Below are 72,089 nucleotides of genomic sequence, written 5' to 3' on the forward strand. Positions count from 1 at the left end.
GCTAATGCAGCTAAGAAGTGAGTTTGCTTTATTACAACTTCTTTTGGCGAAAACCAAGTTACTTATTCTCAAGTTTCGATGGAAACTCCGGCAGTCGTCCACAATTCCATGAAACAGAGAGCGACCATTAGCATCCTTCTTATTCCATTCTTGCACGAGTTGGAGGCAATCTGACTCATACCACATTCATCAGACAAAGCTCAGTTACATACACGATTGCCCACCTGAACGCTAGGGCTTCAGCTTCTCTGGGTTCCAGCACTGATTCAACCAGTTTTGTAGCCGTTGCAATAAACTTTCCTTCATGATCACGGGCAATATATAAACCCCAAACCTGTCCCCGACTCCTTTTTGATAGCGGCGTCAAAATTGATCTTATACATACCACTTTACGGACACTTCCAGGCAGCAACTTCCATGTTCTACTCTACACCCGCCTCACCTCTAGAGTTTTGAATTTGCCACTACCCTTTGCCAAACACTAAATAATTTAAAATATATTCTTGGATATATAGAACTATTAAATAAAATCTTTTTCCATAAATTCCACTGTACTTTGTCATACACTACCCTCCAACAACCTTATTTAGTTGTATTTTTTGAAAGCAAAAAAAATTCAAAATAGAAATCAAACACCCGTAATAAATAATTATTCATGCCAGATTTTAATTCTATCAAATGTTTAATATTAATAATTTTTCATTAACCATATATGAGATAGGGTATTTTTTTACCCATTTAGACAGAAAAGGAAATTAACTTCCTCAACTAGCCACTTTTCTACTTTATTTACCCAATATTAATAATTTTTCATTAACCATATATGAGATAGGGTATTTTTTTACCCATTTAGACAGAAAAGGAAATTAACTTCCTCAACTAGCCACTTTTCTACTTTATTTACCCAATTACCTATCTTTACTGTTTAAGTTGTGAATTCGGTATTGGCAAATCCGACTTCACACCCGCTCTTCCTTTGTTTTCTTTTAACAGGTTAGGAATTCGGGTGTGCAAAACCTGAATCCTGACCCTGGTTTTTTTTTCTTTTTTAAACTAATGTATTTTTTTAAAATTAATTTAAATTTTGTTAAATTAATTTTTTTATATTTAATTTATTGTTTTTGTTTTTCAATCTGTTTTCAAGTAAAATATTTTATTATTTAATTAATAATAAAATAATGCTACATCTTTTATTAAGATATTTAATATTATTAAAATATACTTTAAAATAATTCCAACTTTTTTATTTTTTTAATAAAATAATGCTACATCTTTTTAACAATTATAAATATGTTAATAAAATAATTTTATTTATTAAAATTAAATAATAATACATAGCAATGTTAATTTTTAATATGTTCAAAAAATATCTCTGGAACATTTAATTTGTTGTATTTAATTATTAATATATTGAAGTATTTTTAAAGAGTAAATGTTATACTACTATTTAAAAAATATTTTAGTAATAATGAAAATTAAAATTTATCCAAATGTAATACACGGAGATGTTTTATTTGTATTTTAGTTATTGAAATTTTCATAATAAATTTGTAGATGCTGTAATGTTATGCGTGTTGTTTAACAACAATGTTTCTATGTTTGTTATTTGATGAATTTATTTGTTCAGTCTTTTAGAAAAACACACAATAAAACATTAATGCATAGACAGAGGGAGAATTCAAGTTTAACAATATTGAAAAAATATTATTTAACAAACATAATAAGACAATACAACATCAATAGGTTTGTCATTGAGGTTGACTTGATCCAGGAGGATGTGGACACTTGTTCTTGGAATGACTGGGGTTCTACATATTGAACCATGCCTTGGTTGCCCCAAATCTCTTTAGTCCATCTTAGTGCGAATACGAATTGAATTTGGGTGATCTTTTTTTATCCTTTGCATTTCACGATTGTGGCGCATTGGTGGGCCTTTATATTCTGGCCAATAACTTGGGTGCTTCATTTTCCCAAATGATCCATTGTACACATGGGATACATAATTAAGCGTGTAAACTTTATTGATTAATTGTCCGTAACTGACATGCACGTACTTACACGTAGCAATCGCATGTGAATGTGGCATGTAGAGATTTTGAAATTTACCACAATCACAACATTGTTTGCATGTTCTACATTGTATTTTCTAGAAAACACCGCTTTGAAGGATGAAAGGATTCTTCTACTATGAAAAATGTAATTTGTCAGCTTCATCAGCAATGAACTTGGCAGCAATGTTTGTCAAGTCTTTACCAACGGCCATCAATGTCATTGTTTGCTTCTAGTGGCGGAGCCAGAAAAATTATAAAGCCTGGGCAAAAATTTAAAGATAGCAAATTCACATTGTATATAATATGTAAATAGTAATCAATCAAAATAAAAGAGACTCGTCATTTTGTCAACAAAAATATAGTTTAAAATAAAAGAGATAAACATAATCTTACAATAGCGGGTTAAATAAAATTACGAGGCAAGTGTCCTTTCCGAGACTTCTTTGCGGTAAATGTTTGAATAATATCAATATCATCAAGTGACTTGAATATCTCCCGCTCGGTGTAACATACCATCAAGTCATTGAACCACACATCGTTGATCTTATTGCGCAATTTAGACTTGATAATCTTCATTGCTGAAAAAGCTCTTTCAACGGATGTTGTCGACACCGGCAATATCAAAGCTAGCTCAATAAGTTTATAAACCAATGGAAATACCAAATGTTTCTCAGTTTGAACCATCTTCATAGCCAAACTTTGAACATCTTCACAAGTGGAAAAAGAAGCATTTCTTCTCACTTGAAGCACATAAGTTTCAAGTTGATCCCTAATTGTTCCTCGGTCATCATCAGAAAAGTCTGCATGATAAATATCAGCAAGACGAGCAAGCTTATCAACATCAAACTTGGAGAAAGAGTTCTTGGGGTCAAGACATGAGAAGCAATCAAGTATAATGTTACTTCCTTCACTAAAGCGGTGATCCATCTCCACACATATTTTATCAATAGCAACATAAAAAATCTCTGCACGGTAATGATGAAGATTAGTGATAGTCCTCCCTTCTGCTCTTGAACGACCCCGAACTGGTATTTCGTCATCCATATTTGGTACCAAAATACTTTTAGCAACACAAAATCCTTGGACATCGGCAAAAAAATTATTCCCGCCACTCTCTCTCATTGTGCCCAACCGAGCTTTGACAACATCAACTAATTCCATGGCATTCACAATATTAAGATCTTTTCTTTGCAATATATTTGAAAGCTCGTTTGTTTCCTATGACCTGGATCACGCACAATCTCATTTGGGTTAAACTCATTAACCACATTAGGTGACGGTTCTAATTCGGCTTCTTGTTGTACAACATTCACATTCTCAATACTTGCTCTATCAACCAAAAATCTCCTCATCTCTGAAATTAAATGATCTTAAGTTAATATTCAATTAACAATTAAAATCATAAGAATCAAAATTTAAATAAGAATAGTTTTTCAAAATAAAAGTAATCTCTTATGATTTATAAAGAGTAGGAACAAGCATTATATTATATTCAATTAAACACCATTATAGAAACTAATAAAATTAGATAACCAAAAGAAACCTTTATTGTAGATAATTTATCTATCAATAAACAAATTTACAAGTGGTATGATTCCACTGTAAAAGATCTTTTTACTGCTATTATAAATAATACTATATGCTTATAATATTACTAGATACACACTTTAGTTTGACTTATCAATAAAACTTTTATAACCAATGAATCTTGCTGTGTAGTAGCTTAATCTGACACTTAGCAGCACACAAAATGACAAAATATATTATAAAGTAAATATTTTTTATAATGAAATTTATTGAAGTTATCAGTATGATACAATATTATAATTTCACCATATGAGATTTTAGATAAACTTGAAAAATATGGGACCCATTTTCACAATGTTAGTACTTCTATATAACATAAAATATTTAACCTTTCAAAGACAAACCCAAATTTTTCTTCTTCTCTGTGTCTGCTACTACTAGGCGGTGCAAATAAACCCAAATTTTTCTTCTTCTTCTTCTCTGCTACCTTTGTGTTAATTGTTTCAATTTAAAACCACAATCAGTTGAAATTAAACAATTACTAACCGCAAAAAAAGGGGAAGGCGGTAGTCGGAAAAGAACCAGTAGGTGTCGATGGCGGAAGCTTTAAGGTTTCTACAGTGTTGCTGCGGTGACGAAGCTTTACTTCTTTTGTTTCTGTTACCTATATTTTTGCCCTTTTAATTTTTAACTCTTACAATTGTTTTGCCCTTTCAATTTCTTGCCATTTCTTTAATATTTTTCTTTTAATTTTCTCCATTTTTATGTTTGTGTAAAATTATTTCATAATTTATATATAAGTATTTATTTATTATAAATTATAAATTTTAGTTATATAAAATAAACATTCACTAAAATACTAGTAATTGATAAATGTACAACTTAGATTTATAGAACAACATCACATGATATTTGCTTTAAGCTCATAGTAAATTTGTGAAAAAGCTGACCAATAATAATGAATTCATGTGATTGGTGTTTCTATAGTTGTTATTACCCTATTGCATGAATTATCGTAATTATTGTTTACAAAGGGTAAATAAATGAGAAGGAAAATTCTACCAAGAAAAAAAAAAAAAAGAGTGAAGGATAAGAATACACAGTCCACAAAAAGGGTTATGCCAGCTAGTTCAACTAACTATTTAACATCAAGATACTTTTTGTTGAATCTGCGTGCTAAACATGATAGTTGCCCGTTTAATTCATTAATAAAGAAAAATAATAGTACAGCACCAAAAAAAAAAAAGAAAAATATTAGTAACATAAAATTAAAAGGGTTATGCCAGAGCCTGAGCAATTGCCCAGGGTAGCCGGGCCTTGAAACCGCCTATGTTTGCTTCCCCCTTGTGACAAAGTATTTGTTACACCTTTCATACATCGCATTGACCATCGAAAAAATAGGAAGACTCCTTACTTTTTTTAGCACATTGTTCATGCACTACTAGATTTATAGTCATGTGTCCCTAACATTGCCTTGAGGAAAATGCAATTGTCCATTTATCTTTAGGGATTTCACCAAGCCAGTTTGCCGCTTCTGGATGTTCAACTTGGAGATTATTGTAGTAATAAGCAGACTTTGGCATAGCCTAAGAAGTGATTAACAAAACACATTAAAAATGTTAGTCAGTATAAAACAATGTTGTAAAAATAGTAAGTTGTTTAATTATTGTACATACCCGTGTTAACAATGTCCTTCTTAAGTAATTTGATCTCCCATTGTTTTTTAGTTTGTGCCCCTGTTGATGCTTTAACATGTAGAGCTATTGAAATTAGTATTTCACAAAACTTAAGTTATGACAAAAGTGAAATCGAAAAATTGCTAAAATGTTTTGCCTCCATTCACACTTTGGGTCTTTGCAATCCAATTTTCACCTTTTAGAATTAGAACTATTCACAAAGTAAAAAACATAATTATTTACACAGTACAGATTTAGTGTAATTGTGAGTTCAATTTTTCTTGGAAAATCTCATTCTTTCAGAGATTTCTCCAGAGACGTGGTTGGCTTCTTCCAGTTGGTCTAGCAAGTGCACATACTCCTAATCTTGCCAATGTTTGGTGTTGCCTATGTTACACATGTGTGTTGGGATATTGTAGGCAAGTTGTATTGGTGATGGTTAATCAATAGGTTGCACCCTATTGTTGTCCTCGTCATTTTCGTCTTCATTGTCATCAGGGTTTCATATGACTTCTTCATCATCCTCACTAAAAGGACCAACATTTTTGTCTAGTGCACTGGCCTTTGCATAATGTGGTTGAGATTGTTCAGGAATTGACAAATCCTCTGGCAGGGGCTTATTCCCTTTCGCAATTGGGGTAATCACTGACACACGAGGAGAAGGTGGTTCACGATCATAAATTGATGTTGATGGGAACAATTGTGTGTACAGAGGGGCGGCCAACAATTGTGTGTATGACACAATGTTAGCATCCCAATCATTTTGTTGGACCTAAGTGTTATTGTAATGAAGTTGGGGTTGATAAGATTCAAATTGAGTTTGGTTGAAAATGTATCATGGTTGATATCATAATTTGTTGGTTCAACAATCTGGGTGGGTTAACTAGCATGCTTCATACTCATAGTTTTCATGTCAATAAAGTCAACAATACAACTTTCATGACACCAATTAACTTAAAATCACATAAAAAATGTTCCCAAAAATTAGAAGAAAAAATAACTTTTAATTCAAATTTCATTCCATGAGTATAACTTTTGACACCTACATAGTTATGTGTATCAGATATTTTGGTTCTAATAATGTTTCATTCTCATGGTTTTCAAATTAATGAAGTCAATAATACAACTTTCACGACTCCAACTGGCTTAAAATCACATAAAAAAAATCCCAAAAACTAGAAAATATCACTTTTACTTCAAAATTTCATTTCGCGAGTGTAACTTTTGACACCTTTAAGGTTGTGTGTATTAAGTATCTTGATTCCAATAATGTTCCATTCTCATAGTTTTGGTGTCAATGAAACCGGTAGTACAACTTTCATGTTCAATAAACAATGTCAACAAGAAAAAAAATTTCCAAAAGTTAGAAGAAAAGATAATAATTTTACTTCAAAATATCATTTGTCTTGATTACTGTTATTTCTTATTTTTACACTTTGAAACTCTACGTTTGTTTTATATTTATAAAAATGATTATTTTTCAAGTTCAATTACAATTACCATTCATTAAAAAATAATTATTAGCAATAATTATTCTTATAATTTAGTTATAAAATATAAGTTAAATTACTCATTTGATCCCTATAGTTTCATTGTTCTTACCTTTTTAGTCCCTATAGTTTGAAAGTGGTCTTTTTAGTCCCTATAATTTACATTTTAATTCTCTTTTAATCCCTGTAATTTAAAAGTGTTCTTTTTAGTCCCTATAGTTTATATTTTAATTCTCTTTTAGTCCATGTAATTTGAAAACTATAGGGACTAAAAAAGTAAGAATTATGAAACTATAGGAACTAAAAAACCCACTTTCAAAACTACAGGGACTAAAAGAGAATTAAAATGTAAACTATAGGTACTAAAAAGACCACTTTCAAACTATAGAAACTAAAAAAGTAAGAATCATGAAACTATAGGGACCAAATGAGTAATTTAACCTAAAATATATTAATATTTAATGATTATAATAATTAATTATATTATTGAAATAAAATATTTACATACATTACTAATTATTAATATTCTATTTCTATTATTAAAAAATTAAAACAAAATTTAAAATAAAATAATTCACAAAAGGAAAAGAAAATTCTATTCTATTATTTACTTTTTAGTAAATTTTATTATTTAAAAACGTTTTCAAATACAATAACTTAATATATTATTGAAATTTTTTATTACTTTTAACTATTAAATATTTTACTTCAAATACATTAAAATAAAAATAAAAAATAAAAAGGGTCAGAATTCGGGTTTTGCACACCGGAATTCCTAACTGTTTAAAAAAATAAAGGAAGGGGTGTGAATTTGGATTTGGCAACATGGAGAGGAGTATGATTGATGCTGTCAGTGGTGGAGCTCTTGGTGATATGACTCCTGTTGAGGCTAGGAATCTGATTGAGAAGATGGCTTCCAACTCCCAACAATTCAGTGCAAGAAATGATGTTATTGTCCTTAGAGGAGTCCATGATGTGGCCACGGATTCATCTTCATCTGCTGAAAATAAGAAGCTTGAGGGAAAACTTGATGCCTTGGTCAACCTAGTAACTCAGCTTGCCATAAATCAGAAATCTGCATCTGCACCTATTATTGTTGCAAGAGTCTGTGGTCTATGTTATTCTGCTGATCACCATACAGATCTTTGTCCTTCTTTGCAACAATCTAGAGTCAATGAACAACCTGAAGCCTATGCTGCAAACTTTTATAATAGACCCCCTCAACAGCAAAACCAACAACAACAGAATAATTATGATCTTTCAAGCAACAGATACAATCCAGGTTGGAGGAATCATCCAAATCTGAGATGGGCAAATCCTCCACAACAACAACAGCAGCAACAACAGCCTGTCCCTCCCTTCCAGAATGTTGTTGGTCCAAGCAGGCCCTATGTTCCTCCTCCAATATAGCTGCAGCAGCAACAAAGACTACAAGCAACTAAGGCCCCTTCTCAACCTTCCTTAGAGGAGTTAGTGAGGCAAATGACCATCCAGAATATGCAATTTCAACAAGAGACAAGAGCCTCCATTCAGAATCTGACAAATCAGATGGGGCAAATGGCTACTTAGTTGAACCAAGCTTAGTCCCAAAATTCTGACAAATTGCCTTCATAAACTGTGCAGAATCCGAAGAATGTGAGTGCCATCACCTTGAGGTCTGGCAAGCAAATTGAAGTCCCTCCACCAGTAGCAGCACTTGCACCTGAACCTGTCAAGCTTCATTCTACACCTGAAAAAAAGGATGAGCTAACTGCACAAAGGAGAAAGCTTCCTGATCATGAGGGAGCTAACAAAAATTTTCATGCAGGAGGACCTTCATCTAGTAGTTCTGACTTGCAGCAGCCTCCTATCCCTCTTCCATTTCCACCTAGAGCAATTCCAAACAAAAAGATGGAAGAAGTGGATAAGGAGATCTTGGAGACCTTCAGGAAAGTAGAGGTGAACATACCTCTGCTAGATGTCATCAAGCAAATTCCAAGATATGCAAAGTTTCTAAAGGAGTTGTGCACCCACAAAAGGAGGCTCAAAGGCAATGAAAGGATTACCATGGGCAGAAATGTGTCAGCATTGATAGGTAAATATGTTCCTCACATTCCTAAGATATGTAAGGACCTAGGTACTTTCTGTATACCTTGCATTATTGGGAACAACAAATTTGAGATTGCCATGCTAGATCTAGAAGCATCAATTAATGTCATGCCTATGTTCATTTTCAATTCTTTATCTCTTGGACCTTTGCAACCTACGGGTGTGATGATTCAACTGGCAAATAGAAGTGTTGCTCACCCCACAGGTTTCATAGAGGATGTGTTGGTTCGGGTTGGTGAAATTATTTTTCCTGCTGACTTTTATGTTCTTGATATGGAAGAGGGATTTTCCCATGGTTCAATTCCAATTATTTTAGGCTGACCATTTTTGAAAAGAGTCTGAACCAAGATAGATGTTTATGCTGGCACATTGTCTATGGAATTTGGTGATATTGTTGTTCATTTTAACATTCTTGATGCCATGAAACATCCATCTGAGGATCATTCTGTTTTTCGTGCTGAGATACTTGATCAGATTGTTAATGATTATATGTTTGATTTTGATTCTCTTCATGGTAGGAAACATCCATTTTTATCTGATCTACATACTTGTCATTCCTCATGCATTGAATCTGAATCTGAGTTTGAATTTGATCATGTATCTGATTTTTATGCTGAGAGTAAATTTGAATTTGAGTCTGGTTCTGATTTTCTGGGTGTTGTACCTCTTGATGTTGATTTTTTAGAGCAAGAATGCACTAACTATGTTGCAGGAAGTACATATACTTTTGACTTGCTTTATGAGGTACAGGCTGAGGAACCCTCCTCTTCTTCTCCTACCCTGGTTCCTCCCACTGTTCAGCCACTACCCACACCAGAGTTGAAGCCCTTATCAGTAAACCTCAAGTATGCTTACTTAGAAGACAAGGAAAAATTTTCAGTGATCATCTCTGCCTCCCTTGCTGTTGAGTAAGAGGAGAAGTTGTTGTTAGTGCTCAAGAAGCACAAGAAAGTCATTGGATGGACTTTAGCAGGCATTCCTAGTATTAGCCCATCTACCTGCATGCATAGAATACTTTTAGAGGATGGAGCTAAGCCAATGAGGCAGCCACAATGGCAACTCAACCCCATCATTCTAGATGTGGTAAATAAGGAGGTGACCAAGCTCTTGCAAGCTGGAATCAACTACCCCATTTCTGACAGCCAGTGGGTGAGTTCAGTCCAAGTGGTTCCTAAGAAGACAAGCCTCACAGTGATCAAGAATGAGAGGGATGAGCTTATCCCCACAAGAGTGCAGAACAGCTGGCGAGTCTGCATTGATTATAGGAGGCTGAACCAGACAACCAGAAAATATCATTTTCCCCTGCCATTCATTGATCAAATGCTTGAGCGCTTGGCAGGTAAGTCTCATTACTGTTTTCTTGATGGCTTTTCTGGTTATTTACAAATTTATATTGCTCTTGAGGATCAAGAAAAGACCACATTCACCTATCCCTTTGGCACTTTTGCCTATAGGAGGATGCCCTTTGGCCTATGCAACGCCCCTGGTACCTTCCAGCGGTGTATGCTTAGCATTTTCAGTGACTTTTTAGAGAGTTGCATAGAGGTGTTTATGGATGATTTTACTATTTATGGATCCTTTTTTGATGCATGTTTGGATAGAGTTCTTAATAGATGCATTGAAACTAACCTTGTGCAAAATTTTGAAAAATGTCACTTCATGGTAGAACAAGGTATAGTTTTAGGGCATATCATTTCCAGTAGGGGCATAGAGGTAGACCCTGCAAAGATAAGTGTTATTTCATAATTTCCTTACCCCTCTTGCGTGCGAGAGGTTTGTTCTTTTCTTGGCTATGCAGGGTTTTATAGGCGCTTTATCAAGGATTTTAGCAAAGTGGTCCTTTCACTATCCAATCTGCTGCAAAAGGATGTGGAGTTTGATTGTGATGACCGGTGCAAAGAGGCTTTTAATTGCCTCAAGCGTGTGTTGACTACCACCCCTATCATTCAGGCACCTGATTGGACAGCCCCATTTGAGCTGATGTGCGATGCATCCAATTATGCATTGGGGGTTGTCCTTGCTCAAAAGATTGACAAGCTGCCTCGGGTGATCTACTACGCTTCCAGAACTTTGGATGCTACCCAAGCAAATTATACTACCACAGAGAATGAGCTATTAGCGATAGTTATTGCTCTTGAGAAATTTCGTTCATATTTGCTTGGTACTTATGTTATTTTTTATACTGACCATGCAACTCTGAAGTACCTGTTAAAGAAGGCTAAATCAAAGCCTAGATTGATCAGGTGGATGCTTTGGCTCTAAGAGTAGGATTGAGCGTGCGTCTGAGGACTCACCCATTCGGGATGATTTTTCGGATGACCATTTATACATTCTGTATAATATTTCTGATTCCTTCCTCACTCCTTGGTTTGCTAATATTGTGAATTATTTTGTTGCTTCTGTTTTTCCTCCCTTAGCATCTAAAGCTCAAACTGATAAAATTAAGAGTGATGCTAAGCATTATATTTGGGATGACCCCTATTTGTGGAAGTTATGCAGTGATCAGGTTATTAGGAGATGCATTCCAGACCATGAGATTGACTCGGCCTTGCAATTTTGTCATTCTTCTGCACCAGGTGGCCATCTTGGCATACAGAGGACAACTCGCAAGGTGCTTGACTGCGGTTTCTATTGGTCCACCATCTTCAAACAGGGAGATAAAAAGGATCTTGGAAAAGATTGTGCAACCGAACATAAAGGATTGGAGCTCCAGGCTGGATGATGATCTTTGGGCGCATAGGACTGCCTACAAAGCACCCATAGGAATGTCTCCTTATCGGGTTGTCTTTGGCAAGGCATGTCATCTTCTTGTAGAGATAGAACACAGAGCCTACTGAGCTGTAAAGACCTGTAACTTCTCTATTGATCAGGCTGGAGAGAAAAGGAAGTTGCAACTAGGTGAGCTAGATGAGATCTGTTTAGAAGCCTATGAGAATTCCAAATTCTACAAGGAGAAGACCAAGAAGTTCCATGACAGCTTGATAGCTAAGAAGGACTCCGTGGTTGGATAGAAAGTTTTATTGTATAACTCTAGGCTTAGACTCATGAGTGGTAAGTTGCGGTTGATGTGGAGTTTTATTGACCTAAATTGAAATTATGAGATTTCAAATTTCACCTAAACCTATTATGGTAAAACTTTGATCCTGGATTCCTTAACTGTTGGATCATCTTCAAATTTTGACTGTAGGTTCTTGACACATGTTCCCACAATCTGACCGTTGGGATTTTAAAAATTACAACTTTTTACCTCTCGCCTAGCGCAAGAAGTGCGCTAAGCACAATTCCAACCCAAGAGGGAATTGCGCGAGCGAGAATTCTTGCGCTTAGCGCAAGAGGAATTGCGCTCAGCAAGAATTGTCGCACTTAGTGACAAAAGTAGACTCCCGCTTAGCGAGACGAGCTCGCTAAGTGAGATCTGCAGATTATAAATACGTTCTTTAGCGTGAAAACATGATTTTTTTCACTCTCCTCCTCTCCAAACGCCCACCCAAACCTTAACACCTTCATCTGCAAAAGCCGTCGTTGCTTGCCGCCAAACCACCACACCAAGAGGAACATTTTAATCGGAGCATAATTCTCAGAATCCACCCCAAGGATTTAGTGGAGAAAAATCCCTCAATCCTTTCTTTCATAGCTTCTCTGAGGTAATCTTGACCTCTAAGCCTTTCTCTTAGTTAGTTTGAGTTTATCTTAGTGTCTCTTGTGTTTTGGGTACTGTAATAGGGTGTTTTTACACTTCCTTTGAAGAACCCTTAAAAGTTGTAGAAGTTATCTTTTTATAAAATTGATGTTATTTCCGTGACCTTCACTAAACCCCGATCATATTGGCGTGATCGAAATTTTAAAATGACATCTCCTTTTAGTAGAATTTGAAACACCCCCTTAGCCCTTTATGATTTGACAAGGGTAATTAATATCGAATGTTTTCATTAACCTTATTTCTAAAATCTATACTAAATTTCCTTCAATTTGATATATAGAACCTTGTGTTTGGACTGACAAACGTGAACAAGAGAGGTCTCTGAGTGACGCAAAGAGGAACTGATGTAAAGCTCACGATAGGTGAGGGGAGTTTATTATAATTTATGGCTTTTGATACCATAGTTGGGGTCAGGAAACCTAATTATGGGGATGTATGTCTGTCCCTGTTGCATGCTGATTTTCAAGAAAAACAATGTTTTGACTAATGGGATTCGATATGTCTGTTATTGATAAATGACATTATTGTTTTTATTAGACTTGTGTTGTCTGAAGACTTGGGGACTGTGAATCTCAGGCATGAACTGTATATGTATGTATATGCAAAATATGATTTGCTGATGATATTAATAGATATGAGATGATGTTGTTATTAATGATTATGTTGATATGAGATGATGTTGTTATTGTTGATAATGTCATTGAAATGAGATGATGATGATGATGATGATGTTGAGAATGATATTGAGATGAGATGATGTTGAGGTAAGAATGACATTGAGATAAGACAATGTTGATGTTGATAATGACATTGAGATGAGATGTTGAAAATGTCATTGTGATGATATATGTTGTGTATGTACATGAGGGTGCAGTGACCATGTTGGATATTCCTGGTGGGGGAAATAAAGTGGTTAAAAAATTTTAAGCATCTTTGGAAGGGGATGACTTAGAATCTTTAATTATCCACGGTTAGTTCATTGATGGAGCCCATGTTTCATACTTCATATTTCATAGAAATAGTATAAACTTTGTTAGTAAGTACTTGTAGTTTCTCATGAGGAGGAATACTTGTACTTGAGGGCATGTCACTCGGTTTGGAACTCCCTTGAGACTCAGGCTGATTCTCATGGAGGGGAGTTGCCAGTGCATAACTGGGTGACCTCGACACTTACTGCCTAGTTTTCCTAAGTGAGAGTATCGTGTGGACACGCTTAAGGTATTTCCTTGATGAATGGTATCACATTGCATTTGAGAGTTAAGGTTAGGTGTATACATCATACTGAACATGATTGATTGGAATTATGGATGGATGATGACTACTTGTTGAGTGTATGTTGGACTACTAGATGTTTGTGTATGATTATGGTAATTGTTAATGTTTTCTTACTAATTATGGTTATTTGATTTTTGTGTTAATTTCTTTTATAATAAACTCACCCTTGCAATTTTTGTACCATGTGGTTGGTACTTGTGATGATCGCGAACATTTGTTTGTGGGAGCAGAATGACAGCAGTAGAGTACGTGAAGTGAGATTCTTTTGTGAAGCCGCCAAGCCAATGTGATGACGTTGGAATTATTTTGGGAGAGAGTTGTGTTTTGTTAATTACAGATTTAATTATATGTATGAACTAATTTACTTTCCATTATGTAAATGATGTGTACCGAGTTACTATACCTATATATATGTGTGTGTGTGTGTGTGTGTGTGTGTGTGTGTGTGTGTGTGTGTGTGTGTGTGTGTGTGTGTGTGTGTGTGTGTGTGTGTATTCATTTAAGTAATGGTGTGTTGTTTGGTGAATGTATATCGTAAAAAATTTACTTTCATTTTTCATAAGCAAATTAACGGAGTTTTCAATTAAAAATTGAAGTTTTCGCAGTTTAGAGTGTTAATATCGTAGCGACGAGTTGGGTCGTTAGAATATTGATGATGATGAATGAATGTATTGATGATGTGATATAATGTTGGATTTGAATGATCATAACATACATGCATTGAGGAATGACATTGCATGTGAGTAGGCTCATAAATTGAGGGTGCTAAGAAGGTCTTTAACCTAGTGGTGGAGGTTGTCATGGTGGCTAACGCTGAATGGACCTATATAATGGATGGGTGGGCGAATTCTTAGATAGGTTAAGATCTTTGCAAGCCTTACCAACGTAAGTCACTACCCACGCTCATCCATTATTATAAAACCACACTTTCTCCATAGGGTTAAATCAAGTGTCCCCAAATGGTCAGATCATAAAGTGTGATTATGTTAAGGGATGTACTTGTTAATCTCTCAAAAAGGGAAATCTTCAAGGAATAAAGAGTCAACATAGCATAACACGATAGTTAGGCATATGCATTTATAATTGTGACTTGAGTATGATATGTTACTTGATGAGTCTTGATGAGTAGTATTAGTACATGGTTATTGAAAAAACGAATGGTTTCTATATCTCTTTTAAACTTGGTGATCTTATATTTTTTCTTATATGTTGTTTCTTTTAAAATGAGCTTACTCTAATCACCTACTCGATTGACAAGCATAGCTTTTGCTACTATTTTTCGACCTGCACGAGAGACATAATGATTTGGGCACAGTCTCAGAGAGAGACTCGGTAAAATAGACATGTCTGTGAAGATGCAAACTACCTGCACCTAGTCAGAAAGACCATATGAAGCTTCACTGTTTCTTGGGATTGGCTTTGGACTTTTCTTACGCAACTTAGTTGCATAATCAATTTTTTGGTTAAATACATTACAAGATATTTTTCCATACTTTCCGCATTCAGTTCTAGCTATTTATACGCCTTTTGATCGACCTAAACAAGATATATGGATCCCCTTAACCCCTTTTTTCATTACTAATGGAATATCCTTCACTATTCTACTAAAAATGGAACAAAATGATCTTGTCTTCTTTTAGTTGAAAAGAAATGTCTTGAGCAGTCAAAGAAGCCAAAATTGTTTTCCACTTTTGACTAAAAAAGGAAAATATTTTGAGAAAGATAAGATTGTGTCATTTGACACAAAGCAGATTATGATGTAGCTTCTTAGGTGCATGTCACTCATGGTTGATGTGGACTTGATGGTGGACTTAGAAACAAGATACAACCTTTGATCTTTTATTTATGTTTATCTTAGTGGGGATCAACATAGGGTTTAAATATGTTCATGAATTTATGTTGTATTTATTCCCTTAACAGGACCCTTGAGATTTGTTTATGATGTTTTGAAGATGTAATGGCTTAAGACACAAATACTTTTATGTTTTATGACTTGAGAACATTTATGGTGATGTTTATATGACATCAGTTTTTTATACTAAAGCTCTAAAATAAAAAGATGCTTATTATTAACAAAGAAAAGTTGAAATAGGGAGCTTAAAAAAAACTCCATTATCTACCATATACACGACTTTTTAGTAGCTTATTAAGAAAGTACACCATTCGATTCCTTACTACTGCCTTTTTTCTCTTTTTTCCGCTTATTAACAAAGCTTTTTATTGAAAAGGAGGCCGGGCATATATATTTAAATTCTGGGTGCTTGAGTTACAGTAGGATACTTTTATTTTATTATATAAAAAGAAAACAAGGTACGTTTAATGAATATATATATATATATATATATATATATATATATATATATATATATATATGAGGAGAGATTAAATGATATCGGTATAACACGATAAATATATTATTTTATAACTTTCTTTCAATTGAATAATATTTTTCTAAGACTTATCATTAAATTAAAAATTCTTTTCGCATAGATTACATATTCAAAATTCATATTAATCCAAAATTATTTGTTGCCTAATTCTTATAGATTAAAATAAAGTAATATAAATATTTCAAAATATATTAAAATATAAATCATTTGATTATCTTCTTGTTATTCAACGAAGACAAAAATTGACAGAAATAATCTTGATAATATATAAATATAATTCAACTGTTGGATTAATAAAAATTATATTGTATATCAAGTTATAAAAATAATACAATAGTTAATAAAGTTATACTAGTGTAATTTGATCTTTATACATATTAAAATGAATTTCTCATAACATGTAATTTTTAAGGTTTTAATTTGATATATAATACTAATTTAAGTTTTTATATATATCTTCATATATATTTAGTAAAATGCATTCCTCATAATATATAATTTAATTTAATAAAATAATTTTATGTAAATTAAATTAATTTTATACAATATTTTTTAATGTACTTTTTCATTGTAAGAAATAACTAACATAACTAAACTTTTAGTTTTTTTATCAAACAACTTTTAACTTGAAATGAGCTTTTAAGTTAAAAAAAAACTACCAAACAACTATTTATTTTTTTAAGTTCTTATTTTTAGCTTTAAATCTAAAGCAGCTTAGGTTAGAAACCAAACCAGCATAACACAAAATGAATGTAACAGTGAAGTAGATAGTCTTTATAAGACAAAGGCTATGTAGAATTCTATTAACTATGTTGCTTACAAAACCTTAAAACATTGACAACATGATAACCTAAAACTACCCTGGTGAGGTGAGTCACCCACTCACACCCAGGACCAACCAACCTCACTAATCCCTCCCCATTTCTCTCTCCTCATGCCTTCCCCCAAATACCTCACACTCTTCTAACCAAATCCCCCCCCCCCCCCCCCCTCAACTCTGTCCCTAACAACTGTCCATTTCTCTTATGCCTCGTAATCATTCCCTACTCCCTCCTTTTCCTCCACGATCCTCTTCTTTTCTCCCACATGTCCTCTCCCCTTTCTATGATAAACATGTTTAAATGAGGGCCTAACAATACCCCCTCCAACATGCTGCACCTTGTCCTCAAGGTAAAAATCAAGAAAGACCCTATCGATCACCTTACTATCCTCCCAGGTATTTTCATGTTCAGGCAGGTTCACCCATTTGATTAAGACCTGAACCGCTCCATCTAAATGCTTGCACACTGCCACCACTTCTTGAGGCTCTACCAGTAATTCCCATTCTGTAGTCAGAGCGGCAGGCAATCTCTGACACAACCCATTAACTACAATATCAACCTTCAGTTGGGACACATGAACCACATGGTGCATTTTAGCGTCTGGTGGTAGTTCCAACTTGTAAGCAGTCTGTCCTATTCTTTCTATCACCTTGAAATGACCATAAAACCTTGGGCTTAATTTCTCATTCACCCTTTTAGCCAACAATTTATATTTCAGTTATGCCTTCAAGTAAACCATATCCCCCACCTTAAATTCCACTTCACGCCTCTTTTTATTAGCCAACCACTTCATTCTTTGTTGTGCTTTGTTTAAATTTACCTTTAATTCTTCCAATTTAGCATCCCTTTCCACCAACATGTGGTCCACCTGCTACACCCTTGTGGACTCTGGCTGATACTTGACTATCATAGGAGGGTCCCTCCCAAATAAAGCCTTAAAAGGGGTCATGTGAATGGACTTGTTATAGGTGGAATTGAACTAGAATTCAGCCCAATGCAACCAATTCCCCCATTGTGAATATATGAATACATGATTTTGATGATGCCAAAGAATAATCAAACAAGATTGCTTTCAAGATTACTTCAACAAACATTCAAAGGTTAAGCATTGCTTCAAGATTAATACAAGGTTGCTTCAACAAACAAGCATTGCTTCAAGATCAATTCAAGATCAAGCTTTTGTCTCAAAACAAGTGTTTCCAAGAGATCAAGGCTCTGGTAATCGATTACTAGACAGTGTAATCGATTACCAGAAGACAATTTTGAAAAATCAGCTTTTAGAAGGGTTTTAAAATTTGAATTTAAAAGTTGTAATCGATTACCATTGATGTGTAATCGATTACCAGCAAAGGAACTCTTGAAATACAATTTGAAAAGTCACGACCCTTCAAAATATAACTTTGTAATCAATTACCAAAAACCTGTAATTGATTACTAGTGAAGAATTTTAGAAAAAGCTTTTTGAAAAGACAATTTCTTCAAACCATTTTGAAAAGGCACGAAGGGCCTATATATATGTGTGTATGACTTTGAAAAACAAGAGAGAGATATTCTAAGAGAACTTCATTGCCAAATGCTCTCTCAACAACTCTTGGGCAAACACTTGCAAATCTATTCAGAGTTCATCCAGGAACTTCAAATTGTATTATCATATCTAAAAAGAAATTCCTCTAGAATTCAATTGTATCATCCACTCTAAAGGAGAGAAATCTTTCTAGTCATCTCAGAAAGTCAGTTGTAATCAAGAGATGGTTGCTATTGAATTGTGAGTTTCCTGAACACAAGAGAAAGGGATCCCTCGGGTGTTCAGAAGTTGTAAAAAGGATTTTTACAAAGTTAGTGAAAATTTTAAGTGAGTTGCTTGAGGACTGGACGTAGGCACGGGAAGTGGCCGAACCAGTATAAATTGAGTTTGCATTTCTCTCTTCCCTTATCTCATATGTTATTGCAATCAATTTTGTCTTGCAAGTTTAAAGAACATTATTAAATTGATTGTTTCTTCTTCTTCTGCATTCTGAGTCTATCATTTAGAAAGGGGTTAAAAGTTTGTTAGTGAGAATTTTAAAACTTAATTCATCCTCCTCTTAAGTTATTGAGATCACTTGTCCAACACCCATTATTTTGGATGTCCATGCACAAAACACCTCAAATAAGTTTCTAGAGTCTTATTAATCACTTCCTTCTTTTGGTCATCCGTTTGAGGGTGATAGGTAGAACTAAACTTGAGTTTGGAATCAACCAACCTAAAAATCTCCTTCCAAAAATTTCTCATGAATACCCGGTCAATATCCGCTATAATTGATTTAGGGAAGACATGCAAACGGATAATTTCTTTCACAAAAGCTTCAGCCACATCTATGGTAGTAAAAGGATGACTTAAAGGTACAAAGTAGACTGACTTCATGAGTCCGTCCACAACCACCATAATAGTAGTATCTTTCCCTTTGGACTTAGATAAACCTATAATAAAATCCGTAGATACATCTTCCCACACTTGTAAGGGAATAGGCAATGGCTGCAATAGTCCCCCAGGTTTCAAAGCTTGATACTTACTTTGTTTCCAAGTAACACACCTTTGAGCAAAGTTCTCTACATCTTTCCGCATTCCCTTCCAAAAGAATATCACTGCCACTTTTTTATATGTTTGGACAATGCATGAGTGCCCACCCCATGGTGAAGAATGGAATTCCTCCAAAATCATGGGTATGCTAGTAGATTTAGAGGACAGGACTAGCCGACCCTTATGCCACAAATAGCCCCGGTTAAAGGAATATTCAGGGTGAGACTTAGGATTTGCTTGCAAGTCTCAGATCACTCCACTTAACACTGGATCAGCCCTAATCTCTTCTAATATACGATCAAAATCGTCATTATAAACACATGAGAGTGCTTAAAACTCCACTATAGATAATTCATCAGCCACCCTATTATCCTTGCCAAGCTTATATTGCACCTCAAAGTCATAGCCCAACAATTTTGAGACCCATTTTTGTTGTTCACCCACTAACACCCTTTGTTCTAACAAATACTTTAGGCTTCTTTGGTCAATTTTAATAATGACAGGATGGCCCATCAAGTGTTGTCTCCATTTTTGCACAGCAAACACAATTGCCATCAATTCCCACTCATAAACTGATTTCCTCCTAGCTCTTTCTGACAAAGCTTGGCTGAAAAAAGCTAATGGCTTCCTTGATTGCATCAATATAGCATCCACTGCCATTCCAGATGCATTTGTCTCGATTTCAAAAGGCAATTGAAAATTTGGCATTGTCAGCAAAGGAATGTCTACCATTGCCTATTTTAATTTCTAAAATGCTGCCAAAGCCTCTTCTCCCCATTTGAAATAATTTTTTTAACAATTGCGTAAATGGCCTAGCCATAAGACCGTAGTTCTTGACAAATCTCCAGTAGTATCCTGTTAGGCCTAAGAAACCCCTCAAACGCTTGGGGGTCATTGGGTATAGGCCACTCCTCCATAACTTTGATTATACCAGGATTAGCCGTTATGCCACTTGCTGAAATTATATGGCCTAAATAATCAAGCTCCTCAGTACCAAAATTGCATTTGTTTTTGTTGACCCGTAAAGGATGCTTCTTCAATATCCCCAAAACTGCTCTCAAATGTTCAATATGGGCATGTTGATCTGCACTATATATTAAAATATCATCAAAGAGCAAGAGCACAAATTTCCTTAGAAACGGCCTAAAAATCTCATTCATCAAAGCTTAAAACATCGAGGGGTGTTTATCAACCCAAAGGGCATTACTAAATACTCATAATGGCCCTCGTGCATACGAAAGGTCATTTTATGAATGTCCTCCTCCTTAATCCTTATTTGATTGTACCCAAATTTCAAATCAAGCTTGGAGAAAATAATTGATCCCCCTAACTCATCCAATAACTCATCTATCGTAGGAATAGGATATTTATTGGGAATAGTAATGGTGTTCAAAGTCCTATAATCGGTACAAAAATGCCAACTTCCATCTTTTTTCTAAACTAAAATGAGAAGGCTAGAGTAAGGACCTACACTTGGTCGAATCATGCATGCTGCCAACATATCTCTTACAAATTTCTCGATAGCATCCTTCTGGTCATGTGGGTAACGATACGGCCGAATATTTAGAATTTGAGCTCCTTCCTTGATCACAATTCCATGGTCACACTACCTTTTGGATGGCATTTCATTAATTTCCCCAAATAACTCAGCAAACTCAGCCAATGCCCCTGTTATTCCCTGTATATTCCTATTTGTTCTTGAATTTCTGCAGTCCATATATCCAATGCCACATAATATGCTTCCTCTTCATTCAACAATTCCCTCATCATGGCTTTTGTAGACACTCAGATTCAATACAGATTAGGATCCCCCCCTCACCTCAATTTTTTCCTATGCTCATTAATCCACAACACATGTTCCACAAATTTTGCTTTAATCTTTCCCGACCCAGCTAACCACTCATATCCCAAACCACATCTATTCCCCCCAACTAGAAAACATAAAAGTCATGCACCACTAGCAAATTGGGCAACTGTAGTTCCACATCTCACCGTATGGCCATCCTCAATTTCTACCACAAAGTGTTATTTTTCTTCTATTGGGAGTGATATAACGTCCACTACCTGCTTGGATATGAAGTTGTGTGATGCGCCTGTATCCACCAATACCACCACCCTTTTCCCGAGATAGTTCCCCACAATTTAAGGGATTTCTTTATTGTCATGCCTGCTATACTCCCCACATTCAACTGCATGTTCGAACCAGCCAGCAGCTTTTCCTCTTCCCCATTCTCTTGTTCTTTGTCTTCAACCTTCTCTCCCTCCCCTAGCATCAACATGTGCAAGTGTTTGTTGTGACACACATGGCCAAGTGAAAATGGCTCATCACATCGAAAACAAAGTCGGCGGCGGAACCTGTCCTTCATCTCCTCCTCAGTTTCTAAATAGAGCGTTACGACGATTGTCGTTGCTACTGGATCCTTCTGATCAATTATTCACACTCCCTTGACTTTCTCGATGCAAGGTACCTGTACCCCCGTAACGTTTGATCCAGACGTAAGCCCACGAGGCCCACTTCTGTTGGTTTCAAGTCCAGCTTCATTTCGGTCACTTGATCATTTGACCTAGTCCATCTACTGGCCAAAGCGGGTATGTTGAAATACGGCCCAATCCTTTTTGTAAGCCCCTTCTCCTTGTGATTAATTACTTGGTTTCTTTCTTCAACCCTTTTTGTCAGCTTCATCATCGCCTCCAAATCGCCACTTCGATACAGTCAGACCTTCGCTTAAATCTCTTCCGTGAGCCTATTCATGAATGCTCTGAATAACACCTCATCGACAGCATGCCTCAACGAGGATGACACCAACTCGAACTACTCAATATACTCTGCCATTGTTCCTCATTGCTAGAGGATCATCAAAACTTAATAAGGATTTTTTGACGACGCACTCTGAAACCTTCCCAATAGTGCTCTTCGAAACATCACTCGTGTAATCCTCTCATTCCTTGTCTCCCACCACTGGAACTAATTCAAAGCCTTTCCATCCAAACAAATCGACGCTGCGAGCACCTTCTCTACTTCAGGAATTTGGTTAATCGCAAAATAACATTCAGCCCTGTATATCCATCCATACGGATCCTCAACCGAAAAGTAAGGTACCTCCAACCTTCGCATTTGATCATTCGCATGATCGCTCTCCCTCCATTCACGATGACCTCCTAGATCTGTCTCATCATGATTTTGACGTTGAGCCAACAATGCTCTCATTTCCTCCAGTAATGACAATCCCATCATCTCAATCCTTCACTCCAATGCTTCTACTCTTGCCTTCATCCTCGTAGATACCATACACACCCAAAGAGGTGCTCTGTTACCAATTTGTTAGAAACCAAATGAATAGAGCACAAAATGAATGTAATAATATTAACTAATAAAACAGTGCAAATGGAATGGAGATTATGCTCCTTACAAAATGTTAAAAACAATGAAAGCAGGACAACCCAAAACGACCCTGCTGAGGTGAGTCACCCACTCACACCCAGTACCAACCAACCTCACTGATTCCTCCCCCTTTTCTCTCTCCTCATGCCTTCCCCCAAATACCTCACACTCTCCACTTTTCCCCCCCCCCCCCCCCCCCCGCCCTGCCACCACCTGTCCCTTTCTATTATGCCTCGATCATTCCCTACTCCCTCCTTTTCCTCCATAATCCTCTTCTTTTCTGCCACTTGTCCTCTCCCCTTTATATGGTTAACATGTTTAAATGAGGGCCTAACAGCTTATAAGCAGAAAAAAAGATGGGCCAATCATATCTTGTTTCCTTAACTTACGCTGTATACCTAAACGTTTACAATGTCTGAAGATGAAACATCCCTTAAAATTTTAACCAAAATTATAAGTTAATAAAGGAATAGCCAGACACAAATACAAGTGCGAAGTATCCAAAGATGGAGCTACAGCAGTGTATGTTCACAAATTCTATCTTTTGTACAACATAATCCATACGAACTACGAAGGGATGCGATGCTTTAGCCTCTAGCCACCAGCCAGTATTGATAAAAACAAGGTTGATGTATTACTTCTATTTTCATTGCAAACAGCCCGAAACATAGCTTACTTTCTGCTCAAACTGCTCCTCTATTGCCATCACAGCCCAAAACTGAATATATTACCTTTCTAGAAACTGAATGCTTCCACAAGAAAATATGCTCCGTCCCACTTATGATGTTAATGCATTAATTTGTGGAACTTTTTTGGGATCAAGATTAAGTATACTTCGATCCTCAATTTATCATACAATATGTGTGCGTAACTTTTAATCAATTTCACCCTCTTCTACATCATTTACAGGATTTGGAATACAGGGTGGCTCTCCTTCCTCCTCTTCATCATCGGCTTTGATATATAATCCTAGTTGTTCCAAGGGGTTACTACTCCCAAACTTGAAACTACCCAGACCATCCTGAGAGTGTGCAGGACTCGTCTCATCTACAGAACTTGGCAATTGCTCAGTGGGTACAGCTCTAAGCAGTTCCAAATCTTCAAGAATTCGAGAATTCTCATTGATTTCAACAGTCTTTTCCATCTGTGCAGATGCCAGTACATGCTCCAATCAAATCCAGAGTAAACAAGCAGATAGAAATATTTTTGGCGAGAGACTGTTATTTACCTGGAGCAATGCTTGCCGTGCAGCTTCTCTCTCAAGCTCCCTTTTTCGTCTGGCTTCTGCAGCAGCTTCTTCCTCTGCCTGCTTTCGAGCATCTTCAGCTGCCTTTGCTTCTGCTTGTAGCCTAGCCTTTTCTGCTAAACAATGAGTTGGATCAACAGAGAGGGTTAGTTATTAGACAGTCAGTCTGGGCAAATCACTTTTATTAGAACACACAAGTACGATGCCTAAATCACCTTTCTTTTGCTCCATCTCCAGTTTCTCCCTTTCCTGGCGCAATTTCTCAGGATCCCCCTTTTCACCCTGACCCAATTGAAGCAAATCAGAATACAGATTCAACAATGATCAGAAGGATAACACAAGTAGAGCAAGTTTCATGGAGCTTAAAAATGCGATTTAACTTACCTGTGTCAGTGTCTTTTCTCGAGCTTTCAAGATGGTATCAAGAAATCGTTTCTTCAATACAGCAGCTCGATAAAGTTTATCAGGGGAGAACTGTCTCTCAGTTGCAGCACTGTCCCCTACAACATTGAAAAGATTATCAGTGTGTTATCATCCTGCATAACAGTAAAACAATATCTTCCAAAATTCACCCACTCTTACCATCTTGTTGGCAATCAGAATCAAAAGAACTTGGCTTATGCTGAGAGTTATCATCAAGTTGATCTAAGCCACTAACAGATTCTGAGCAAGAAATAAAGGGTCAGAGCTAAGTCAGTATAGCAATGGCCAAGAAACTTAATCGTAAATAATATTAAAGAAAAACTAACACAGTTCAAGGCTAGCAAGTAGTAACTACAGAAATATAAACTTATCACAACATTGATAATATTAGTAAAGAAATAGTCCCTATTCCCTAATCCAAGTCTTAAATGTATCAATAGATGGTTTCACATCAAGTCATTGTTACATGAAAATAAGGCTCATAAATAATAATAATAACTTTATATAATAAAATTAGCAGGAACATTTTCATTGCCTTTTTTACACTTCACTTGGGTGTTCTTTCAAATTACTTTTTGAGAATACTGTTCAGTTTCATTCAAGTTTGACAATGTGTATGGAAAACAATTCATTTTAAAAGTTTTTGTTTTTAGTAAAGTTTGGTATTGAACCCTTCTTCACAGGTTATGCAAGCCCTCAATTCTAGAAACTCAAATATGATTTAGGCTTAAATTCCCAAAATTCAGCATTACTTTACCCAAAGCAATATGAAGAGCATATCAAGATCAACTAAACATTTATTCCTGCCAAGTCATAGTAACCCAAGTATTTATGTTGGGGTCATTATAATATTCCATCACTAGTCTGACATGTTAAATGATATTTCTCCAATGAAACTATTTCGGTATTGCCTCAAGGGTTCATTCAATTACACAAGCTCAGTTAAAGCTATCAAATCATAAATGCCACACATCCAACATGTTTTATTGAGTCAACAGAGGGTAATGGCACAGCAAATGTTGGTGTACTCTTAGCTTGCAACAGTTTATTTCTACAATCTGCTATCTTTAATTCTTTACAATGATCGATGATCAATATGAATCCTCAAAAATCTGTTCAACAAAGGGAAGCACCTCAGCACTCAGATCTATGCTAAAAATTATTAACTTGCAGCAGCAGGATTACAGAAAGCACAGTAATAGCATGTATGGTTGACTAAAGATATCCAACTAAGAATCTACAGAAAAAGATATTGCGGAATAAGCAAACCATACAACACAAACAGGAGACAACAATGTGAGGGAAGAGTCAAGTTTTAGTAGTGTAAGTTGACCTCTTTTTCATATTGCAGATCATACTAGATCAACATTAAATAGCACAAAATGACAAACAATTACTCACGATTTCTTTCAAGACTAGCAGCAGCCATGGTCATTTCATCCAACTGAGCTTCAGAACCCAGATTTTCTGGTGCCTGAAGAAGAATACTTAAATGAATTATTATACAGTGTATCAAAAAACCATACACAGGATCTATAACAACACCAGCAATCAAACAATAAAAATTAAGAGATAACTAAATAAAAAAAAATCTCTCATTTAATAATCAAACTAGACCTTTGCTGCATTTGCTGGTCTTGCTTTAACATCATCAGCTTCACTATCAGAAGAACTATCAGAGTCCGTATCTGCAATGCAGACATTATATATGGCCACTAATTAACATAAAAAGCCTTCGAATTAAATATCAAAAGCAAAAATACAGGCACATTACTCCTAGAAATTACTTTGGCCCTAAAACACAATGCAACAGTATCATAAGCTAGCACTACCCATAAAGAACTATTGATGAGGGAAAGAGCCATATCCTTATTGAAAACAAAAAAATGTTACAAAAATGTACAACCAAAATATATACATATACATACATACATATATATGTATATATATAAAATTCTGCAAGCAGTTAGTAGCAAACTTGCGATATATTCAATATTTTTTTCACAAAAACTGACATAATCCTTACATGTATTAGTAAATAAGAAATACATCTAAGTTGCTAAAACATGCACCTAACACAATTATCAAGTGCTACATTTAAATATTGGCACTAGAAAAATACATAGAGCACAACTTTCTCTCCCTAAATAAGATTAAAATTAAAATGACTAAAGTTCAATTCAATTGTAACATCCCAAATTCTTAAAATCCTCTTATCCAAGAAGGAGTTCACGTTTACAAGGTTTAGTTTTGCCTAAGTGGGGGAGGTTGCCATGCAACACACAAAAATAATCGATTACCATTCTTGGGAAATTAGGCCAAAAACCAAACCTCAGGGAGTGCCAGCCAATACACCAAGAGAAACACCATCAACATTTGTTTAGAGGAGAGTAGAACAACCTCTCTTCTAAACTTCAATTGGAGTTCTTGGTAAGAATAATTGGGGATATATGTGTAACCTAATTGCTATGATTGATTTAATTATTTATGGGGGAATGCAATTTCCTTTAGGTTTTGACAAGAAAATTGGAGATATTCCAGGTGGTCTAAGTGTTTGTTTGAAATATTATTGAAGGTTTGTTCTCTAATGGAATTGATTTATGTGAGGGGGGTTGAAAGTCCCATTGTTAGTCATCGAGAATGGCAAAGTTTATTGTTGTTATGTCAATCATTACCTTTTGGGAAGGAATGACAGAATACATTCTATTCCGAGAATAGGATGTGATACAACATACCCAATGTTATCAATGGCGGATGGTGGAATACGGCGATTGGCAAAAAAATCCACCATGCATTCCGCCATAGCATCCATGGTGCCACCATTTAACAACACTGAACATACCTCCATCTAGAATGGGAAAGGCAAATATCTAAAATTTTCAGTATGTCTGCATTCGTGATGGGATATGAGATACCTCCATCTGAGATGGGGAAAGCAGCTATTTGATTATTGAACATGCCTACATCTGGGATGGGGTTGACAGTAGAACACCATTGTATGAAAATGAGCTCATAAACCTTAGTGAATATGAAATCCACACTGATTCCAAAAACCAAAGGGTCAAGTTAGGTGATTCCGGGAATCACCAGGTCATGTTTACAATTAAATGCTTTGGGTATGGATGTCCAATTTTTTAAATCAGTTTTTTCTTTTATTATGAAGTGGATGGTGCATACTTGAATTAAAAGAATTCTTTTTGAGTTTATTTTGCAGATACCATGATTAAGTTTTTTATCATTGGATCAGCTAAGAGCAAACAGAGTTTGCAAACTCCTTTTTTTAAATTGTTTTATTCACTGGGATTATATCTAACTAAAAGTAATGTTTACAGAATCCAGAGAATTAAGACGACATCGGTGAGGAGACTTGGAGACTCAGTATTTCCTTAACTTAGTTTACTTTTAGATTGGTTAGTATTTCATTTGAATAAATGGCCGCTTGTGTCTGAATAAGTATAGTTCTTTGATATGTGGATTAGCATGTAGATGCCCAATTTTGGGTATATTAATTTACTTTCCTTAAAGACTCGTTAATTTGCTATTTTAAATATGAATGAGAATTATTTCAAACCTTGTTTCGAAATTTTAAATTTTGGATGAATAATTTAGATTGTCTTTACTTATTTTTATTGTAACAATAAGCATTAAATCAACATACAGAAAAAATGCCATGACTTAAAATAGCCATCCTAGTAAGATTTAACCATCTCTGCCCTCTGACTTCTCTTTCCTCTTTATCCTTCTAAAGGACAATCTCATCCTAAGAGGTGACATCACAACATGGCTAATATCCATTAACATATATATCAATTATCAAATATGATGAGACTTACAAATCACCCACCGCATGATCCAACATTGAAATGTTAAAACTCACTCCCTTATTTGACAACCAAGCGATTGCTTTCTATATGATGGCCAAATGCAATTCACTTGTTTGCACTTTGCATACATGTTACCATAGACTTCAAAGATTATTTTCTAAAAATACAGTATAACAAATGAGACAACTAAATATGAAATTGGAGCCTAGCTTGAAAGATTATCTAAAGAGGGAAAGTAGAACTTCAAGCAGAAAAAGATATTAAACATAATAAAATGATACTAAATGGTATTATTTTATTGGTAAAATGACATTAATAACTGATTTTTTTATGACTGAAAATTTGAAATTAAAGAAAAAGGAAAATTACTAAATGGTTATTGGTAAAAAGGCATTTCCAATTTAGGAGCAAGTGACAAAACTAGTGATTTAGTTGATAAGTAGTTACTCATCGACCAAACATTTTTAATTATGGTATGGTGGTTACTTGGTCATATATTGGAATTGGAAATATTTTACAGTTTTTTTTTTTTTTGCAACGTCCATAACAAAAGCCAAGGAAAACATTCCTAACCACTAATCACTAAATACTCATGAGATTTTTTTCAGACTCAACAACCACAAACAAGGGACAACCACAGAAAGAGTATAATTTCACGTTTTCAAAAAGTAGACACACTGCACCAGTCATGTAATCCATCAACCATTCACATTCACATATGATATGAAGAACTGAGATTTTTAATCAACTAATTGTCACAAAAAAACAAGGCGGTATTGGTATGATGGTAGTAAAACAAGCAGACATCCCATTTCCCTTTCTCAGCATGTTGGGGCAATCTGCTGAACTCTGAAGACTGTGATAAGTAGTTCAAATTATCAGGTAGCATGCAAAATTTGGAGTAGGTTTTCAGAGTATTTGAAGAAGCACTATTGTGCACAAATAGATATAGATAGTAGCTGCTAGTAGCACAAATGAATGATATATCTTTTGTTTTGAAATTAAGAAATACACAGACGGCGGATCACATAATCATGAATTAATATGAAAATTAAAAAGCATGATATGCATAATGCAAACATATTGTTTTTCTGAAATATCCATCTTACAAAACCATCAACAACAAATGACTGGAGAAAAAATTACAGGTTTAAAAACATCAAAAGGAATTCAAGCTACATTTCGGGGCAACACTTAATTAAATAATAAGATATTTCAAGTGTCAAGTACCAAAATATATCCAATTCCTATAATAAAATCTTCACAGACAAAGGAACCACAGTCACATATTACTCAAAGTATTCAAGAACATCATAGGGAAATTTAAATCTTACTTACCATTTGAGCTGCCTGGGCTTAGGCTTTTGTTCATTCCATAAGTTGTATCCTTTTCAATCTCCACATGAGGATAGCTTGACACAGGGGGCTCATTTCCACCAATGTCCACCTCTTCATCCGCTGGATCATTACCTACAAGTAGAACAAATTTAAATACAACAACCAATACAGTATGCATTTACACGTGTGCACACAGACACAAACACAACACCTTTAAATGGTTGCAATGAGGAATTGCTTGGTCCAGAATCATTCAACACCTGCAACAGAAAACAGATAACCAGAAGTCAAATCATGTGTGTAAGACTGACATCTCATTGTGGAGAAGGAGACGGGTATAGTTCAAACACAATGTGATAAAGGCTTAATTTATTAAAGGGTTAGGTAGCAGGGAGGTACCTCTACTTCACACGCTTCAACTTTTGCTTTGTTCTTTTGCTTTTTTTGCAAAAAGTCGTCCAAAAGCTTGCGTAATGTGAATAGGGTATCATCACTGAGATCATCAATATCAATCTCAATCTCGTCATCACCACATTCTCTACCATTTGAACTATGTTCTTTTAAGAAATCAATTATATGCATAGGCATTTCTCCCAGCTGAGATTCCAATTCTCGACCTAGATCATGCTTCTCTTGATCCGACATAACCTTCTTTGTAGGTGGCATAACTTCAGGTTGAGGGGGTAATGAGGCAATTTTCCTCTTTTTTGAAAGAGGTGCTTGTCTTTTAGTTTTTACACCTTCACTATTGTCAGGGTTTGCAGGTAATGGCAGAAAATCACTTTTTTGCAATTTCTTCTCAATTGCTTTCCATCTCAACTCAAAATATTTATTGAGGGTATCAGCCATGAGATGGACATCATTCCCAGATGGATTGTAGTCCATTGCGTTTGAAAATGTAAGCTTCACATCATCAGCAAATTCCAGTGGGCCAGCATATTCTCCAGAAGCCAACTTGTTTTTTACTGTTCCCAAATCCATGGGACGCTTAATAATAGTGAAATAATCTGGAAGATTCAACTTCACCACATCCACAGGGGTGTTGAAAACCCAAGCATACTGGTGATTCATCAACCGTTTCAACAGCAACTCACAATCTTTCATCAACATAGCATTCGCAGTGGATGGTGAAGCAGACTGGACCGCAGACTCAAACTTCCCAGAAGAACCCCGGTTCCATCCACGAGGCTTCTGATTCTTATTACCCGGCTTCGCTTTATTCCTTGGTGCAGAACTGGACATCGCCGGCTTTTTATCCCTTTCCACTCGATGCCCATTATTCCCATTACTACAGCTAAGAATATCACTGGAGGAGGACAACACAACAGCAGTCGTCCTCTGCTGTTCAATTTTCTTCTGAAGCAGCCGAATCTGCTCAAGCTCGGACCTCAACCTTTGCCCCAGATCTTTTCTATGAGAGAGTGGCATATTCGACAAGGGAACAACTTGCACGGGAGCACCAAACACATCGTGGCGACTCGAATTCAAACTAATACATTTCCTCGCGGGGATACTCGAATCCTCCGAAACCGTAATTTCAGTATCTATTCTTCCCGAGCTACCAGAACCCTCAGATTCACCAGCAGTATCTAGTGCATTTCCAAAATAGCCCCCAGACAGCCTACTCTTTGCCATCATCATGCTCATTTATTCAATTAACCAAAAACCGCAGTTCCTTAACCAAACCTAACGGCCAGGTGAAGTTCAGGATTACTGTTGAAAGTTACACAGTAATTTAATTAATGAAACAAACTAAAAAATCTAATACCGAAATCTTTGCAACTTGGAACCCTAGTACAAAAGGGGAAGACAAATCACCGAATATTAAAGAAGCGAACAAACTCAACAAGTAGGAGAAATTCAAATCCCCTTTTTTATTAACTCTAACAAGAAAAACACTGATATATAACTGGTGTAGGTAATTATTTACACAGCTTCCACCACACAGGTTAACTTGAAATGGAACCAAAGACCCAAATCAATTACCAGCTACTAACTGAAAGCAGCGAAATTCGAAGTCCTTTCTTCGATTCAGAGAAACAGTGAACTTAGACGCGGCGATTAGAACCCGAACTCGGCGAGCTAGGATGAGAGATCGCGGCGAGAGTGAAACCCTAGCTGAATTTGCAGAAAACGGCGACACTTGAGCGCGTTTTACTGAGAGCGCGAACTGAGCCGGGTGAGCAAAGAAGAAGAAGACGAAGAAGAAGAAGGAAAACGACGTTGTTGCAGAGTAAGAGAAGTGATTCAGAGGAAGGTTTGTGGTTGAACCGAACGAGACGGAAGCGAAGAGCAGTTTTTTTTTTTTTTGCTCTGAGCTCAGCTCTCGTCTCCTATAATATAATAAAACAATAATGCCGCCTTCCTTGCAATTTGCATCGCTTGATAAAGAGTCTCAGCCGTACGATGTACAGTTAACGGATGCGATGCGACCTGGGGTTAAGACTTGTGATTGAGACCGAATTTTGGAACAATTTGGTTATTATACACGATTAGTTATAAATTTAATTATCTTTAGGTTTAATTAATTAACTGGTTTTTAAGCGATTTGATTTTTTAACTAAGTCTTTAGACAAAAATAATACTATGATTGATTCCTTAATCTTGTCAATTTTTTGTAATTTAGACTTGAAGTTAGTTAATGACGGTTAAGATTGTAAAAAAGTGATATTTTTTTGTGGTTTTAAAAATTTTAGAGACTCAATTAAATATCAATTAAATAAAATTTGAAAAATTAAGTATGTAATTATAGTTGTAATTTTTTAAAAAGCATTATTGGGAATCAATTTAAAGATAAATATAAAAGAAATGAATAATTGAAAAGAATAAGTGTACAAATAAAGATAAAAAAATAGGTGATTAAAAGAGAAATATTAAAAAATGCCTAGTGTGTTTGTTTGCTCAATTGAGAAAGGAGGAGATGTGTTAAATTGAAGCAACTAAAAGAATGTTTGAATATGTATTATGTTGATGTTAAACAGGAAAGTCACATTTTTTAAAATATAAATGTCAAAGTAACTACGTTGTACTTTTGATCTCCGTAACGTGTGTATGTGTTTGATTCAACTTTTTTCTAAACATATACTAATTGTTTTGAAGTCTTTTGACATCAAAAAAAAAAAAGAGAAAGACTTGCATTAACTAACTTGAATGTGAAGCGTTAGACACATTTAATCAAATGTTGCCAGTTCATTGAAAATATTATAAACTTAAAAAGAAAAATAAAATTAGGTCTAGATTGAATCAGAAAGTCTCTACAAAAGTGTATTATTAATATTTCTCTACTAACTTATTTGTAATATATATATATATATATATATATATATATATATATATATATATATATGTTTTGGACTAAATATCATTTTTTTATTTATGTTCTAGTGTTTTTGGTTTTGATTTTTTAAATTTTAAAAGTCTCCTATTAGTTTTTTATGTTTTTTAAGAATTTAGTTTTAATTGTTTTCAGTAGAAATATTAAATATGTTAAAAAATGACATGTTATTTGATGATGTGACATTAATTAAAACGATATTGTTTCAAATAGTGTTATTTTGATTCTTTAATATTTTAAAATTATTTGAATTCAATCTATTAAGTTTATAAATGGTTGCATTTTGGTTTTAAGTTTATATAAAACTAGCGTGTAACTTGTGCACATGCACGGGTTGTTTGGTAAGCATTTTCTAAATGTTGATGAACACCAAAATAATAAAGTTAATTAACAGGAAAATGGAGATTAATAGCAAAATGTTGATTGAGAACAAAGTTGATTAACAACAAAATAGGATAAGTAAACATTAATAGAGTTTGTTGGAACTAAAGGTAGTCTAGTTGCTCAGTATCCTCCCAATCCTTCTGCCTCCTAATTATGATATCACAAATTTTTTCATAATACCTATAGTAAATAGAGATTTCATCTCCATCATCAAAATTCATTTCTTCAAGAAAATCGTACCATGGTTGGACAACACCTTTTCTACCAATAACAGGATTCAACTATATAAGGTTTAATTGCAAACAGTATAGATTTTCATTCTCTCAAATGGAGTCAAATTTCATTAGACATTAAAATTTGCTAATTTAATTTGGGGTATTCTTCTTTTCTTTCCCTAAAACATGACTTAATAATAATAATATACATAAGAGAAAAAATACAATTAGGGTATTCTTCTTTTCTTTCCTTACGAAGAAGTTGAACGACCAACGCAGTCCAAGATTATATAAAAAAAATGGCCTAACTTAATGACAAAATTCAAAATTAGATAATCTCAATTATCACGAGACATGACATTCTAGAGTCTAGAAAAGATGAAAAATAAATGCATCAGAGCATGTGCACTCACAATGCTTTTATCTAATAAGCACACTACCCTGTCAAGCAAAATCAGATATCACCAACTGAAACTCGGCAAGAATCATGTTTAAATTAAATGCTTAAAAAATTAAGATGAGTAGAATTTAAATAATGTAGGAAAAAATGGTGGACAACTAAATTGAATTAAAGCTAGCAGCAAACAGTAAGTATGAGATAAGGTTAAAGCCTCAACTGTTGGAGAAGTTGCACCATCATATCCGACAATTTCCTAAAACATGACTTAATAATAATAATAATAATAATAATAATAATAATAATAATAATAATAATAATAATAATAATAAAGAACAATAAATCCCGAAAACAGGAAACCTACATATTTGAAACTATTCTTCTTTTCTTTCCTTACAAAGAAGTTGAACGACCAAAGCAGTCCAAGATTATATAAAAAAATGGCCTAACTTAATGACAAAATTCAAAATTAGTTCATCTCAATTATCATGAGACATGACATTCTAGAGTCTAGAAAAGATAAAAAACAAATGCATCAAAGCATGTGCACTCAGAATGCTTTTATCTAATAAGCACACTACACTGTCAATCGTAGCATAATCAGATATCACCAACTGAAACTGAGCAAGAATCAGGTTTAAATTAAATGCTTAAAAAATATAAAGCAAAGAATTAAGATGGGTAGAATTTAAATAATGCAGGAAAAAATGGTGGACAACTAAATTGAATTAAAGCTAGCAGCAAACAATAAGCATGAGAGAAGGTTAAAACCTCAAACAAAGCCTCAGCCAACATGATTATTCATGAAATACTTGCTTGAGTGCTAGATTCCTCAGCCATTGGGGAAGACTCACATATTTAAGAGTAAGTTAAATTAATTTCAATATATAAATTAATACAATAAGGGTACCAACAACATTGCTTGAATAGATGCTATGAAATTAATTTCAATATATACATAAGAAAATACAATTAGGGTATTCTTCTTTTCTTTCCCTACAAAGAAGTTGAACGACAAAAGCAATCCAAGATTATATAAAAAAAATGGCCTAACTTAATGACAAAATTCAAAATTAGATAATCTCAATTACCAGGAGACATGACATTCTAGAGTTTAGAAAAGATGAAAAATAAATGCATCAAAGCATGTGCACTCATAATGCTTTTATCCAATAAGCACGTTACCCTGTCAATGGTATCATAATTAGATATCACCAACTGAAACTCGGCAAGAATCAGGTTTAAATTAAATGCTTAAAAAATATTAAGCAAAAAATTAAGATGAGTAGAATTTAAATAATGCAGGAAAAAATGGTGGACAACTAAATTGAATTAAAGCTAGCAGCAAACAGTAAGTATGAGAGAAGGTTAAAGCCTCAACTGCTGGAGAAGTTGCACCATCAGATCGTCCAATTTCCTAAAACATGACTTAATAATAATAATAATAATAATAATAAAGAACAATAAATCCCAAAAACAGGAATGTGTTACTTCCCAATTCTTGACTTGAGAAACCAGCAAAAAACACAGGAACTTGAAATCCACTTCAGATTTACGACAGGAAATCTTCTCTGCTTCAAGCAATGTTGCCTCTTTTGACTCAGTCATTTCAAAAGCTTTCTTATCTTCTTCTAGTGATTAAGCTAAAGAAAGAAACTTACAACCTCAAAAATCAAAAGGATAGATCAAAATAAAATTTTAAAAAGTGATTACTCGAGTTCGATTATCATTTATAAGGTTATTTTGCTTGTGATGTGATTCAGACTCAGAAGAACATGAAACATTAGCATTAGGTGGAATGGCGATGGAATTAAATGATGTATTTTGTAGATGAATTGGATTAGAAGATTGAAGGATGGAAGGCCAAAATATTTGTGGAACTGGAAAAAGGTTATAAAGGAACCATGGACCATTACCGGATGAAGGTGTTATCTCAGCCACAGATGACACAGGCTCAACAGGAGTTTTCTCCACTTCAGTGTTTATTGACTTGGCTATCTGCAAATGGAAGATAATGTTGATTTACCTGTATTGATATACTTTCTTTGCAAACAAAAGTTATATTATGCTTACAGATTTCTACCACAGCAAAACATCTTACCTGTGTCTTCAAGTTCTTATTTGTAGTCTCCAAAGACTCATACTCTTTCAAAGCCAATTCTTTCTCCTTTTTGTCAGAAATGCCACAAAATGAGATATGGTGAATGATCAGGTAAACATCAAACGGGATTAAATAAATTGAGAAATTATAAATATCTTAAATAGATGTTTCGTACAAATAAGTGCAACAAAATAAAGAGGAAGTGGAAAAGGAAAATGTTAATAAGATATCAAATAAGAGATAGTACCATACCCTCTTTAGGTTTTCATTCTCTGCCACCAAAGTGACAACTTTTCTAGTTAACTCCTCATACAGAGCCTGAAACATTTTTATATACACAGACATAAAAAGGGGCTAAAAAATTCAATGAGAGATCAATCAACCAGAACAAATAGACAACTAAAAAAGAATCAAAGTTTTTTTTTTCATAATAGTTCTTTTTAAATATCAGGTTTATTTTAAATTTATCATTCACATAAATAATATGGGATTGCAATCTGCAATAACCTTTTACTTATAAAGGAAGACACACTGTTGCTATTGATCAACAATTCATCACAAAATAGCAAAGCAATAGAAGCAATATATTTGCTCTGACTTAGTTCATAAATCACTTGGTTTTGTAAATTAATCATTCATATGTAAAACCTTTTACATATCAGCGTGCACTTTATAATATATTGGGAAGAAAAAATTATAATTAGAAAATAGAAAAGTAAAAAATTAGAATAAAAAATCAAATGTCCGATAACAAATCAGTAGTAATACCCCAAAGATGTATAAGTGCGAGTGTCAATGTCAGAGAGAGGCAACTCAGCAAAGTAGTGGCGCACGGTGCCCAGTAGCACCTATTGGAGTCCCTTGTCCAAGAAAATGCAAACAAAAGCTCTAGTGCTGATACACTTCAGCCTAATAGAGAACATGTTGACCATGAGTGTTGACAGCAATAACTCTTTCCTTGTTTTTGTTCTATGCAAGCACCATCAACTTAATTGCAAGCAATCAATTGGTTAAAAAAAATGAGATGAAGTGTACATAAATATATACATGTAACCACTCACCAAAAATGAAAGGAAGATGCTCAGAAAAAGGGAAAAGAAGGGGATTAACACTTCATAATGCAATGATGTAAATGAAATCATTGAGAGAAAAATATAAATTAAAAACTTCAATAATGTAATATACCTTTTAGAAGATAGTAGCATCAACCTTCAAGAATAACTATTCAGTCTCATGAGAAGCAACCGATTTCCAATTTTGTACCCTTTTATTTCATATCAAGATTGATTAGGCACCAACACAAAATGATTACATACCCTTGATTTTCTTTTGGTGAAACATTTTCTTCTTTGATTAAGAGTTTTTAGACCCAAACACCTCTTTATCAAAGCACCTTGTAAATCAATAAGCTGCAAAGTTAAAACAAATAATCCACATCATGCCAAATATAACAATATCTCTTCAACCATAAAAATCATTTCAATGGATCTTGCTCTTAGAAATTTTTGAACACACCAAAAGATTTGTGGTTCTAATTTTCTCAATTGAGTTGACTTGACAACAATTAAAAAGAGCTTAATTCTATAAACTGAAAATTGTAATGCTTAATTTCAGCAAAAGGCAAGAATATTGACCACTATAGATCGAAGAGTCAAAGATCTTACACCAGCAAAGGGAAAACCATCTCGGGCCTTTAACAAGTGAGAATGGAAGCTGCTGAAAAAAAGAAGCCGACATTGTGAAGCAAGCTTGGTGAGGAACTAATGGGGTATCAAAATACAAATAGGGGTGTTTATGGGAAAGTTAATTACATATCCATGATGTAAGATCCAATTTCAAATTTTAATTGGAAAGTAAAGTAAGCAAATCTTTCCAATTGAAAATAACATAAACATGTATCTTGTAATTTATATTCTTAATTTGAAACTCAAAGTAGCAGACCAAAAATGTAGAACATAATGGAAGGGAAATTAAACTCAAAACCTCAAACATTGACATAATTAACAAAAAAAAAAAAGAACTTAAGGAGAGCTGTTATAGTTACCTCAGTCCAAGGTTAATGATGGTTAGTTGCCAACTATTCTTCCTTGCTAGAGGTGCTGCTTTGATCTCATGCCAGTGGTTAATGAATTTACTAAGCTCCCCGTGTTACAAAATTGTAACCCAATTTAGTCAAAAAACAAACAACATAGAACTGTCTATAACAATGCCAAAAAAGATCAATAAAGCTAGATGAATTTATTAGTCCATGTAATTAAGTATCCCAGGAAACAATATAGAAAGTCCACCCATGTTGAAAATTACCAAAAACACAAGCTAGACCGCTTTACAGAATTACATGCTGCGAATTTGCCAAATAAAAAACAGTAATCAAGCTTGGAATAATAATGTTAATGATCTTCGACAGAGAATAAAAACAATTATGAAATGCAAATTAATAAAAAATGAAACCTACGGAGATTAGCAAATCAATAAAAGATGAAAAGCAAATTAATAAAGGGAGTGGGAATTAGCAATAAGGGAAAGGGCCTTACACGATCAGTATCCATATCCTCTGTAACCTTCGATGGTCCCACGAATCTCTTTCCTATGGAGGAAAACGGTGGCAGCCTATTGAAAAAGATAGAAGGAAAGGAAAAAAAGATCAGGAAAGAAAAAACCTTTGCGAGTAAGATGCTGTGAGTTGCAAAGCTTGCATGCAAATCCAGATAAGTAAGCACGAAGGAAAATGCAGGAAAACTCGTAGAGTTTCCCATAAAACTCTGAACAAAATCAGTATACAGCAATGAAGCAGCCATAAAGACCACAAAAATATATAAGCAAAAGATCATGTAAAATTACATGCAACGAAAAACAGTTATCAAAAGAAAATTCATAAAAGATGAAACCTGATTAGGCGTTAAATATCCACATTTGTTATTCAGAAACTATAAACGGTGAATTTCAAAAAGAAAGAAAATTGAATTGGAAATGAGAAGAAGAAGAAGAAAGGAAAAACCTGAATTTGAGCAATAAAGGAAGCTGTGGCATGTAATTGAGGTATGGCTTTTTGCTTGCTCCGGCACCAGCTCCCTCAACTTACGCGTAAACAAATGAAGAAAGACAAACTGCAGGTGTCAACAAATGAAGAAGGAAAAAATACATGTGCCAACAAATGAAGCAAGGTTAAAATGACCATAAATCCAGGAAAAGGAACAGGTGTCAATTTTGTAAGAAGGGGCACATCAATAATATTTCTGGGGTTCTCTTTTATAATATAGTAGATAGATAATAGATTAGATTTCAATTTCAGTAGTATACTCAGTGTCCGCCACTGATAGGAGATGACCTTGAAAGAAAAGTCATTTAAGGTGCAACTACTCTAGTCTTGTATATATTTATAAAAAAATTGTCCATCTATATATTTTTGAAAACTGTTCAGCTTGCTGCCACGTGTCAGCTACTAGATAGTACAAAAATATTTTAGTTTTTGCTTCTCACTTCCATTTCATTGATAGTTTCATAGGAAAGAAAATCAACAATACAAAAAATTATAACAAATATCTCTCTATACAGCAAACACACAAACCCCTCAAACATTTCATATTGTCTTTGGGTTAAGTAAGCAAGAGACAAATTCTCCAAAATGATAATGAAATATTAAATCAGTCATATGGAATAGTATTCCGAAATGATTCAATCACATAATGATTTTTACCAAAATATGAAAGAAAAACATATATTTTGAAAGGGATCTTCATAATTTTGTGAGTATGGAGGCAAACTCATGCATAGTAACAAAATAAGATTTTTATCAGAAGGTTGCAGTTTAAATAGAAAATTCGGATCAGAGGGTTGCAGTTTGAATACAATTAGTGTGTAAATGTTGAAATTAGGGAAATAATTAACTAAATACATACCGCAAATCAAGCATAGTAGTTAATGAAAAAAATTTCTTAAAAAGATAATAATTAGATCTTAACAATATTTTGAAATAATTCAAAAAACATAAGACATATAATTAATTGGCATAAATATTTTTAATTGATTAAAATGATTAATTAATATTAATTGGCACAAATATTTTTTAATTGATCCAACACTTAATTAATTCAATTTAAGTTGTAAAAAATATTTTTGGTTCAATTTAATTGGCACTGATTAGAGAATTGTTAAAGTTTTTTTTGTCAAGAATACCTTAATTGTGGAAAATCAATAAACATGATTTGATTGGAAACCATAATAATATTGCCACAACTTTATAAATTCTAAAATTAAATTGAACCGAAATCAAATAATTAAATTCTAATATATAATTATTACTATTACTGTACGTAACAAGTTCAATTATAAAATAAAAAGTAAAGATTTGTCCAATTTTTTACGATTAAACACTCAAATCTTATTTAAAAAAATATTTTTAAATACAAAATTATTATCTATTTAAATATAAACTAGAAATGTAAAATACAAAAACATAAAATTTTATATAATATTATTTATTTAATTAGAAATCTTTCTGGTTAATAATTATCTTGTATAAAGATTATAAAAAATATTATATGCAATTGCAAGTAGGGGTCGGAATATGCCAGATCAGGCTTTGACAGGCTTGAGCCTAGCCTACGATAAATTTGAGGTCTAAGTCTGATCTATAGCCTATCAAAAGTTTTTATTTATTTTGGCTCGGCCTGGCCTTTTTAGAAGTCTGGCCTGACCTGATAGCCTTTTTAAAAGTCTTCTTCACAATAAATATTTAATATTTTATGGGATAAGAACGTAATAGGAAAGTTAAAAAAAGGAAAGTCAATCAAAATAATGAGAAATATAAAAGGACACATGACTCACACCTAAATTATAATGTGTAATTAAAGTCTGATAGTTTCAAAAAAAAAATTAATTATATATATATATAGGCCAACCTATGAGGCTTATAAGACTTTTTAATAAGCCTACGCCTGATCTATTTAATTTAATAGACTTTTAAAAAAGACTGAACCTAACCTTTTAATTAAATAGGTCAGTTCAGATAAGACTTTATGTAGGCCAGATCGTAAGTCCATGTAGTCCACCCTGGCCTATTCCCACCCCTAATTGCAAGATATTAAATGCAATTAATAATTTGCTATTTGTAATTGACAAATAGTTGTTTTAGTTAAAGTGATTATGATTTGTATGCATATAATTAGGATGTGATTTAAGTATTAAAACAATTGCTGCTTTTTCCGTAAAAAATAATATAAAATAGAAATAAAAAAGTAAATAAAGAAAGTTAAGATTGAGAGAGAAAGATAAAAAGAATAAATGGATATAAATCAATTTAAGAAAAACGAAATTACCCCAAATCTGCTAAATTCCATGGATTTGATGGTTAATCAAATGCCTCAAGAACTTTTGGAAATTATGAAAATATGTTAAACCTGAAAATATAAAAAATAAAATAAAAAAGCATAGTCAATTAAAAGAAACTATATGAGTAAAATGTTGTGTATAAAAAAATCACATTCCAAATACTAAACAAGGAACCTGAAAAACATGTAAAATGAACAAGTTTAAAAATAACTTAGATAGTTATTTTAATGTAAAATAAATTAAATGATAAAAATAAAAATAAAAAACTTAAATGTGATTAGATTATAAACCTAGAAATGCATGATAAGATGATATTACGTTTATGTTATAGGTCCCAAGTGAAAAAAATAATAATGCAAAAGGGTCAATCTAATGGATTGACAGTCAAGCCATCTTTTCTTGTATACCAACTATGGCTATGCTATCCTACTAATGAGTTTGTGAGTTAGATGTTTCCTGCCCTTTTTCAAATACAATGAATGGAAGTTGGATAGTTTCATATGAAGGAAAACCAAGAGTACAAAAAATTATAACAAATAAACACACAAACCCCTCAAATATTTCATATTGTCTTTGGGCTGAGTAAGCAAGAAAAGAATCCTCCAAAATGATAATGAAATGCTAAATTGGTCATATTGAAATCATTGTTGCTTTTTCTGTAAAAAAATAATTGTTGTCTCAATTTTGATTAATATGTTTTATTTAATGTTACTTATCCTAACTTGATATTTTATTTTTTATATACTGTAATTTTTTTAGAAAAATTGTTACCTTAACGGCTATTTAACATTAAATGAGTGAGTAAATTTTTTTATATTAACAATTAAAGATTAAAATTTATTTAAAAATATTTTTTTAAATATAAAACAATTATTTATATTAATTATAAAACGGAAATAATTAGCTTATAAAATAAATAAAATATAAAATATAATGTTTTATATATAATATTTTTTATTTATTTAGATTTAAAATATTTTTTATATTAACAGTTAAACGTTAACAATTTAGTTAAAAATATAATGCTTTTGAAACATAAAATAATTATTTATTATTTATTTAATTATAAACCTGGAATCTGTAGCTTATAAAATAATTAAAATATAAAATATAATGTTTTATATATAAAAAATAATTAAGCATTTTTAATGTTTATATATAATTTTAATATGCTAAATATTATAAACTATAAATCATAAATTCATAAAATATTAAAAATTCCAGTAACAAAAATAAAATCTTCAATTACTAATTTATTCTTATAAAGAGCGGGAAAGATAAAATTCCTTTTTTATCCTTTAAACTATGAGTGGGAAAATTTGAGATTTACAATTTTAGTCTTGAAATGAGTGGGGAAGGAAAATACATAATTATCCTCAATTCTATATATATAGATTTTATACTCCTAAACATTTTAAACATTTTGAATGAAATGAAATTGATTTTTTTTTTGTAAAAAAAAAAACTAGAGAATGAAATTAAATATAAAAGAATAAATCATGGAAAAAGTTTTTATACTTTCGTTTTCAATTTTGATGGAACGTTTCGATTAAAAAAGCATTATTGTTTTTATTACACTAAATGGGAGGTTTAGTTGTATGAGTTTAATTTTAATTTAGAAAAGTTTTACTGATATAACCAATATTTTTAGGTATGGTAAAGAACCTCAAGCAGGCAAGTACGGAATTCCAACTCGAATTTGCTGTGACTTTGACTGAAAATATCTATTTTAATTAAGTATTGTATAAGCATTAGTCAAAATTTTTAAAATAGAGATGAGATGGATATTTAACTATCTCCATACTCTTTCATATCGGTCACCGATATATTTTTTTTTATATATAAGATTTTATTGTTATAATTTTATTTTTTATTATTAAAATATAAATTAGTTAGTTTAATAATTAAATAATAATAATAATAATAAAATAAAAAACTTAAAAATTTATACATTTAAATAAAATAAAATATAATTTTAATTCTTTATCTTTAATTTCTTTGTCATTTATAATTTTTATATATTTTTTGAATTAAAATATAATAATAGCTTTATATATAATTTATTTAATATAAATAAATTAAAAGCATAAAAATGATTTGCTGGGTTATCTAAGGGTGTACCAAATCTGATAAAACTCTATAGAAATGGAGGTGAGTATTAAAATTAAATGTGTCTCTTTTATACCCGAACCTACTTTGTTTTTCATAATTTTGGTTTTGATAGTTTAATAAATTTATAATTTTGGTTTAATCTTTAATTTTAAATACATTCATTTCTTTTTTTTTATTTTAATTAATTAAATTAATTTTTTATCGTATCTTAAGTGAATATATTAGGTTCAATTGCATTAAAATTAAGATTTTGACCAAAATTATAAATTTTCTAAAATAGAAAAACCAAAATTCTGAAAAGTAAAATAGGAAGACCATAACCACATATTAAGAATTATTAAAGGATGAAAATTTTAATTAACTTTTAATTTTCCCCATGATGCATGTATATATTAGTGAAATTTATTCAAGAAGAGATCAATTTATACCAATACAAATTATATATATATATATATATATATAATATCAATATAAGTCTGAGTGTACTTAATTAGTGTAAATCAAATCCTCTTTCTATTTGTCTATATCATTTTTAGTAAATTACAATTGCATCCCATGCGTTTTTTTTCAAATTATACTTGATATTTTTTTCTTTTTTATATTACTTTTACCCCTTCAATTATTGTCCTTAATTAAAGTGAATTGCCCTAACATCTTTGTTAAATACTCAATAAAAAATTAACAATTGACCCTAGATCTTTCTTAAGACAATAACAATTTTTTCCTTTAATATTTAACTCTTACTTCATTGTTGTTAACACTTAAAGATGTAATTCTTGATTGAGACATTATATCAAACATCTAACCATCAAAAATAAATATTTCAAAGAAAAAAGTTAAAAGCACAAATGCAGGAACAAAACACGTCTAACAAAAACACAACAACCAAATGGTTCAACACGAACAAAAAAAAATTAAACTAAAAAAAGAAGAAGGGTGTTAACACATGCTACTAACAATGCGAGTTTACGTTCAACAAAAAGTTGAATTTATGTTTAATTAGAAAAAAAAGAAAAAGAAGAAAAAATGCTAAAATACTTTCAAGTTGAAAATGATACTATATTTTTTATGGAGTTAAGAGGAAGAAGATGAAACTATTTTAGACATAAATTTTCATTAAAAATCATGTAACTAATTAATGTTTAATTATTAAACAATGTTTAGGAAGAAAGAGATCTGGATGTAATGTGACCTAAATAATTAAAGAATTTTATGTAGGGTGAAAAGAAGAAGTGACAGGTACAATTTTAAAAAAATCCAGGGGTGCAAGTATAATTTACCTTTTTTTTATATTTAAGAAATTATTTGGGTTAAGTAACTCTTCCACGTTAACAACTTTTACCTCTTGCAACTCACCATGCAACGTAAGCTTATTTTTAAGCAACTGCTACTGCTCTAAACACCACCGGCACACAACAGAATACCGCTAAAGCTGAAGAGAAAAAATCCATCTTCCAATGTCCACGTGGGCATATTATCTATTCTTTTTTCTTGAATAACGACCAACATAATGATAGGCAAGTTCCACAAAATTCAATAGTTTATCAAACAGAGGAACACCTCCCAACAATACAGAGGTCCGAGATGGATGATGAGAAAAAGCAAACGCATCACGTGCATGGAACATTTTTTTTATCTCAAACAAAAATTATAACACTCTCCCGGTTGTTGTTCCATTAACCATCAACTTTGCTGAACGAATTTGAAATGATGAAACATCTTAATCGTCTGACAGATTATTGCCAACAGTAATCTTTGTTCAAGTGAAAATGAAACTTGAGGCAGAGCTAGTTGACAACATCAAGAACCAGCTTGCGAGACTTTAGAACTGACCACCTCAAGCGGCGGTAATAGGCAGCCTGAAGTAGTGCCAGTGACAGTACAAATATCCATTTAAATCCCATCTGCATATGCATAAAAAGTGTAGTTAGAAAACAGAATATTTTTATTGATTAGGTGGAAACATGATAGCAAAGGAAACGGACCAGTTTTCTCTCTTCCATCTCAGGTTCGGCGGCCCAACTTAAGAATGACACAACATCCTTCCCCATCTGCAACAAACATTAAAATAAAATGAGCTACATTTTTTCCAATTTCTATTTGTAAGAAGATTTACTAAACCATTCCTCCAGAAACAAATATAATACCTGAGCTTCTGTAGCAGGGGTACCATCTTCATATTCCACAGCACCATCATTAAGCATTTTAGGCATGGCAATTGCTCCACCAGGAAAGTAAGGATTATAATGAAGTCCCTCTCTTATCTACATTATTATTTTGAACATAGTCATGAAAAGAAGTTTAAGAACACAATATCAGTACATCGGTATAGGGACAAAATGATATATGAACTAGTACCATATATGTAGAATTCATGAAAAGTATCAATTATACCATTTGCATTTATGTTCTAATTTTGACAATCTACATAAATCTAATGGTTAAAATTCTCTCCTCACTATAAGCACTCCCTGTGTTATGTAAGTGTGCGTGCAGATGTGTGCCTATGTCTCAGCGTGTGATGTGGGTCTTACTATTATTTATGAATGGATTACATTGAACCTGAAAATGGCATATATGATATGCAAGGGATATCAAAAGGCATGATACAAGTTATCCATGAAGTGTTGTACAGAAAATAAATCTCAAGATAGATTCAAAGGCTCTTCAACTGTGCCCTGCCCATCATTACGCCACACATGCAGACATGTGCTCATTAGTGTGCATGAAAAGGAAAAGTATTTGACGGTTGTTAGGCATACACCTGTGTCATAACCACTATAACAGATTTGCAAAATGTTTTATTTTGGTTTAGAACTAGGTATTGGTGGCCTAACATTTTCCATCAGTCAACTTAGAAAAATTTATAAAATTACTTTACTAAATAAAATAGAAGACTTTAGATAAAAAAGAACTTACTGAAACACCAGCAGGTGGGTCACGATAACCAGTTAGAAGGGCAAAAACATAGTTCTGACCATTGTGACGGGCCTGAAAAATCAAAAGGATATATATTTTCAGGTAGACATACATTAGAAAATTTCAAAGATATTACTATCAAATAATTAGCATTACTTTGGTAATAAGACTTAGATCTGGAGGATAAGCTCCTCCATTAGCAAACCTAGCAGCTGCTTCATTTGCATATGGCTGAGGAAAACGATCGCTGAGTTTACCAGGGCGTGTAAACATCTCACCCTCATCGTTAGGGCCATCAACCACCTCAATCTCAGCTGCCATAGCCTTTACCTCTTCTTCTGTATAAGCAACACCAACCAAATCACGATACGATATCAAAGACATAGAATGGCAGGAAGCACAGACTTCTGTATAAACTTGATGACCACGACGAATCCTGCCCATGAAAAATTAATTGAAAGCATTAAGAATTTAAGGCGTTAATTATTATTAAATTATAGATACTAATATAACCTTAATGTGAAATATGGTTTAAATACATGATAGCAGCAGAACATGTATTATCATGTATTCATCATTTATGAACCCTGCCAGTTGCCACAGCTAATGTCCTTAAAGAAGGAAATTATTTCTTTGGCAAAAATCAGAGTTTAAACTCTTTTGCCAGATAAATTACGATGCAATCAATGTATAATAAATACAGTAAACCATCATGTTAGTCCTCCAAAGATACAAGTGTATCAAATTGGTCCTTACTACGTAAGTAAAAAAAAAGGAAGATAACATGTCATATAGCTCTCAGTAATGGTATCCTCACAGATTGAGGGCATTTGAATGAATGTGACATCGTTTATGTCATTTAAGGACTTATTAGATATTGACTATGAATGGAGGACAAATGTGAGTCACATACAAGATTCAAACCATGTTACTTATAACACATCAAAGCCATATGTAATGACAAGGGAAAAGAAGGATGAGTTGCTGATCTAAGGATGGGATAAAAGATAAAATAAGGTTAATTAATTAGAGAGAATAAACTAAACATTATTACATGTAATTCAGCAGGGATAAGATTGAGTATCCAATTTTCTAACTTGGTAAACGAAATTGTTGAGCGAAAGATAGGACAATATAGGGAAAATTCAAGCCAAACTTACGAAGCATGATCATATGAACTAAGAATTCCTTTGTGAGGCCACGGATAGCTTGGACATGCCAGGCCATGCTCAGCTTCATCAGCTGCTGCCATTGTTGAAAAACTGAAAAGGCCTGATAAACCAGCTCCAATTAATGCAAGTGCTCTTAAGGACTGACTGCCAGAAGAGCCAGCATCATCTTTCTTGGCTACGATGGGTGACAACAAGGGAGAGTTCTGCAGTGAATATACAACAGCTATTAGCAATAGCAACAGACACAATCATCTTGTTGCATGGGAACCAAATTTTCATCAACAAATTGAAACAATACAACAAGCATAAAATCCACATATAAGTCTGTAAAAAGATTGAGCTTATATTGAAAGATAGATCATATTGGTTGGATCCAACTTCTCAACCCTCTTGCATGTTTGGCCGGCTAGTGATTGTTTGGGAAAATAATCAATTTCTCATGAAGCTGGCAAAGAAAGTGATTATTTCCTCAAAGAAAGCTAATCCAAAGATATACTTGATGAGGTAAAGAAAAAAAAGCTAGCAAATGGACTAATCCATACAAATATTTCCAGATAAATGAGAATTAAAAGACAGATTTGCATTTCATAATTAGAAACCATTTTGCAATCCCCCCCCCCCCCCCCCCTCCCTCTTATTGTAAGGATCTCCATCATAGGTCATGAAGACATATATAGACCCCGAAAGGTAATTAAGTGCAAAAGCATCCAATTGAGGGTCAGTGGCTTACAGTAAACCGAGGGTGTAGTTTCCTCCTCAATATCTGCTGAATAACACCTCCAGCCATCTCAGTCACGCTGTAGGTTGTTCCCAAAAATACACAAACAGATAATAAATAATTAGCATTATCCATCTAATATAAGTACTAGACATAAAGTTACAAAAAATAAACATATATGTGAAAGTAACAAACAATAAATCAAATTTAATCTGCAACAGAACAATCATGTAAACTAGCAATGTGACTTGCCACAGGAAATGCTATCACATTTATAAATGTAACGCAAAATTATGCTTAGATGATTTCCAGGCAACAAAATAGCCTTAAACACTCTAGAAAAATGTGGATAGCTTTAAAATGATGCATATTAATTGCTGAACAAATTCCAAACTCAATCACAACATATATGTTCTATATAAAACATATATAAAAAAGAGAACCCTAAACAAAGGCAAAAATGGATGAGATGATCTAAAATGCCAAACAAAGAATGATTTAATGATTACCTTCTTACTCCCTAAAAACGTAAACAAGCATAAGTCCAAAACTAACCAGGTAACAGCGTAATAACGATGATGGTGATAAAACAACAACAACAATAACAATATCCGTCACGTAGCAAATGCGGAAGGGATGTAGCTCTAAATGACATCAACTACACACACACACGCAAAAAATAATAATAAAAATTTACAGACAATAATCCACTATTCGACGACACAACTTTGGCTATCTACTATATAATTCTAACCAGCATATTTTCTGAATCAAGATTATGCCTTCACCAATAAGTAACTCTCGCAATTTTCTGATAACCCAAATTAAAAATCATCATAAGCTCTAAATTGTTATATTTAAAACAACACACTCCACATTAAACAACATCTTACTTATTCACAAACAACAATTAATAATAAAATTAAAAGGGGAACCTAAAATACAATAGAGACGCAATTGCGAGGGATTAAAGAAACCTGAGGAGAAGAGAAGAGAAGAGTGGACTCACGAAAGGAGGCAAAGGCGAAGGTTGAATGGTCAAAAGGAGAGAAGTGAGGGAACTGTGTGGTGTATTGTGGTGTGGCAGATTCAGTTGAAGACAACAATACAACAAAATGAACAAAAAAACCAAGGAGCAGTAGTAGCAGCCATTCGCATGTTTCCACCACACGTTCCGATCTCGTCACCACAATTGCTCTTAGCTTTTGGGCTTTTCATTATGGGCCTCGAGCCTACCGCTGGTTTCAAGTCCATGCCCGTCATTTTCGAAGGACATTTACTTTCTGCACTTCACTACTTGCTTCCTGCACTTCCCATTTTCATTGTGTGAACAAAATTACCCTTAATAAGTCTCAGCAGTCTCTTCCCCCAAATGTCTTCCCTGAGTCGGCAATCCCACACGCGATTTCGCTGCTTCCCTCAGTCACATGACACACTTCCCTTATCACCCTCTAAGTGTGACGGTGACCAAGGTAAGTGAGAGTTTGGCTTCTAGTCTATTGTGGTGCTGGATTTTGGTGTGGGAGTTTGGTTTCTACGGAGTGGGTGCTAGGTGTTGGGGTTTTGGAACACATTTTGGGATTTTCAAGTTTATTATGGAATACTTATTCCGCAATACACTTGTAAATCCATGAATATGTTACCAAACACATATTTTGTAATACATAAATTTTGATTTTTTGGCTTTTAGAATAGGTATTCGAGAATATATTTTAGATTTACAAGTGTATTACAAAATAATCATTCCATAATAGACTTTCTAAATATGTTTCAAAATGCCTATTATGAAAAAATGTTTTGAATTTTTTTCTTTCAAAATAGATGTTTTAGAATACTTATTCCAAAACATATTTCGAAGTAACCATTCTGAGATGGAATACTCATTCTAAATTGCAAATTTTATGAAATACTCATTCCAAAACATCATTTAGGAGAAAAGAGTTCATAAAAATGGGAAGTGCAGGAGCGGTGAAGCTCAAAGTAAATGCCCTTTCAAATGTTTTTTTATTTACTGCCAAAAAGTAGTTTGCAAAAAAATGCAAATGACTTTTTTTATCATGCTATAAGGGGGGGGGGGGGGGGGGGGGGGGGGTTACATTGTTTTTTGTTTGTTTCATTTTATACTTATAACTATGAATACCTTATTCCTCTATGAATTATTGTTTTCTATTATTATTTTTTATTTTCTATACAAATTTTAAAAATAGTAAATAAAGTAAAATTAATATAAAATTTTTATAATTAAAGTGAGAATAAAAATAAAAATAGAAACAAATAACAGTTTTTTTTTTTTTCAAATCATACAACTCAATTTATTCTCTAGCTATTAAGTTCACCACTTTAGTCCATCCAAGTCAAAACTTCTTTTATTCCTTCAAAATCTAAAATCAATTTTTTTCTTATTTCTTTTGTTATATGACATCATTTAATTTAATAGTTGACTTCTGGTGTGTTAACGAAATGGCACACGGCCATTTTAGATGACACTCAATAATATGTAGGTGATAGTGTCATACAACAGTAACTCCTATTTTTTTAAACTTTAAAATAAATGTTATTTACCTGTCTTGAAATAAATATTAGGGATTAAAAAATGATGATTTTAAAATTTGAAAATATGGAAATTAAAGAAATTTTTTTATAGGGAATAAAACAAAAATTCATTTATTTTACACGAGAAAAAATTGTTCTTACTGACTTTTGGAAGCTCACAAATACTCTTCAACGATCTCCTCGGGAATTACCTTCCTTTTCCTTCTCCTTCTTGCTTGTTACGTACTATCCAATCTCCTCCATGTTGGCGGGGGAACTTGCAATTGGACTGTTTGGTTAATGTATTATTATGCCTTAGTTACTTACTTGGTGTCCGGTTGTTATTGAAGTTGAAAATCACAAATATTGTTTGAGGCGTGATAATTACTGACTTAAAAAGTTTATTTGTGATGTCCCACGTATATTTCTTAGGATATATATAATCTTTTAATTTATTATAATCTTTGTGCAGTACGTGGTGCAATACCTTGCTGAGGTTATTGTATTTGGATGGTGAACGGTAGTTAGTTAAAAAAATATATGGTCACATCATAATTAAAAAATATTATCAATTAATTGTATTAGATGATCAAAGTAAATATTATTAGTTAACAAAATCTCCAACGCGCTGTAATGTTTGAAATAAATTATGTTAGTTATAAATAGTTTATAATATTCTTTACTTAAATCTTTTAAAAAAACTCTTTTAAAATAAACATTAAAATTACAACAATCTCTCACATATTTTAAAAGAATAAATTACATTTAAAAAATAAAAGAAAATTTATGGGTTGACATGAGGTTTAATGCATCGGACTTAATATAGCAAGCTATATGAACTAGACCTAGACTGATAGGATTTAATACACAATGTAGTCGATGTAGCAAGTTATATGAACAAAAAATTTTTGGTGTGCGATAGTGGTCTACCAATCACAAGACACCCATTCAGTCTTTTGTTATCAAGTGCATGCTCTAAACCATACACCACTTGACACTTATATAGGTGATTTCATCAAGTGCATGTTATAAACCATACACCACCCATAAGGGATATGAAAATCATTAAAAATTTTATAAGATGTAAAGCTTTCTCAAACACATAAAGTTTATTATAAAGTTTATCATCTCATTAATGTGGTTCTAACACTTTCTCACACCATAGGAAGGGACCAAAAGAAAATTGATATATATCAATTTAAGTGTTAGTAGAATTGACAAGTGACTTGTTTTTACCTATATGAACTTTCTTCATGGGATGTCCAATCACAAAGGTTGGGATACCATCACTTGTTTGTTTTCAAGTGACTTAAGTTCTATTCCCCTCGATGTTTCTAATATCATATTCCTCCCTAGGGTTTTGTCAAAGGATCTGCTAAGTTTCCTTCTGACTTCACATAATCTATGGAAATTATTCCATCTTTTAGTAGCTACTTAACCACATTATGTCTCAGTTGTATATGTCTGTTTTTTCCATTGAATGTTTTATTCTTAGCCACAACTATCGCTGACTAGGAATCACAATGCATATATATTGATGGAGTCGGTTCCATTCCTAAAGGAATATTAGCTATGAAATTTTTCAACCACTTAGCCTCACTATCATCCATTTCTAGAGCAACAAACTTAGACTCCATAGTTTGTCTAGTTGATCTCCAAGCTACCGCATCACCACCAAGAGTAAACACATAATCATTAGTGGATTTTGTCTCATCTGAATTAGAGATCCAGTTAGCATTTGTATTCAATACCATAATCCATGGTACCTCTCAAATATTTCATGAGTCTAGCAAGTGCATCCCAATGGTTTTGATTAGGACTATGGGTATATCTACTCAATTTGCCTACTACATATGCAATATCAGGTCTAGAAAAGTTCATCAAATGCAGTAAGCTCCCAATGATTTTGACATATTGAGTTTGAGCAATTGGTTCTCCTCTATTTTTCTTTAATTGATAGTTAGCATCATAAGGGGTAATCACTGACTTAAAGTCATAATATTTATACTTCCTAAGAAGTTTCTCAACATAATGCTCTTGGGATAGTAATATACTATCTCCCTTCCTTATAATTTTAACTCCCAAAATAACACTTGCTTCACTCATGTCTTTCATATCAAATTTAGATGCTAAGAAAGATTTAGTTTTAAAAACTATATCATTGCGTATAATAACATGATCGTCATTCACAAACTTTGTATACACACATCTATCAGCATCACTACTAGAAAAACCATCAACAAGTAAAGTCTCATTAAGCTTTTCATGTCATTCTTTAGGCGCTTGTTTAAAACCATATAGGGATTTCAAAAGTTTGCACACTTTGTTCTCTTGACCATCCACCACACATCCCTCAGGTTGAGTCATATATATTTGTTCCTCTAAATCACCATTCAAGAAAGTTGTCTTAACATCCATCTGATGAGTCACTAACTTATGGATTACAGCTAAGGCTATCCAAATCCTAATGGAGGAAATCCTTGTAATAGGTGCAAAGGTATATATATAAAAAATCTATGTTAGGTTTCTGAGTAAACCTTTTAGCAACCAACCTTGCCTTCCACTTATCTATAGATCCACCAGGGTTATACTTTCTCTTAAAGATCCATTTACATCCAATAGGATTTGCACCCTCAGGTAGATCTACTAAAGTCCATGTATTATTCTTTTTAATAGAATCAATTTCAATCCTAATGGCTTGCTCCCAAAGGTTTGCATATAAAGAACTAATAGCTTCTGAAAAACTTAAGGGATCATCCTCAATAAGATATGTATAAAAGTCATCTCCGAAAGATTTCTTTTTCCTATGTCTTTTACTTCTCCTCAAATCCTCGCTTATAGGCTCACTATAGGTTTCAGCTAGTTGTTCAAGACTAGAAACGATACTGGAACTAACACTAGGCCTCAAAGGGAAAACGTCCTTAAAGAATTCAACATTCTTAGTCTCCATGATGCTATTGCACTCAATCATATCACTCTTAAGAACTAGAAACCTATAGGCAGCACTATGTTCAACATAACTAATAAAAAAGCAATCAGAAGTCTTAGATCCTATTTTTCTTTTCTTTGGATCGGGTAACATCACTTTGGCTAGGCACCCTTACACTCTCAGATATTTTAGGTTTGATTTATATCCTTTCCATAACTCATATGGGCTCAAACATGTTTTCTTATGTGAAATTCTATTTTGTAAAAAACTAGACTTTGGCTCGTGCGGATGCACGGGCTCATACTCCTATCTGAGTATTGAAAAGTTGGAATAATTAATATTGAGTTACATGTAGGTAATAAAGTATGATTTTAAGGCAACATGTTAATATTATATATTGTTTGATATTGTTTAGAATAAAAGAAAGGATGCACAATAAAAATATGTGAATCAAACGATTACATGATTGGATAATATGTACCTCACTAAGTCATGAAAGATCAAGAACACTAAGTCATGAAACATCAAGAGGTAGAAAAAAGATTTGAGAAAAAATATAAGTCAACGAAATAAGTTTATAATTAATTAAAGCAAATCATAAACTGTTTAGTCAAAATTAAAAAGAAATTGAAAAATTGTTTGATACCCAAAGGTATTGAACTTACAACATTAATAAAAATATGAGAAGAAGACACATGAAAGAACCTCTAGGATGCACATGACTACAATCAGATATTAGTAGTGTCAGACCGTGCCTTCAAATTGTTGACTGCATTTTTTTTCTCTTTTTTTTTGATCGAATCGCCTCCATCATAAATTAAAGAAAACAATACACACACAAAAATTACAGAGCATAAACCTTTCGTCCACGTTTAATCTACAATTAAAATTCATAGAAAATTACAGGTGGTAACTGAAATCTTACAACATTAATAAAAATATGAGAAGAAGACACATGAAAGAACCTTTGGGATGCACATGACTACTCGTGCCTTCAAATTGTTGACTACATTTTTTTTTTCTTTTTGATTGAATCCCCTCCACCATAAATTAAAGAAAGCAATACACACAAAAATTACAGAGCATAAATCTTTCGTCCACGTTTAATTTACAATTAAAATTCATAGAACATTATAGATGATAACCGAAATCTTACAACATTAATAAAAATATGAGAAGAAGACACATGAAAGAACCTTTGGGATGCACATGGCTACAATCAGATATTAGTAGTGTCTGCCCGTGCCTTCAAATTGTCGACTGCATATTTTTTCTTCTTCTTCTTTTTGATTGAATCCCCTCCACCATAAATTAAAGAGAGCAATACACACAAAAATTACAGAGCATAAACCTAACAGAATATGCTTATTAATTTGAAAATTATGATAATTTCCATATCCTAATAGAATATTTAAAATTCATTTTTAAGTACCTATTAATTTGAAATGAAAACTAACAAAAATACAAATAAAATATGCTTATTAATTAAACATTAATAAATTCACAATGATTACGGTAAAAACAAATACAAAATTGAAGCTGGTTTGAATAATATGTTAAAATTGATAGTGTAATATTTAAGATTGATGGTTAAGTACCTACTAATTAAGAATAAGTTAACGTCTAAATTATCATTATTTCAATATCCTAACAAAATATGCTTATTAATTCAAAAATTATGATTATTTGTTGTTTAAGTACCTATTAATTTGAAATGAAAACTAACAAAAATACAAATAAATATGCTAATTAATTAAACGTTAATAAATTGACAATCATTACAACAAAAACAAATACAAAATTGAAGCTGATTTGAATAATATGTTAAAATTGATAGTGTAATATTTTAAATTGATTGTTAAGTACCTACTAATTAGGAATAAGTCAACGTTTAAATTGTCATCATTTCAATCTCCTAATAGAACTTTAATAAAGAAAATCACAGCTGATAAAATGCAAATCCACCACAAACTATCACACTGTAGAATCTAAAACAGAACCAAAAATCCATCATTTTCAAAAAATACTTGTTAAATTCAAAACCAACAATATCGACCTCATGAAACAAAAAAAAAGGGTCACAAATCACAAAAACTAACCAGTTCAAAACACTACAGCTATGGCAACAACATTAGCACTACATCTATACTCATGCATTTGAAATGAAAATTAACAAAAATACGAAAAAATATGCTTATTAATTAAACATTAATAAATTGACAATGATTACAGAAAAAAAAAATACAAAATTGAAGCTGGTTGACATTGACGAATTTGATTTATTTTGATGACGAATTTGGTAACAAATCCCAACATCTCCTATGTTTTATTTGAATAAATTAAACTATAATAGTTTAATTTTTATCTTTGACATTTTCAAACTATATTTATCATTTATTTATTTATTTTTCGCTTGAAACATTAATGTTATGTTAACATTTAAATTTAAAAATAAAATTAATTTATTATAATGATGACTAAATGTACTGATATTGATAATTATTTATTCTCATGCAAATTGATTTCGGTCATTTGATTTAAAATGCAAATCCATCAATAATCGTTGAAACAAATATAGAAAATGAATATAAATTAAAAATATGATCTTTCGAAATCCAGAAATTGAAGTGAAAGCTCAACAAAATCCAAACAGCCTAAGAATCATTCATTCAAGGAAAACTGAAGCAAGTTAAACGCAAAAGATCAAAAATTAATAAATGTTGATTGACATTGATGAATTTGAATTATTTTGATGACGAATTTGATAATAAATCCTCACATCTACCGTGTTTTATTTGAATAAATTAAATTTTAAAAGTTAATTTTTTAGCTTTGATATTTTTAAATTATATTTATTATTTATTTATTTTATTATGATGGATTGTAGACAATGCTGCTTTTTTCTGATAAAAAAAAGTTAATTTTCTATTGTAAAACCCTTTGTAAAGTCATAGGAATGGTGAATGATTACCAACATTAGCGTAACATCTTAAATTTTCTACACGGTACCTATTTCAACTCTCAACAATCTAACATTAATGAATATTGCCTCCACAGTTTCAATCCCATTTGAAAAATGATTTTTTGGTAGAGTACAAAATTAAATGTAGCAGTTGAGTGTTAGAACACAGAAATGAGCGTCCGACCATTTAGTGCTCATTCACTTTTTTCCTAGCTTGGGCTCAACTATTTAAGTGTTCTTCACATTCTGATCTCACAAATCCATTTCAATCGGAATAATATGTTTACTATTACTATTAACATCAACATTGAATAAATTAAATAAATTCTTAATGATACAATAATTCAAATTCAAATTAGAAATTTTAAAATGTTGCATGATCTGAGTTTGAATTCTATAAACACAATAAACATAAAATGTGGAGGAAAAATCTTTAAAATTGCAACTAATATATTCCAGATAATGCTTTGGGTGACAGTTTCTTTATTTGTTAATTTGAAGATCAAACCTTTAGCACCACTGTTAGCCTGTCCCAAAAATCAAACCACAAAAAATTAGACAAAAAAATGGGAAAAAAATAGATTAAAATGTCACCTTTATTCTTCAAGACTTTAATTGTGAATCATATTTTTGCAAAAAATCAGCAACAACTCTTGTAGCAAAAATGTCAGAAGATCATTTAAAAAAAACGAAAAAGAATAGAGGAGAAACAAAAAGCGGAGAAGAATCAGCAACAAAAAAAAAAGATAAAAATTAGACAAAAAAATGGGGAAAAAATAGATAGAAATGACACCTTTATTCTTCCAGACCGCCCTGTGAATCATATTGTTGCAAAAAATCAGCAACAACTCTTGTAGCAAAAATGACAGAAGATCATTTTCAAAAAAAAGAAAAGAAAAAGAATAGAGGAGAACAGAAAAGAGAGAACGGAAAGATACTAATTGGGGAGAGAGAACTAAGGGAGAAAAGAGAACTGAGGGAGAATGGGGAGAGAGAATGGGAAAATGGAAAACACAAAAGGATAGTCTTGAAAAGAACCTAGAAACCATTTTCCGGTCAACCCAAGCAAAGAACTGCCAGACCAAGCAAAAAAGCTTCAGCCTTTGGGTTTTCCTCATGGGAGAGAAAAGAACCAAGCATCAGCCTTTGGGTTTTTCGGCCAAAACAACCAAATGAAAAAAGAAAACACAAAAGGATAGGAGACAAAAGAACCCATAAATCATTTTTCGGCCAAACCAACCAAAGAATTGTCAAACCCAGGAAAAAACCTTGAGCCTTTGCGTTTTCCTCACGTGAGAGAAACCAACGGGCAAATCAAGCAATAACCTTTCGATTTTTCGGCCAAAACAATAGGAGAATAATGGATTCCCTCATTCCCGTCCGACATTTGGAGAACAACAGCACCAAAGCATTGTCTTCGATTGCAGTGGAATGAGAGAGAATGAAGAACGAGTAGGAAAAAAAAGAAAGAGAATGAGAGAGAGAATGAGAATGGGAAATGGTAGAGAGAGAATGTGCGTTTTCAATCAACTGAGATAATTGTGCGTTTTCAAATTCTGAAGGGAGATAATTGGTATCGCATTAATTACGGTTTTTGAAAATGCAAACGTCTTGGAATGGGTAAAGCATCGTGTAACTCATTTAATTTTTTTTATTAAAAAAAAGCATAAATGTTAAAATTTGCTAGGCCGACACGTCACCAAAGATTGATGTTGACATTTTTGGGTGGGAAACGGGAGCACCACATTGCGACAGCTGGCCATCCAGGGATTTGTTTGTATAAGGATAGTAGACAAGCAATCAAAAGGGCTTCTCCATAAAGGTTGTTAGGAGTAGAGGAACTAACATGTATAGCATTCATCATTTCCTTAAGGGTTCTTTCAGCTACTCCATTGGACTTGGGTGAATAAGGTAGGGTTACTTCATCAATTATACCTTCCTTTTCACAAAAGTCATTAAACAAAGTGTACTCACCACCTTATCAAATCTTAGCCTCTTTATTTTTCTATTCAATTGATTTTCAACTTCGGCTTTATAAGATAAAAAAATATCAAACACTTGATCTTTGTGTCTAATTAGATAAACTTTAGTATATGTAGAGTAATAATCCATAAAGGTTACAAAATAATTCTTACCTCCTCTTGTCATAGTTTGTTTTAAATCAACAAGATCATAATGAATTAAGCCTAGCAGTTCAATTTCATGTTGTACAGAAGGACATGGTTTCTTAGTTAATTTTGATTCAACACATATTTCACATTTCTTACTTTGTTTATCATGCATGTTAATTAAACCTAGGCATTGCAATTTCATAACATACGTTGGATTAACATGTCCTAATTTAGCATGCCATATATCATAACAATCAATCAAGTAAGCATAAGAAGATGCATTCTCATTAATCACTTTAGAAACATTGAGTACAAAGAAACCCTGATCACAAATACATTATTCTTAGACATAACTATCTTATCAGACTCAAAGGATATCTTTACCCCAACCTTTCCCAACAATGCTAAAGAAATAAGGTTAACTCTAATAGAGGGAACATGTAGCACATCATTCAAAGCCAGTGTTTTCCCATATGTGAGCTTAAGAAGAACTTTTCCCTTTCCTTGAACTAGAGTAGTTCTCGAATCATTAAGATAAACTTGTTCTTCTCCATCCCCCATAGTAGTGTAGGAGGTAAACATACTCTTATTAGCACAAATGTGTCTAGTAGCCCCATAGTCTACCACATATTTGTTCACATTGGTGACAATATTCACTTGAGAAATGACTGCAACAATAATGTCATCTCCTTCAACCAAGTTAGCCCTAGGCTTAGGAGGATTGTCATTTCTCACAACTTTGTACCTGCACTGAGGAACAAAATGTCCTGGCTTCCCACAAACAAAACATGCTTTTTTTCTTGAAAGAAGGATTAGAAGCATGAGCATGTGAGATGGATTAAAAGGAGCAGAACATGGGTTATTATGTTTGTACTTTTTCTTGTTATTGTGATAAGTTTTGTTAACATACCTCTTATGAAACAGTTTGTCTTGTACCGTGTTTGCCTTGATAGAAATTGCTTTGGTCCTTGCTGCAAAACTTTCCTTCCTATTTGTATCTTCAATGATAATGTGGGTCATAAGGTGATAACTGCAAAATTTGAGTTTAATTGATAGTCAATTTTGACTAAGAATGATTAGAATTCATTTTCTTTGCTGTTTTTTTAATGAAATAATGAGGAATTTAATATCATGTAAATTTTTTACCAGCATGATTCTAAAGAAGAAAATTACAAGTGCTCTGGAGAAAAATTGAAGTAGCAACGTGTAGAAAAAGCCTTGAAGAAAAAGTTGAAGATTGGAACAACTTGCTTAGCGAACAAGACAGGCCCAGCACGCCCCCTCGCTTAGCGACTAGCTCAAGCTTAGCGCGAAGATTCTCGCGCTAAGTGCATGATCACCGCCATACTTGCTAAGTCCAGAAGGCTCGGTTAGTGCGGGGTCACACGAATTTTAAGCTACCTTAGGCCTATAAAAGGAGTAAAAAACAAAGGAGAAAGACACACCGAGACTCAGAGCCCTTTATTGAATACACCCAAAGCCCGAGCATCTCTCATAGGGGAAACCCTCTCTCTCTAGCCATTCTCCCCTCTTCCTTTATCCATCCCTTTTCTTCTTCAATCTACATTATCTCCTAAAGTGTAAAGTCTCTCATGGCAATGAGAGGCTAAACCCCCATTGTTAGGAGCCTAATAGCCAAAGGCACTTGTAATGTAATCTTCCTTACTATTTATTTAATGCAATGCCAATTTCTATTGTTTCTTTCTTGTGCTTTATTGTTATTGTATGGCCTGATCATCCATGCATCTATTTAAGGGTTAGGCATTGGGAAGTGTTTAATTTCTAAAGAACTGGGAAAGGGCATCTAAACAACTCATAGATAGGGATAAAGTGATCTTGTCTTGCCTATGCGTACATCTCTAAACTTCATGCAATTTACTGTTTTGTCTCTACAAAGGGATTTAGGAGAAAGAATAGATAAATTAGGCTCTTCATTGTGAGGGATCAGGGTTAAGTATCTTAGTAGATGTGGGTGGAAATTGAAATAAAATTAAATATAAAAACATATAAATATTGCATCTAGGGTGGTTAGGCATGCTAGGTCCCAACATATTTGAATTCTAAAGTTATCATTTGCATTTAATCTTGTTTATTTTTCTTTCCTTTTAATTTCCAATTCTTTCTTTCTTCTTTCTATTATAATTCCTTATCTCTTGCTTTCAAATTGGGTATACATCAACTAAAGTACAAACAAAGTTCGTGTGGATTCGACACTCGGACTTCGGTTTTAACTTTACTACTTGTGACAAATTGCTACACTTTCCAACGAGTTAACATAAGGTCTGGCAGTGACATATGTTTGTGTTTGTGCTTTAACTATTGTTTATAGTTTGTCCAGGACTCCGACAACTTCTCAATCAAGAGTTCAGAAATGAACTCGTTAGGCAGAGAGATGTTTTCAGTCTCCAGGTTTTCTAGCAACTTGTGGTATTCATTGATTTGTACCTTAATGTATTTTTCTTCATTCATGGTCCAACGGTAGTAGTTGGTGATGATGAATCTCTGTCTGACCCTGTCCTCGGTAGTGTATTTGAGTATGAGAGAGTCCCAGATCTCTTTGGATTCCTTGTAGGAGCAATAGACATTGAAAAGATCATTAAACAAGGCACTTTAAAAAATGTGATGGCATACCTTATTGTCCTGAACCTATTGTTGAAGTTAACTAGCATCACTAGCAGCATCAGGTTTGGGAGTGGAAAGAGCAAAGACAACTCCATGCATGTTCAACAACGTATGAATGCGTTCTTGCCAGCGACAAAAGTTTTGGCCAGTGAAGATATCAATTTTTGAGACGTTAGGCAGCAGCTTGGCAAAGGTTGCAGTTAGTGGCGTAGGGTTGGAAGTATTGACATTGTTGACAAGTTTTGCGGCTTCAGCCATGATATAAACCTTTTAGATTGTTGTTGCTGAAGTCGAAAATCACGAATGCGGTTGAACTTCCTGAGGCATGGCAGTCACTAACCTAAAAGGTTTATCTATAGTATCCCATGCAAACCTTCTAGGATACAACAGGAACATATTAGCAGAGCTAAGGTTATAGAACTCGCAAAGATAAACAACCCAGGAATAAAGAGGGAGAAAGATTAATTAAAGCAAAGAGGAGGAGCAAATAATAATAATATAAAAAAATATGATCAAACCAAGTTGCTCAAGTGTGCACCTGTATTTTTTTTTTTTTGGAAACAAAAATGCCAAAGGAATTATAATTATGTGTACGTAGGAAAGGAAAGGCATATATATGGCTGCAATATATGTGGTCCTTGGCTTTTTGGCATTTGCATTTATAATCTTTGTGTAGTACATGGTGCAATATGTGGCACAGGTTGTTGTGCTTGGTTGGTGAGTGTTAATAAGTTAAACAAATATATGGTAACATCACAATTGAAAGATATTATCAATTAATTGTTCTAAATGGTCAAAGCAAATATTGTTAGTTAACAAAATCTCCAACATTTAAAAACAAATTATGTTAGTTATCAAAATCTCTAACGTTTGAAACAAATTATGGTAGTTATAAATAATTTATAATATTCTTTAATTAAATATTTTTTTTAAAAAAATCATTTGAAATAAACATTAAAATTACAACATATATCATTGATACGAGAGAGGTTATTGAGTTGGTAATTGTCTTCCTTAACTGCTTGCCAACCTCCCCATTAAGAGTGCATCTCTAGGATGAGTGAAGTTGCTGGATTGTACATTGCCGAGTTGTCTGAGTTACAAGATTGTATAGTACACAAGCCCCCAAGCTCTAAGTTTGATATAGACAAATGAGTTTGATGATGTCTTTTTATATGACTAAAGTTGTGGAGGAGGACATTACAAAATACTATTGCTGGCGTAAAGGTTGTCCTTTTCAAACCTCAAGCCTTCATGCATTGTTAAGGTTATTTGTCTTTGAGGTATTGTCCTTTTGTTCCAATTTGATATTCGGTGATTTGTCACGATTTTGTTTGATGCCTCAATGGATTGATGAAAGAGGATATTTGTTAATTATTCTTAGCCTTAACTTGTAATAGATGTAGGATTTTTGACATATTAATTGGAACAAAAATCAATGATTTTAAGTTTGAGAGATAAAAATATTAAGTTAGGAATCAAAATTAAAACTAGCTTTTTTTATTGGAAAAAAGCATATTAAATTCTTTAACTTTTATGTGTCTGAGTACAAATCTTTAAACTTAAAATCCACTAAAAATTATCATATATATATTTTAAAAATAATTATTGTAAAAATGAACAAACTTAGCTTATATTAATAATTTGTGATAAAAATTTTATGTTTTCAATAAAAGAGTAATTAAATTCAAAATAAAAAATAATTATTTTTTTTAGAGAAAATAAGCCATACACTATAATGTAGCTCTATGTAGAACTTGTAGGCCTTTGGATCTTTTTCATCAATGGAATCCTTTGCTTCTTGAAGATCAATGACAGCGGAATGGAGAAGGAGGAAAGGTGATTGAAGATGCCACTTCAAGGAGAAGATGAGTCAAGAACAACACAAGGTGACTATATGATGTGGCAATGGGGTGTAGCAAGCAAATGCTCACATCCTCCTTGGTCTGAAATTTAATTGGATTGGGCTTCTCCTAATTCCATTAAATTTCTCTCCCAACACACACATCAAATAGTGCACTTAATTCATGTGAAATTATAAAACTACCCCTAATACAAAAACTGGTATAGGTGCCCTAAAATACAAGGGCTGAAAAATCCTACATTACTAGGGTACCCTAAACTTGTGCGGTACCCTCCCTACACTATGGAGCCCTAAATATGAGGCCCAAAAAAGAATGAAACCCTAATCTAATATGTACAAAGATAATTGAGCTCATACTTGGCCCATGGGTCCAAAATCTACCCTAAGGCTCATGAGAATCCTAAGACCTTTTCTTGCATCCTTGGCCCAATCTTCCTAGAGTCTCCTAGCCAGGACTCTGGTGATGAGTCTCCTCCTTGGGAGGATTGCATCATCCCCTCCCTATTGAAGAGGATTTTTCCTCAAATCTGCATACCCTTCATAATCTGAATCAGCTACACCTACAAAAGGAACCAAATCAGTAATGTTAAAGGTGTTGCTAACTTCATACTCCTCTGGGAGGTTTAGCCTATATGCATTGTTGTTGATCCTTTCCAAGACCTGAAAAGGGCCATCACCTATAGGGTTAAGTTTGGACTTTCTCTTAGTAGGAAATCTTTCCTTCCTAAGATGGAGCCAAACCCAATCCCCTTCATTAAGCACCAACTCCTTCCTTCCTCTATTGCCTTTAGTTGCATACACCTTTATTTGGTTCTCTATTTGGTTTCTAACCCTTTCATGTAATTTCTTCACAAACTCTAACCTAGATACCCTTTCTTTATGTATAAAAGAAGTGTCAAGTGGAAGAGGAATAAGGTCCAAAGGTGTGAGAGGATTGAACCGATATACAACCTTAAAAGGTAACTGCCTGGTAGTTCTGTGAACCCCCTTGTTATAGGAAAATTCCACACGAGGAAGGTACTCATCCCAAGACTTGTGATGACCTTTTAGGAGAGCCTTTAACAATGTGGATAGAGTTCTATTCACTACCTCTATCTACCCATTAGTCTATGGGTGACAAGTGGTGGAGAAAAGGAGCTTAGTTCCTAGCTTAGCCCGTAAAGTTTTCCAAAAATGGCTAAGGAACTTAGCATCTTTAGCAGACACAATGGTCTTAGGCAAACCATGAAGCCTCACAACTTCTTTAAAGAAGAGTCTTGAGATGTGACTAGCATCATCTACCTTATGGCATGGTATGAAATGTGCCATCTTGCTAAACCTATCCACCACTACAAAGATAAAGTTTACACCCCTCTAGGTCCTAGGAAGCCCAAAAACAAAGTCCATACTAATATCTACCCAAGATGCAAATGGAATGGGTAAGGGTGTGTATAGCCCATGAGGCATCACCCTAGACTTGGTTTATAAACAAGCCATACACCTAGTGCATTATCTATGGACATTCTTTTTCATATGGGGCCAAAAGAATTTTTCCTTGAGGAAGATAAGAGTCTTATCAATTCCAAAATGCCCCATTAGCCCACCCTCATGGCTCTCTTGGACCAACAACTTTCTAATGGATACTTGGGGTATAAAAAGCCTTCCCTCCTTGAGCAAATACCCCTTAGCAATATAGAATCCATCTTGGGCCTTGTGCCCACAGCTAGCATAAATGGGAGAGAAGTACTCATCAGAAACATACAATTCCCTTATGTTATCAAATCCTAAAATTTGAGCTCCAAGGGAAGAAAACAATGTGTGTTTACTAGAAAGAGCATCTCCAACCACATTGGTCTTTCCTTTTTTGTATTTGATAACATATGGAAATTGCTCTAGGAACTCTACCCATTTTGCATGCCTCTTGTTTAACTTGCATTGCCCTTTAATGTACTTAAGTGATTCATGATCACTATGAATAACAAATCCTTAGAAACAAGGTAATGTTCCCAAGTTTAGAAGGCTCTAACTAAGGCATAAAGCTCCTTATCATATGTGGGGTAGTTGAGAGTGGCACCATGAATTTTCTCATTGAAGTAAGAAATAGGGTGCCCACCCTGCAACAACACAGCTCCCACACCTACACCAGAAGCATCACACTTTAGCTCAAAAGTTTTAGAAAAGTTAAGGAAAGCTAGAACGGGTGCCTTGGTGAGCTTTTCTTTGATCAAATCAAAGGCTTGCTCTTGTCTCTCACCCATGTGAGTGCCACATTATTCTTCACCAACTCATTGAGTGGCGAAGCAAGTGTAGAGAAATTAGGAACAAACTTTTTATAGAAACTTGCCAACCCATGGAAGCTCATAATATCTTCTACACTTTTTGGGGTGAGCCACACTTGTATGGCCTTGATTTTCTCAGGGTCCACATGGACCCCATTTTTGCTAACTACAAAACCTAAGAAGACTACATTATCGATACAAAAGGTACATTTATCTATATTAGCAAAGAGAGCGTGTTTCCTAAGAACCAAAATTACTTTCCTTAGATGTCCTAAGTGATCATCTAGGTCCCTACTATAGACTAAGATATCATCAAAATAAACAACTATAAACCTACCTACGAACTCCCTTAGGACATGATTCATTAGCCTCATGAAGATGCTTGGTGCATTAGTGAGCTCAAAAGGCATCACTAGCCACTCATATAACCCAAACTTGGTCTTGAAAGTAGTTTTTCACTCATCACCTTCTCTCATCCTTATTTGGTGATAACCACTTTTAAGATCAATTTTGAAAAATATGTTTGCACCATGCAACTCATCAAGCATATCATCAAGCCTACGAATGAGGTGCCTATACTTCACAGTTGTGTTGTTGATGGCCCTACAATATGTATACATTTTCCACTTACCATCCTTCTTGGGCACCAACAACACAGGCACAACACAAGGACTTACACTCTCTTGGACCCAGCCCTTCTCCAACAATTCTTAACTTCGAATTCAATCTCCTTGGTCTCTTGAGGATTAGTCCTGTAAGCTGGCCTATTAGGAAGGCTTGCTCCTGGGACCAAGTCTATTTGGTGTTCTATTCCCCTAAGAGGAGGTAACCCAATGGGTATCTCTTTGGGAAATACATCACCAAATTCCTATAAGAGTTCTTGGACCTTTGGGGGAATGGTCTCAAGTGTGGGAATTGTGGCAGTGCTAAGGGAAGTCTCCCTTGAGAGGGGAAGGTAGAAAGATTGCTTGAGGAGAAGAACTCTCTTAATATCTCCTTTTGTTGCAAAATGACTCTTCTTCTTTACAACTTCCTTAGAGGAACACCCTCCCTCTTTTTCGTTCTCTTTGACCTTTGGAGCTAAGGCCTTACTATCTTTTTTTTTTCTTTTGTTTTTCTAACTTTTCCTCATCCCTCTTGTCCTTCATCGTAAGTTGATCCTTAGCTACCTGTGAAGGTGTTTAAGGATGCAACACAAATTTAGTGCTAAGATGGGTGAGGGTAATCTCATTAATTAAGCCATTATAAATGATCTTCCTATCAAATTGTCATGGCCATCCAAAGAGAATATGCCCTGCCTCTATGGGAACTATATCACAAATAACTTCATCCTTATATGTTCCAATGGAGAAAGGTACCTTCACTTGTTGGTTAACTATCATTTTCCCTTGCTCATCGAGCCATTGAAGTTTATAAGGTTTTGGGTGGGGAATGATATTGAGATTCAACTTGGAAACTAATCTTGTGCTACAACAATTGCAACAAGATCCACTATCCACAATGAGAGAACAAGTTTTATCTAAAATTTTGCATCTTGTATGAAAGATGTTCTCTCTTTGGGATTGGGATAGATCACAAGATTGGCCTCCAGAGAGCCTTCTAACCATTAGGAGGCCACCTTCTTCATGGGGGTAGACTTCTTCACTAGACTCTTCACCCCTTGCTTCATCTCCACTTCCACTAGAGGAAGAAGAAGAAATAGTCTCCTCTTGACTGCTCATAATCATGGTTTTCTTTGTGGGGCATTGAGAGGCAATATGACCTCTCCCAAGACATTTGAAGCATTTAATGTTTCTAGTTCTTGCTTGGGAGCTAGTCTTAGGGGTGGGTTTCTCTATGGTCTTATCCTTATCTTCCTTGGGTTTTGAAGGTGCAGCACCCAAAATTCCTTGGGCTTGGTCCTTCCTTGGATAAGAGGGAAAGCCACAAGATTTTGAAGAAGGCTTCCTTTTAAGTTGTTGCTCCACTCTTATACAAAGTTGGACTAGCTCATCTAGGTCCTTATATGGAAAGAGTTTAACCTTGTCCCTCACTTCCATATTAAGCCCACTAAGAAACCTAGCTATGCTTGTTCTTTCCTCCTCCCTAAGTCCAGCTCTTAAAAGGAGTAGTTCCATTTATTGTCTATATTCTTCGACACTCATACTTCCTTGTCTAAGCCTTTGGAGCTTGTCCATAAGCTCCCTTTTATAGTAGGAAGGAATGTGCCTCTTCCTAAGGGCACTCTTAAGATCATTTTAATACTCTATTGGAGGATCCCTATGAATCCTTCTTTCCCTAACAAGGGAAGTCCACCAATAGAGGGATACCCTTTGAAGCTAAGGGTAGCCAATGGAACTTTCTCGCTTCACTAATATGATGGAAAGCAAAGAGTTGTTCAACCTTCATTTCCCAATCTAGGTAGGCCTCAACATTATCTTTTCCTTGGAAATATGGGATATACCACATGGTGTAAGCTCCATTGGAGCTTGTAGGCCTAGGATCTTCTTCATTAATGGATTCCTTTGCTTCTTGGAAGATAAATGGCAGTGGAATGGAGAAGGAAGAGAGAGAGGAGACGCCACTTCAAGGAGAAGATGAGTCTAGAAGAAGCTCACCACCATAGGAGGCCATGGATAAGAGCTTGGAGGAAGAAGGAGATGAATGAAGGGAAAGGGAGAGAAGAGCACAAAATTTTGTGCTCTAAAAGAGCTCTGAAATCTGAAGTTAATATTAAAATGATTAAAGTTTGAAAAAATACACACACATGACTTCTATTTATAGCCTAAGTGTCACACAAAATTGGATGGAAATTTGAATTTCAATTCAAATTTTACTTGAATTTGAAATTGAATTTGTGGAGCCAAAATTTCACTAATTATGATTAGTGAATTTTAGTTATGGTTCAGCCCACTAATCCAAGATCAATTCCAAGATTCTCCACTAAGTGTGGTTAGGTGTCATGAGGCATGTAAAGCATGAAGGACATGCACAAAGTGTGACTATATAATGTGGCAATGGGGTGTAGTAAGCAAATGCTCACCTCCCCCTCTAAAATTTAATTGGATTGGGCTTCTACCAATTCAATTAAATTTATTTCCAACCACACACATCATATATTCACTTAGTCCATGTGAAATTATAAAACTACCCCTAATACAAAAACTAGTCTAGGTGCCCTAAAATACAAGGGCTGAAAATCCCTATATTTCTAGGGTACCTTACCTACATTATGGAGTCCTAAATACAAGACCCAAAATTAATGAAACCTTATTCTAATATGTACAAAGATAAGTGGGTTCGTACTTAGCCCATGGGCCTGAAATCTACCCTAAGGCTCATAAGAACCCTAAGGCCTTCTCTTGCATCTTTGGCCCAATCTACTTGGAGTCTTCTATCCAATGCCCTTGTGGGGTAGGATTGCATCACTAATGCTAACCTCTTGAGACCTTTTATCTATTTCTCTTCTTTGGGAGTGAAGTATAGTATGGGACCTATGCCTCCCTCCATAGTAGTCACTTAACTCTTCACTCAAGCTTTTACAAGACTCATGACTACCATATGAAGCATTTCTTCCTCTTCTTAATTCTTTCATTAATTTTCTTTGTTCTTCTTCTCTTATTTTCTCTCTTTCATCTTGACTTATTTCTTCCACTCTCTTTTTTCTTTTTATTTTCTCTCTTGTTTTTATTTCCATTATTTAAGGGATCTCAACTCATCTAATATCCTATACAAGGGGTCCTTAGGAGTAGAACCCTCACCATTAACACTAGATGAAGAATGAAGACTCATGTTGGTTCCTAAGTGATGGTTCTTTCTTGTTGGGGGTTTTAAAACAAAAGGTAAAAGAAACTATGGTTGAAACTAGCCAAAATAAACACTAAAAGAGGTGTGAAAGATAAGGTAAAAACTAATAGGTAAAAAAAGCTATCTAGGCGGTTTGACAATGGAATGTAAAGGAAATTTAAAGCAAGCTAGACGGTTTCCTATGTGAAGGCTTGGATGACCCTTTGGAGGTCCCAACTGGCTCTTCATTTAGTCTACACGATTTACACTAAGCTATTACACACAAATAGAGGTTTGGGTGGTCTCTTGGAGACTCCCCATATCCAAATACAAGGAATTGCAATTGAAAAAATTCAGCACTCAATTATTTTATTATAACAAATTTAACAAAGCAATTAAGGTCTTCAAATTTTTCTTCAATGCTTGTTTGTTTTCTCAAGTGTTTCACCCAAAATTTGGTGAGGCTTTGGTTGCTTCAAATCCAATGGTGCTCCTAGGATGGTTAACCTCGAAGACTCTAAAATCTTCCTTCAAGCAATGCACCAATTTCCTCTTCCAATCCTTATTCTAGGCAATACTTAAACGCAAAAAAATAAGAAGACAAGCAAGAAACCAAAAGATGAAATGAAAGCTAAACCAAAAGGAAATTTATGATGACATTAATTCAATGAGATTTGAGGAAAAATAAAGCAAAAGGACAACACCACAAGCCAAGGTGGAACACAAAGGAAGTCCTAGAATGACACTAGATTAGATTGACAAATTAAAAACAAGACTCAAAGAAAAATTCTAGTTATGCCAATTTGGCAACACATCTAAAAGATGAACAACTCCAAGAATTCAAATAGGCTTGTAATACAACTCAAAATAATGAAAAATTTTCAAGCAAATCAAGCATACATATTTGTTTTTATTTTTTGTTGTTGTTCTGGACGTGTATTTTGGTGTTAATCTTTATCACCTTTTCTCACTCATTTCTTTTTCTTTTTTGTTCATTATTTTTCCATTGTTTGCGTCCAGATGTCTATTTTATCAATTTAAAATTTCAGCTCAAAACTCGAAGTATTCAAGCCATAGAGAAGTTAAGAAGACAGTGTGCCTGAACTGACAACAACCAGAATTTCAACCTAGAAATCAAGAGTAGTGTTTATGTTGCTTAAGGCTTGGATAGTTACAATTTGTGTTTGCTTATGCTCAATTGTCTCGGATAACACAATTCAAGAGAGCTTAGGACTTATTTTGATTCACAAATCCAGCCACAACTCAGCAGCACAACTCAATTTCTTCATAGGCATCATATAGGAAACTTAGAAAACAAAAAAACTTGAACAACAACTCTACTTCTAGGAATTGATTCAGAACATGTTATGAACTAAATAGCATGCATGAATTAGACCCAAAATTCAAATGATAGGCTAAAAATTACAAAAATACGTGAACAAATGTATCTAGAATTCAATCAACAAAATCAAAATTTAGCACAAACTTAGAACATAATGTGACAATTATTATGACTAAACATGACTCTAAGACAACATGAATGAAGTGATTTACACTTAGATTTTTGTGTTTTCTTTTCTAATCAATATTTTGCAAGAAAATTGAGATCTAAAGGTTCATCACAAGAAGATTATGATTGAAAAAAATAGAACCTAAAATCAACACAAAAACATGATTCAATAGTAGATTTATAAAATTTGAACCATAGAAATGCAAGAACAAGTGTAAATCTATGATTTAATCGGTTTATTTTTTTGAATCTACTTCAAATAGAACCAAACCACAAAACAATGGAGGAGATACATGGAGAAGGCGATGAAGAACAAGGAATTAAAGTGAATTGATCGAACAAAAGATAGAGGAAACAAAAGAACATCACCTAGACGGAGATGCTCTGATACCACATAATGTATCTCTATGTAGAGCTTGCAGGCCTTGGATCTTCTTCATCAATAAAGTCATTTGTTTCTTGAAGATCAATGACAGCGGAATGGAGAAGGATGAAAGGTGATTGAAGACGCCACTTCAAGAAGAAGAGGAAGGCATGGATAAGAGCTTGAAGGTAGGAGATGAGTGGAGGGAGAGGTAGAGAGGGGAACGAAATTTTGAGAGAAAGAAGAGGGAGAATGAGGTCTGAACTTTGAAGTCTAATTTCTCAAATGATCAAAGTTGCAAAATGCACACACAAGCCCTCTATTTATAGCTTAAGTGTCACACAAAATCAGAGGGAAATTTGAATTTTTGTTTAAATTTCACTTGAATTTGAATTTGAATTAGTGGAGCCAAATTTCACTAATTATGAATAGTGAATTTTAGCTATGGTTTAGCCCACTAATCCAAGATCAAATCCAAAATTCTTCTCTAAGTGTGCTTAAGTGTCATGAGACATGTAAAACATGAAGGATATGCACAAAGTGTGACTATATGATGTGAGAATGAGGTGTAGCAAGCAAATGCTCACCACCTCCTTGGTCCAAAATTTAATTGGATTGGGCTTCTCCCAGTTCAATTAAATTTCTCTCCTAACACACACATCAAATAGTGCACTTAATGCATGTGAAATTACAAAACT

At 33.7% G+C, this 72,089-nt stretch overlaps 2 protein-coding genes across 12 annotated transcripts; both read right to left on the reverse strand.

Moving 5' to 3' along the window:
- Positions 1-23,332: 23,332 nt before the first annotated feature.
- On the reverse strand, positions 23,333-39,565 carry LOC100775821 (transcription factor GTE8). Of its 10 annotated transcripts, none has more exons than XM_041012964.1 (19): positions 39,221-39,565; positions 38,757-38,832; positions 38,267-38,356; positions 37,887-37,938; positions 37,408-37,631; positions 36,991-37,131; positions 36,475-36,540; positions 36,223-36,288; positions 36,038-36,119; positions 30,191-31,504; positions 30,003-30,051; positions 29,792-29,923; positions 26,247-26,317; positions 26,031-26,103; positions 24,789-24,869; positions 24,591-24,706; positions 24,422-24,488; positions 24,189-24,322; positions 23,333-24,104 (listed from the first exon to the last, which is right to left on the reverse strand). In XM_041012964.1, the coding sequence occupies exons 10-19, from the start codon at positions 31,436-31,438 to the stop codon at positions 23,835-23,837; spliced, it is 2,241 nt and encodes a 746-aa protein (XP_040868898.1). In that variant the 5' UTR covers positions 31,439-31,504; positions 36,038-36,119; positions 36,223-36,288; positions 36,475-36,540; positions 36,991-37,131; positions 37,408-37,631; positions 37,887-37,938; positions 38,267-38,356; positions 38,757-38,832; positions 39,221-39,565; the 3' UTR covers positions 23,333-23,834. The 10 variants fall into 10 exon arrangements, with proteins under 10 accessions (XP_040868898.1, XP_040868896.1, XP_040868899.1 ...); XM_041012962.1 differs by having other exon boundaries at positions 36,991-37,209; positions 39,221-39,462; XM_041012965.1 differs by having other exon boundaries at positions 36,991-37,631; positions 37,887-37,935; positions 39,221-39,462.
- Positions 39,566-44,933: 5,368 nt separating this feature from the next.
- On the reverse strand, positions 44,934-49,821 carry LOC100777056 (cytochrome c1-1, heme protein, mitochondrial-like). 2 transcript variants are annotated; one of them, NM_001253224.3, is made up of 8 exons: positions 49,484-49,821; positions 48,487-48,553; positions 47,745-47,959; positions 46,741-47,020; positions 46,585-46,656; positions 45,813-45,929; positions 45,651-45,716; positions 44,934-45,569 (listed from the first exon to the last, which is right to left on the reverse strand). In NM_001253224.3, exons 2-8 carry the CDS (start codon positions 48,541-48,543, stop codon positions 45,453-45,455), a joined length of 924 nt encoding a protein of 307 aa, NP_001240153.1. In that variant the 5' UTR covers positions 48,544-48,553; positions 49,484-49,821; the 3' UTR covers positions 44,934-45,452. The 2 variants fall into 2 exon arrangements, with proteins under 2 accessions (NP_001240153.1, NP_001401397.1); NM_001414468.1 differs by having other exon boundaries at positions 49,452-49,821.
- Between the last annotated feature and the right edge of the window lie 22,268 nt (positions 49,822-72,089).

Source organism: Glycine max, chromosome 19, assembly GCF_000004515.6.
Source record: "Glycine max cultivar Williams 82 chromosome 19, Glycine_max_v4.0, whole genome shotgun sequence".
Taxonomy (NCBI): domain Eukaryota; kingdom Viridiplantae; phylum Streptophyta; class Magnoliopsida; order Fabales; family Fabaceae; genus Glycine; species Glycine max.

Coding starts and splice junctions, on each gene's coding strand:
- LOC100777056 (NM_001253224.3), bottom strand. CDS start 48,543: ATGGCTGGAGGTGTTATTCAGCAGATATTGAGGAGGAAACTACACCCT. Junction 47,960..48,486: donor AACTACACCCTCGGTTTACT/GTAAGCCACTGA, acceptor TATTCACTGCAG/AACTCTCCCTTGTTGTCACC. Junction 47,021..47,744: donor AGTTCATATGATCATGCTTC/GTAAGTTTGGCT, acceptor TTTCATGGGCAG/GATTCGTCGTGGTCATCAAG.
- LOC100775821 (XM_041012964.1), bottom strand. CDS start 31,438: ATGAGCATGATGATGGCAAAGAGTAGGCTGTCTGGGGGCTATTTTGGA. Junction 26,318..29,791: donor AAGCCCAGGCAGCTCAAATG/GTAAGTAAGATT, acceptor TCTGCATTGCAG/ATACGGACTCTGATAGTTCT. Junction 24,489..24,590: donor GAGAAAAGACACTGACACAG/GTAAGTTAAATC, acceptor CAATTGGGTCAG/GGTGAAAAGGGGGATCCTGA.